At 41.9% G+C, this 72089-nt stretch overlaps 5 protein-coding genes across 6 annotated transcripts in view; 3 read left to right on the forward strand and 2 right to left on the reverse strand.

Moving 5' to 3' along the window:
* Positions 1–808: 808 nt before the first annotated feature.
* slc35f4 (solute carrier family 35 member F4) lies at positions 809–16591 on the reverse strand (the record flags this gene model as incomplete). 2 transcript variants are annotated; one of them, XM_079286425.1, is made up of 7 exons in its annotated part: positions 809–1050; positions 1595–1684; positions 2205–2397; positions 2499–2624; positions 2716–2935; positions 3439–3739; positions 16372–16591. In XM_079286425.1, 7 exons carry the CDS (start codon positions 16589–16591, stop codon positions 809–811), a joined length of 1392 nt encoding a protein of 463 aa, XP_079142551.1. The 2 variants fall into 2 exon arrangements, with proteins under 2 accessions (XP_079142551.1, XP_079142552.1); XM_079286426.1 differs by lacking the exon at positions 16372–16591 and adding an exon at positions 8831–8906.
* A 20804-nt stretch (positions 16592–37395) lies between these two features.
* On the forward strand, positions 37396–50518 carry pgfb (placental growth factor b). Its single transcript, XM_079287397.1, has 7 exons — positions 37396–37896; positions 47177–47213; positions 48398–48594; positions 48694–48773; positions 49093–49122; positions 49230–49292; positions 49388–50518. Exons 1-7 carry the CDS (start codon positions 37510–37512, stop codon positions 49407–49409), a joined length of 816 nt encoding a protein of 271 aa, XP_079143523.1. The 5' UTR covers positions 37396–37509; the 3' UTR covers positions 49410–50518.
* Positions 50519–52554: 2036 nt separating this feature from the next.
* cipca (CLOCK-interacting pacemaker a) lies at positions 52555–54193 on the forward strand (the record flags this gene model as incomplete). Its single annotated transcript, XM_079286147.1, is given in 5 exon segments — positions 52555–52622; positions 52845–52849; positions 52925–53094; positions 53428–53445; positions 53447–54193. Coding segments are annotated over 5 exon segments (1008 nt in total).
* A 2276-nt stretch (positions 54194–56469) lies between these two features.
* Positions 56470–57387, reverse strand: zdhhc22 (zDHHC palmitoyltransferase 22; the record flags this gene model as incomplete). Its single annotated transcript, XM_079287411.1, has 2 exons — positions 56470–56747; positions 56844–57387. The coding sequence occupies 2 exons, from the start codon at positions 57385–57387 to the stop codon at positions 56470–56472; spliced, it is 822 nt and encodes a 273-aa protein (XP_079143537.1).
* Positions 57388–66920: 9533 nt separating this feature from the next.
* Positions 66921–72089, forward strand: part of tmem63c (transmembrane protein 63C) — a gene marked incomplete at its 5' end in the record, with an annotated part of 13982 nt that continues 8813 nt past the window's right edge. The window contains 5 exons of the mRNA XM_079286417.1: positions 66921–67130; positions 68769–68848; positions 69987–70074; positions 71323–71360; positions 72088–72089. The exon at positions 72088–72089 is cut by the window's right edge and continues 141 nt beyond it. Coding sequence (XP_079142543.1) covers positions 66921–67130; positions 68769–68848; positions 69987–70074; positions 71323–71360; positions 72088–72089 — 418 coding nt within the window. The remainder of the gene's footprint in view (positions 67131–68768; positions 68849–69986; positions 70075–71322; positions 71361–72087) is intronic.

A 72089-nucleotide genomic window follows, 5' to 3' on the forward strand; every position in this document is an offset into this window, starting at 1 on the left:
TCAACCTACTTTAACATCAAAATATGTGTTTTGCCAACATTATGGGATGGGAGGACGAATTTACTGTCATAGGCAGGATTTAAGAAATACTTAGGCCATGAGTCCAGTTCAACCCGGACAACACAATCATCATCATCATAATGGGAATTAATTTTTGTGTGTGTGAAGCTTTGCATCCTTGTCAGTGTTGATTTAGGCAACACAGAAATTACTCAGAAATCTAAAGATGTTCCAATATATTTTTAGAAAACTCAGGAATTAGCCACATTCATGGTCATTAGGTAAACAAGTAATACACTGCTAATGTGAGTTTTAAGTCTTTTATTATAAAACCAAAAGAGCCTGTACATCACGCATAGTATAATTGCCATTCTTTTATATAATACTAATCAATACGACTTAAAATAATACTCTTATTGATACAACTCTAAATAAATATCATAAATACATAAGATTGAGCCAAATTGGCCCTGCCAATATTTATATTCACAGAATACAGTCCACAGAGCAGGTCAGGGGAGGCCTGTCAGCTCTTGCTTTGGGTACGTGCGAGGAACAGGACTGACTGTGGCAAGTATTTTAAGAAAGCAAATAACACTTTCCACCCTTTCAATTAAAATCCATGAATGTTGTCCTTTTCCCCTCCTGCAGTGAAGCTGGAGACAGAGGTGCATCTCCAGAGTCTTCCTGATAGAGAGTCCATGTGGACCGAACATCCCGCCACACCCCCTGGGTGGGCAATGGAGGAACATGAGCAGACAGGGCTTTAAGACTGGTTAACAGAGGCTACTAGCAGAGCTCAGCCATGTCATGCCAAGGGAATGGAGACAGTGCCGTTGGCTCGACTGCGGCTTCGAGTCTGGACGCTGGACTCTGTTAGCTCCTCGCCGTGTTCCTCTGACTTCTTGTCTGCGATGGTGGCCAGGAAACGCAGAGTGACCGAGTCCCACTCCTCTGGCAGCAGCAGGAGCAAGAAGCCCAGGCAGATGATGCAGGTGGCTGCCAGGCGCACCACACTGAAGATCACCTCGTGTTTCAAAACATCTACGGCTACAGCAGGTGAAAGAAAGACAGGAACAAAAGAGAGGGCCGAAGAGCAGGACAGGGAGGGAGGGTGAGATTAATTACACAAAGTAAGATAAACCACAAGACTCTGCGGCTGTAGGGGATGAGTGTAGCAAATGCGGCTTATAATCCGCACAAGCCATCCACTTTATCCTCTATGTCTCTGCGGTCTGGAGCCCTGGGACAAGGTGCCGTAACCCACTGACCTTCATACGGTCCATCGTGGTTAAAGAAAATAACTCGTCTGCAGGCATTTAGTGTCGCCTTTGCAACCTGATCCTCCCTCAGCGAGAGAATAGTTGCAGGTTCTGTTGAAGCACATTGACGATTGGGTTTCCAGGACGAGAGAGGCAGACTTGCTGTGTAATCTGTTTGCTTCAGAGGCCCAAAGTGCTGACCTCTCAACAAAGAAACCACAGTGTGTGGGGCCATTTACTCTCATGTTCACAATCAAATTCATTTCCACCATAATAAAGAAGAAATAATAATCAGTAGATTGGAGTACTTGAGCCACATTAACAAACCATACCTGCATTGCCCGGAACACTGAGCAGTGTCCCTATGGAGATGAGGATGGGGTACGTCAGCACCACACCAACATGGACCAAGATGTTGAACACTGTGAAAGACACCAAAGAGGTTGAAAACATTGGAGTACGATTTAATTAGAACGGATACAACTGGTCAATTTATCAATTAGTTGATTGACAGAAAGTTCTTTGGCAACCTTTTTGATAATTGATTATTCATTCAATTCATTTTTTTCCGCAAAAATGCCGAATAGTCACTGATTCTTTCTTCTCAAATGTGAAGATTTTCTTTTTTTCTTTTTTAGTCCTCTATGATAGCAAACTGAAAATGCTCTAGTTTTGGACTGTAGGTCAGAGAAAACAAGCCATATTTCCACCGGGGCTCGCCATATTTATAGACCAAACCACAGGGTACTTTGTGGAGTTTTTTAGTCGTAATAGGGAGCAATGTTTTTCGACGTGAGTCCCCATTTAGTTTAAATCATGCATATGCACACACAATGCGTGGCAGTGATAAAAAATAGCTATTAGCTGCAGCCCCAAAATGAATTCAAAATGCTTTCATAGAAACCCACTCTTCTCTCTACATGAATGTTTATGCACTCTCACCCAGCCACAGTCCTGCCAGTCCACACAGGTAACCCCAGGGCAGCGAGGACAGTGAGCCCCAGTGCTCTACTTTGGTAAAGTAGAGGATGAGGGGCACACAGGAGATGAAGATGAGATTGAAGAAGCCCATGGTGGAAAGGAAGTGAGCCACTTCTCCGATGTTGGCACTGCCCAAGAACATCTTGAACAGCACCTGGACGATGAGGAGACAACTGTTAATTTACACCGGCGACTTTGCTTAAAGTCAGTGCAAAGGCAATCACCCAAGCGATTCAAACTGTAACGTGGTCTCACCTTGTAGAGAGCGGATGTGGAGGCGGACCCCACAGCCAACGCTACGCCCACAAAGGAATCCCCATGGAAGCCGTCAGCATAAGCCATCATCACAATACCTGTGATGGCCATGATGGCTGCCACAATCTGCAGATAGAGATGCAGAGCCGTCAGTGGCATTGATACAGAAAAACAACTCTTTACATCTCAGTATCATCGTTGGTGTTTTCATACAGACCCGAACACCCATGAAACGGTCCTTCAGAACAATCCAGGACAGGAGAAAGACGAAAGCCTTGTGGCAGCAGTAGAGGGCAGAGACATCAGTGGCGGTCAGTTTCTTCAAGGCCATGAGGTACAGGTAGTTGGTCAGTGTCCATAGGATTGAGAAGGGTGCTGTTCTCTTTACGAAAAGCTTGAGAGTCATCCCATCCTCCCCAAAGAGCTTGCTGCACTCCCTGTTTGAGAGAACAAGAGGTGTAAAAAAAGTGAGTGTCAACTTGTTTTCCTCTCGAAACAGCGTCTTTGTTTGTCAGGCTTTTAGTGTTGCTATCATGAGGACCAAGCTTTGAGGATGGAAATGTTGGTTGCTTAGTTGCCTGGTTCCTCGTGGAGAGTCAGGTGGTTGAAATTATGTTCCAGGTGAGTGCAAAGAGCAGCAAGGGTTCTAGTAGGCCACCATTAGAGCTTTAATGGTAAACTGGTAACTGGATTACTGTTCTACAAAGTTAAAAGTGGGATTATTACTTCATTTTGCTAAATATAAACACAAGAAGACAACAATTTCTCTTTATTTTGGTGACGAACTTCATTGACACATCTGTAAATCTTCTGTCTGTCGGCTATAGCTCTTTTACAGCAGTAACAATAACTGTAGTGTATTGTAAAAGGTTCTCAGGAATCTATTCGGCCAGATTGTAAATGTTTTCTGAATTGAAGGATCATTTTGTTTGCAGTTTACCTGAATTTCTGTATGGGCGTCTGCTTCTCCCGTGTGGTAACCACAAGTCCGGAGTAGTAGATGGGGAAGAAGAAGATGTTCCAGTTGCTGCTGAACCAGGAGATGAAGAAGGGACAGGAGAACGACTGGAAGGTCAGCTTAACCACCTGAGTGGTACCCACCCAGGAGGAGGAGACACACAACACCAGCAGCAGAGCACCCAGCACCTTCAGAGCTGTGTTGGTACATGTCTGATAGGACTGGCACTCTTCGCTGGTCTCGCTGCCTGGTGTCTCTGCATTAGACTCTGAGCCATCCTCTCCTGATGGGAGACAAAAGGAGAAAAGAGAATAACAGAAAATCCATGGCACCATCTCTACTTCCTGTTCAAAGGCCAATGAGAGAAGAAAGCCTCAACTATTAATCCATTTGCCGCTTACATTCGGCCTCTATCCAGATTCTAATTACAAGATCTCAATGTTTTTTGAAGCCATTCATGATCCCCAGAAGATAAACGTGATCTCCCTGACCATGGTTGACATTTTTAACTTTCGTTAAACTTTTTGACAGCCATTTGTGGATCCATGGTGACAAGAGGATGAAGCCCACGGGGATCACCTGACCTTTCCTGTAGTGTCACCATGAGGTTCACATTTAAATGTTAACATGCTAAACATAGATGTAAACATTAAACATGCTTAACATTAGCATGTTAGCATTGCCATTGTGACCATGTTAGCATGCCTACATTTAGCATTCATGTCCAAGACCAATGCCATAGATTTGCATAAGTATACAGCCTTACAACAGTGTTCCTAAATCATTTATATGAGCCTAACGTTGCACAGTCTGTATGCTTTATATTCCTGTACATACAGGATGAAGCTTGTGTCTCCCTCGCTGAGGTCCAGCGCATAAGCATCTGTTGATCAAGTGCCTTAGTGATCACTATCACAGTTTGCATGTCTTGCTGTAAAGGCGCTGATGCATGAGGCAAGACTTTGATAAAAATGTGTTGGGTTAGCATTGTGGCCGTGCATGTCATAAATAGCTTTGACACCTCATGATGCAGCGCGTACTGTAGGCCTACGCATTGTAGTCAGGTGTGCACAGAAACCTGAGTAAACCTAACCACATGACATTCCACAGGAAAGTCATGTCAACCTTGGCAGCCCACGTTTGGACTGTTGGTACATTACTGCTATGGAAATGTTGCCTTTGTGACATACTGGAACATGGAGTAACTGGGAAAGAGGTATGGTCTCACCAGACATATAACACCAAAATACATGAATACAGATAAATGAATGGGATTTTATTCTAATCGAATTGTATGCCAGTGATGCATGGTTGATCTGGCCCAGTGCCTGAATGGACTGCGGGCTGTGTGTCTGAGCATTTCCGGGGAGAGCTCAGATCCGTTCTTTAACTTTCGACAGTGTGATCAATTTTCACTTGGGCAGGAATAAAAGATGACATGTGCTGGATGTTTGCTGCCTGTGCTCTCTCTGCTAGCTCAGCACGTGAAGCGCTGCCATTTCCACCATGGCCACAGACACGAGAGCCCTGCGAGCACTGGAACTTGTACCCGTAGTATCACCCCTCTACAGTCGCAGGGCATCTCTGGGATGCTCATTGTTGCATCTGATGGTCTTTTGTTTGTTAACTGCCTTGAGACCTCAGCAGAAAACCAAGCAATGAGAGTAAAAGTAGTGTCACTGGCAGGTTTAATGAAAGTAGATTGCACCCATGTAAATAAGTATTTGTGTAATCCAGAAGAATACTGTAACACAGCATGTAAAGCACAAACTCTTTGCTCAAGTAACCAATGATAAGAGTATTGGTATTAGATTTGTTTGTCTGTGTAAAGCATTTAGAGTGGTGAGATGCCACTTCGTTTCAAGTCTCTGTATCCACCCTTAAACTAAGTCGATAAGTGTATTTTCTAAAGCCACATCTTTCATTCACAAAAGAACTCAACAGTCTTGCCACACTTACTTTATAAGCTTAATGAATGAATGAGATCATCGCTGGCACCCAGTCAGAGTATTAAGGCTAAGTCCTGGCTGTAACTGTTGTACCCGAGAAAGAACGATGACAATAAAGTCACAGATTCGAGTCATGTCAGTGCAGTGGTGGAAGCAGTGGTCAGACCCTTTACTTAAGAAAAAAGAGAAAATAGTCCCTTATGAGTGATATACTGAATACTATTTTACATTGTTAGGCTGCTAATACTGATGTAATGTACCAGTGCATAAGTAGTATTCTCTGAAAACTAACAGACACAGTTAGGCAGTTCAGTCCAGAGGTTACCAACTGAGGCGTCAGGCCAGCAGATGATAGTGGGTGGAGAGAGGAAAAAACAAACTTCTGCTACATACATTTGTTTGTCTGGTTTTGTGAGATTTTGGAAAATTGGGTCTCAAAATGTTATTGAAATAAACCCATAAGTTTAGAAGGGAAATAATCATAAAAAATTCATCATCATTTTGAACATAATTTTGTCAAATCTTAATCTAAAAAGTAACTGTTTCGCCTTACAGCAGGCATGTCCAAAGTCCGGCCCGCGGGCCAATCACGGCCCGAGGTCAGATTTTATACAGCCCGCGCCTTCTGTCTTAAAATGCATTATTTATGGCCCGCCAGCACAGTCAAAACGGAATGAATAAATCATACAAATTCAACATGCAATTCCTATTTTTACCTCATGGTGGCAGCACCACTCTGTAACTGTCTGGCTGTTTGAAATTGGCTCTGACCCTTGAACTGTCATGGCTACGGCAAGTAAAAAAAGGAAAGTCGATAATGAGGGCCGCCGCTTCCAGGAGAGGTGGAGATCGCAATATTTTTTTCACCGAAAACCGAAACAACTGTGTCTCCCTAATTTGTCATGAGACTGTTGCCTTGTTTAAGGAATATAATGTAAAGAGACACTACGAGACCAAACGTGCTAATGCTACAACAAGCTATCAGAGAGCGTCCGTGCTAGAAAAGTGAAGCAACTCCAAGATAACTTGGCCACACAGCAGCGGTCCCTTTCACATGAAAACATCATCAAAGTAAGCTGCGGAGTGGCCGTGGTAATTGCTAAACATGACAAACCTTTTACGGAATGTGAGGTTATCAAAGACTGTGTTATGAAAATAGCAGAAAACATTTGCCCCGAGAAGAAGACAGAGTTTGCTAATGTTTGCCTGGCTCGTAACACTGAAGAGCTATCATCAGATACGAAGAGACAACTTGATTTTTTTCGTGAGCCTGTTTCATGTGTGTTGAATTTAAATGTTAGACAACTTTTCATCACCCTCACTAAGTCATATTTAAGATTGTCTTGAGGTGAGAATATTGATCGGTTCCTATGTAATTAGCTTTTAGATGGCTTGTTCTTTGTTATCTGACTTTCAAGATGTGAAAGAAAGGCAGAATAGTTGTTGAGATGTGTTCAGACATGAATGCTTACATTTGGTTACATTGCTATTTGCTGTCATTGAAAATAAAATGATAAAATAACAATGTATGTATAGGCTACTTGTATTGTTTAAAATAATGTCAGCAGGGACTGTTGGCCCTTGGGCATTTTCACATTATCAAATTTGGCCCTCTTTGAAAAAAGTTTGGACACCCCTGCCTTACAGCATATCCCAGCTGGGAGCAGATCTACAGTATTTTGTGAAAGCAAACTGTTCAACACCGATACAGTTTATGTTGTGAAGGGATCATCGAGGGATTTGGTCTAATTACATTCTGCCACAGCAAGGATTCTTAATCAACCTAATGCGTTTGGTGGTTGCTAACTGGAAAACAGATCTGATATTTCTGCAAGCGAGAAGCAGCTTTTTTAATTATTTTTTTCCTTTATGTCTGCCTCTCCTCCACCAGGCAAGATGGTTCGTGTTTCATAGCAGCGACAAAACCTAAAGCTTTTTAGTGTTGGATACGGGCTCTTCTGTCCGTAAAAGCCACTACAGGCTGATTTGGTGCCAAGATGCAGTAATATTACAACTCTATTTTTCATAAAAGCAGCTCTCGTGGCCAAAATTGTATTCTCATAACAGGCAGAGTTATTGCTGACTAATATTGCTACTAAAAAGATGCAAAGGAAACAATAATGCCTGTCAGCAGAGTGTTGCAGTGAAATATTTCAATAGAAAAAGTGCTATTTGAGGTTAATTTCAGTCAACTCAAAGAAAGTGTGTTTGGCTCAAATAGAGTAAAGTATTTAGAATTATTAAATTCCGAAATAATTTGGTGCATAATTATGAACTATGGGATGCGTCTTTCATATAAAGATGATGATTCAGAACCCAAAGGTTTTAGTTACAAAGTCATCACATCAAAGTATGAATAAATGCCTAAACATTAAAATATAGACAAATATTAGAGTCAGAACGTCTGCTTAAAGTATGTGACTACATTTGAGTTTGAAGTTATTTTCCACCTCTGTCAAACAAGCATACACAGAATTTGTTCTAGATGACACTATACTTAACTCTTGAAAATTTGAAAAAAAAGTTTCACACATGGAATAGTTGACTAGCTCATTATGGCTGGAAGAAAACAGAAAAACATCAGAAATCACAGTGCTGCATCGGCTCACTTACTACTGGTACCCATTAACAGAGCTTATCTACTCTGTGTGACGCAGCATCCTGCTCGAACCTCACATTTCACCACTGACACTGCACGCTAGTGACATTGATGGATGGACCGCTGCCGAATCCAACACGAAGCTCAAAGTCACGTCTGCAGCGTTATGCCGGCTCACGGCGGGTCAAACAGCAATATGTCTTTATAAGTTCGGTCTGAAGATGGTTATGATGATTCTGATGAAAAGGTGATTAGCGGTCTCACTCTATAATCTCCAATATCTCTAGTAAAAATGTGGATGGATTTAGGTGAAGTTCAAGGCTTTTAGGGATGCTCAGTTAGATGAAGGAAGGACAGGTGAACAGAATGAACAGATGTGAAAGCAGCTGACTTGGGCCTGTTTGGTTTTATTTAACATCAGTGCTGGGCAGCTAAAAACATACGCTGCTGCTACAACTACGCCTCCTGAAGCTTCTCAACTCTGCCAGCAGAACACTGAAATGATACAAATGTGTTTTTTACACCATCTAGAGGTCTAAAAGTCCAGATGGAAAAATAGTTCAGTCTTTAGATTTTAATTTAAATAATATCACGTGTTCAAAGCAAATGTAGCACACCACCGACTTAAGAAGAACACATTCGCATCCCACTATATATGAATACCTATACACTCGATATGACATGCGATGCCTTATGGGAAATACTATGTCATCAACTGTAAAAGGATGCAATTAACTCAGTTCATGCTAACACACCGCCTACACATGGAAATAGACATAGTTTAGTGTAAATGGTGTCCTGTGTCTCTCTGGTTCTTTTGGTTTACCTTCAGAGATGGGGCAGGTCAGGACCTGAGTGCTGTACGAGCTGAGAGGAGCCACTCGGGCTGAGTGCTTCTTCATCCTCCACTGGGGGCCCAACAAACTGTCCTTCCTTGGGAAGCGTGTGTGTGTGTATGTGTGTGTGTGTGTGTGTGTATGTGTGAGTAAGTATGCCCAGGCTGCTGCTGCTGCACGCTCAGCAGCTCCTCCTGCTAGCGCCGTGCATCCTCAGACTCCTAACTCCTCCGTTTCCTCTTCACGCTCTTGATTGGCCCCCTCCTCCCAGGTCTCTGTCAAACTCTTCTGTCTTCTTCCCAGCACTCCAGTCCTGACTCTCTGTTCCTCTCCAGGCCAGCAATCTCACTGTTACTGGTGCTCTGACTCTCTCTCTCTCTCTCTCTCTCTCTCTCTCTCTCTCTCTGTCTCTCTGGATAGTGACACAGCTCAGTGGCGATAGCTCAGTGGAGGTGCAGTCAAGTGGAAACTCTACTGTTGCACTGTCATGCCGGGATCCAGCAATGCCACTGTCTCCAACGGAGACTGAGCTTCAAGTGTGTGTGGCATGGCGCAATCACTCCCCTCATCTCTTTCTATCCTCCCCCTCCTTTTTTCTCTCTGTCTCGCTTGCTTTTCCCCTCCTCTTCTTTTGCTCCACAAATCAGCAGCTTTGTTTGGAAGGTAACCAAGCAGCCCGGGCTAATTATGCTGCGTTAGCTGCTGTCCCTTTCTTTTCTCCCTCCTCCTCCCCTCCCCTGACCAGGCTCTTCTCCCTCCTTCCCTCCCTGTCTCTCGCCATATACTCTTGTCCCCTGTCTTTCAATAACTCTCCAGCTCTTCTTTGCACATCTCCTGCTCTTCACTACTCCTTGAGGGTCAGATTATTAGAAGAGCTCTCTCCTGTTGCTTTCACCACTGCAACATTAATCAGTTGAGCCATGTAAAAGACAACCATCACATGTAAACTCTGTCATCCACTGAAGTAATCCTAGTGCTCTAATGGATAAATACTGTTCTTAAGTTCACCTTGTACATGGCTGTGCTATTTTCACTGTGGGAGACTTTACAGCGTTAGTTTAAAGAGGTAAATATTGTACTGTATTTTTGAAATGTAATGTTGCCTGTGGAGAGATGAGGCTCCAACCACCCAGCTAGAGTGACGAGGCACTGCTCTGCCTGAACAAATGCTTTATGTCCTCACTTTAACCCATCATACTTACTGTAAGCACATCTGACTGGTGCCTCTTCACTGTTCTGAGCAGGACGTTTACTGTTAACGGAGTGTTTTTACATGAAATATTTACATTGTGAGGATACTACTTCAATTAGAGTTTTCAATACTTTTTTCCATCACTGTTGCAGTCAGGGGAAACCCTCTCAGCAGCAAAAGCTGTGGACCTGAGGAGGGTCAGTCTGGGCTATGTGAGTCACCCTCGGGAGTGTGGTCCGGATTTTCCATCTCAAGGAAAGTCCTGCGGCCATCCCATCTCCAGCTGTGGTTTATCTGCCTGAAGATTTAATGGACCTAAATACTGCTTGGGCCTTTACATAAACAATATATCAGTGCCTGGCGTATGAGTTCCGACACATGAGGCCTTGCATCCTGGAACATGATCTTAATATAACCTATGCTATGATATGCTTACCCTCTCACCAGTAAAATCAATTCTAGCCAGGCCAGAAACAGTAGCGCAATGACCTGAAATAGAGAACGCACTCAAATGAACATGCAATACGGTAAATGTCTATATCGGGATGTTAAGAATACTAAATGAGTGCTATTTTACTGTCACTTGTGTGTCATTATATCAGTATCACCATGAGCCCCTCCCTTCCTGTCTCTCCGATGCTCATCAGCCAAATTTCTGTCACTTCCATAGAGAGCATAGCAGATCACAGTACTTCTCTGTGTATTCCTCCAGCTGTGAGAGACAGCACAGTTTGTGTTTGGCTGATTGCTATATCGAAAAACAATGCAGGGCCACGTTCCAGTAACACCAAGGTAATAACAGAATTCAAAACTGAAGAGACGCTTTGAGAAAAAAACAACACTCAGTTGCCAATCAGGAAAAACGCCACGGCGCAAGCCGTGTTATTTCACATGATCAGTGAGTGTGACCGAATGAGTGCAGTACTAATGCACGAAGTGATGTGGTGAGAATGAGGCTTGATTAACATTGAAACAAATGTTTGGTCAGGTGTAAGCAGGAGGATGAGCTGGGGTTATGGATCCCCTGATACAAGGAGGGTTAAACTTAAAAATAGCCCTGCAGATGAGTGGAGCCAGCAGCTACACAGGGAGGGGACAGAGAAACCGTCCCGCTATCAGATTAAGAGAAATACCTGGCGCATGTGTTCTACAGGAGACCGCAGTTCAATTTCTAATTCACTTAAAATGCTTGTTCCTTCTCTATTTATCAATTTACATTCTTAAATTATTTTTCTATTGTTTTTAGGAAAAGGTACCTTTAGCTTAACCTGTCTCAAGTGCATTGCCAGCTCACAAGTTCACTTGTATGGTTTGTTTTTATTCTTTCCCGTCAGGAGCTGACGATACCAGAAGATTATATTTCAATTTTCTGCCTCTTCATGGATTTGTGGCCCAAAAGCCTCGTATCAGACAACAAAAATTGTGCACTTCTTGGTATAACACTATAACAGCACCACAAACGACTTTAAATGATCGTTAGTTGAATTAATTCCTCTGTAAAACAGTTTCAACAAAAACCCAACATCATGACCTACTATTACCTAGCTAGGTGTAAATAATAAACAGGAAACGGCGTGTATGTAACACAATGGTACTGTTGCATCACAGATCAAAGCACGATTGGACCCAAACCTCTCTCAGTACCTCCATAGCAACAGTGCACCTTGTGTGTGTTGATGCACTTTCCGGCTCTTTTGTCATTTAGATTAAACCACTGCTCCTCAGTTTATGGCACAAGCTCTTTTGTTTTTAGCCCCTCTCTTTTACTCATCACATCTCAGTGAGGACCACGAGCAAAGCAGAAGGACGAGAGATGAGAGACAGAATGTTATCTGCAGCTGATTTTATCTGACAGTTAGCTTTCATATACCTCAACTTCATGTCATTAGAAAATGGGGACATCTAGTGATCAATATGGTGGATTGCACATTGCAACAAACACCAGATTTGGAGATGTTTTACATACTGTATGTCAACATATTCATCCTGCACTCCCACATGACGGGAAGACGCTCAGCTAAAGCTCTTGATAACCTTTTGAACCTATATGCAACACAATTCCAACACCGAAAAATAAATAGATTCCAGCAGTATTTTAGTAATCTACGATCAAAACTCACTGAACTAGAAACCGAAGAAGAGAAAAAATAAACTATATACAGCCATAACCATAAATTATTCATGGTTTCAAGGATCATTTATTGTCATTATGCAACACAGGGCTGCACAACGAAATGCAGTCGTCGCCCATTTGATACACAAGAAAAACACGGCAACCAACAAAACACAAACAGTCGTGCTTTCCTGGACATTTTTTGAACTTGCATTAAAACAATTCTCTGGGCAATATGGCCAACATTTGAACATTTAATGGTCACTTTATTGTTGTTGTTGTATTTGCTGACCACAGGAGGGCAGTGTTAGGCTGCTGATAAGACTGCTGGTGTACTCAGCATGATGGAGAAGCAATTACAAACCTTTCACATATTGTGCCCTTCTATTATATGGTATTACTTCATGGTTTCCAGAAAATAGCTTAGAAAAAAAAAGATTTAATCTCCTGATTTACAAGTACTACAACATATGACCAATATCACAGTGTCATAGTGGCCTACAGGTCAGCAGTTCTGTATCTCCCGTGGAGATATATTGCAGCCATTACTCAGGTGTTTGCTCATTCCCAGGAGCATGCGAGACTAACAGCACTCCAGGGGTCATTCAGGCAAAGCTCATATCCCATTTGACGCGAGGCTAGTTATAAATAGCACTGAAGGCATGACAATGGGACAGACCAAAATAAGTGCATGCACACACAGAATGTTTAAGGCAATGTCTGAGGAGGACAGTGAATTCACCTGCTGTTAACGCTGGATATAACTGGTTTCAAAAATACAAAGTGAATTACCAATCAGTACAAGCATGAATGGATTCAAAAGCTACGTCTATTTCTCTTCATATATCTCTCCAGACTTTCTCTGTAGATGGACATAGACATAGCAACACACCCCACTGTGATAAATGGTTGCATTACACACCCTTCCTTCAAAATGTTCCTCTGTGTGTTGTTGTTGTTGTTGTTGTCTTGGTGCGATGCTGGCGGTGAACATCACCGGCACCGTGCTGAGTGGCACTGCCACTACAAGTACCTGTCATCTCTCCTGCACCATACATATTAACACAGTGGGGATGTGTGCTTGCACTACAGACCTGCCCTTTTCTAAATTGGCTACTCAAAACGTGGTACACAGCAAATTATTGTCATACTTTCGCAGGAGATGCTGAGGAAGCATTTTCTGCACACGCCATTGTTGTTTGCTGCAGCAGAAGCCAAGTGGGTGCTGTAAGAATATGTTGTGCTTTCTTTTTCTGATTTAAAGTCAATTTCATGACATTTTTTTCTTTTAGGAAATATCGTACCTTGCTTATTAAGCATGACTTTTACCTTCTTACTTTCAGTGTTGTATCATGAATGTACTGTACGCATTACAGCCCAGAACATGTCACCAAATGTAGTCCACAATCCCCCTTAGAGGCATCTTCTAATTCAACGCAGATGGCAAGAGTCAATAATAAACTGGCACCAGAATCTTACTCAATGTATCATTACCCCATAGGCTTAGCAGGGTGAGCCCACTGTTCTATTTAAGTCCTTTTGTCTTACCCTTCGTGGAAAATTATATTTAGCAGATTGAGGGATGTGTGATTTTCAACTCGAGGTTTACAAAGGTGTAAACAAAGCAAAGTAAACAAATGGGACACTTTCGGGCAAAAAGCAGCATTGAACAAAAGTGACTTTTCACGTTCTAGTTTCTAAGAATGAATCAAACACATTTAAGAGGAATACGGCTGTGCACAAAACCAGACGCCTTCGCGGTGACAGCGCCAGCAACAGCATGTTGAATAGCTGTGCAAGCAGGAAAAATGGTGACAAGTATGCTGCCCTGAGGAATACCTTCTGTTGACTCTGGCATGCATAAAATCAGTTGATGGATAGATGGAGAAAGGATCGAGGGCTACACATGGCTTATTTCATCAGAGCAATGGGAAATGTCTCTCAGATCAAATAACCCCTCAGCTCGCAGATACACTGGCTTTTATTGGTGTGGATGCTATTACAATCCACACCTGCTCCTTATACCTGAAATTACACCACAGATGACACCCCATCTTTCATTTATGTCTGATTCAGTGTACAGTACGCCATGAGATGGGAGAGACAAAGGCCTGAGAATAAAAGCTGCAACTAACTGCCATCTATTGAGTCATGTATTACATTATTCTTATTCTTATTAATATATTCAAATGTCTTGTTTTGTCAGACCAACAGTCCAAAACACCAAAGACATTCCGTTTTCTATCATATGTATCAAAAACGAGCAGCAAATCTTCACACTTGAGAATTTTGAACCAATGGATGTTTGGAATTTGTCAAAATTGTTCATGAAAATATCTGTTAATCGACTTATTATTGCAGTGCAATTGGGAACAATAATAACTCAAGACATCACCTTTGTTGATAGTGTATGTTGACATTCACATTGTAGATCTTGCCAACCATTTAGGCCATTTAAACCTCTAAAAATAACCAATGAATAGCATGAATTCTGGCTTCTATCGTCCTCTTTTGTTACACAATATCAGACGCCATTGAACTGTTGAAGTCGTTCAATCTGTTTTCAATTTAAAGTTTCGGGTACCCCTCGTTCATCAGGTATTCTTCCAATAGATTAATCTGGACGAGGAGATATATCCTCGAATGAAAGTGTGTGATTGCATTCATGGTTAATCTACTGCAACTGACACCTCTGATAGATAGGAGGCAGTTAATGAGTGACAGGCTCATTTCTTATTCCTCAGCCTCAATCTAAAAAATAAATAAATAAAATGGAGGTGCTCTCAGCTCATCCAAAAGAGCCTCAGCTGAAATTGATTGAATGAGGCCCTATGTCCATGATCACTTTTCCTTTCACACTTGTCAGAGTAATGGGTTGTGTCACAGAGTGCCAGGGTTCGGTACTAGATCTGAGTGGGTTCGTCATAACATTACAAGTACATCTCTCTTCCAGAGGTGTATCTCCAGGTCGTGAATTTGTCGTTACACTTTTACATAACAGTCAGAGGGAAGGAGCTTATGTGAAAAGTCGAATTCATTTGGGGTGAAAGTGTACGAGCATCTGAAACACAAGAGGCTCAAAGATAGATGACCGATTTGACCTTTGGAGATGTATTCCACAAAAGCACCAGTTCAGCCCGACTTTAAATAATAACGACACAGTGCAATGAATAGGTCAATTGTTAAGGAACACAGAGGTGAGTACCTGCGACTTCTCCGATGCTGCAGATCCTGATCTGCACCCCTTGTTCCATTATCATGAAGCCATTTGTAAAACCACGGATAAACTGTGCACAGAGGATTGCCATGTTTGTTCTTTTCCTTTGTTATAATCCCACTGCCAATACTTCAACAGGCCTGGAGGGCAAGACATAAAGATCATCCCTGAACAAAGTGCACCATCAGCTCCCTTGTCCAATCAGCCATTGTCTCTGAGTCAGCAGAATTCAGAGCATCGCTCTACCAATCAAAACCACGTTGACAAAGGACAATTATAGAGAAGCGTAAAGTACTGAGGTGCTGCTATATCTCAGGCACGTCAGGAGACAGCTGGCAATATTCACATGCACCACAGGAAGAGCTGCTGTGTTTGTCATTTGGAAAATGTATCGTATTAATGAGACATTTGGAATTCAATACGAGGCTGCCATGTAAGTCATTGTTTGCAGAGTACACAAACGTGATGTGGACAACATTAGGCGACAGTTTAAACAAGTCACTCTGAAATTGTATTGGAAAATTCCGGTGTAATTAGTGCATGACACTTTGCTGTGTAATTGCTCAGCCTGATTTGTTTTCTCTCTCTCTCTCTCTCTCTCTCGCTCTCTCTCTCTCTCTCTCTCTCTCTCTCTCTCTCTCTCTCTCTCTCTCTCTCTCTCTCTCTCTCTCTCTCTCTCGTTGTCTCTCAGAGATGGATGGGCCAGCATCACCCTGCCTCCAGCTCATAGTGACATGATTGACATCATGTTGCTCAAAAACAGACATAATTAAACCCCAATTAGCTAAGTTTGAAAAGGGGGAATTTGCAAATGTCTAATTACAAATGTTTGTTTTCTGTGTAAGAATAAAATCCACTGATACACGTAGTCTATTTCTTTCTTTCATAACATTCTCATAAAAAATATGTTGTCTTTAATTTACGCCATCGCACACCTGGGAAAGACAGACGTGAAATTGTCGCATCCCCCGATGAGGCCATCAGTGCACTTTGTTTTCTTTGCACTCACTTCTATGACTGGAGTATCCCGGGTTGTAGCCGTAGAAGCCGGTGATCCTCAGAATCCGGTTTTCTATGTCGTGCAGCCCGTTGGCTGTCACTTTGGAGCTGCCGTCCGTTAAGGTGTCACCGGTCGGCGTCGCCTTTTCCGGCAAGTGCGTGTTTATCAGTGGCTCCAGCCGGATGCAAGGCTGGTCTCCACTCTCCAAAACACTCTCGGTGCTTATCATTGTAGGTCGGAGCGGACAGAGATCAGAAGGGAGCGGGGCTGAGCCCTGATCACCATGCGAGGGACCCTCGGGGCTGCATCAACAACCAGCAACAAGAGGAGGACATCCGAGTCCACATTCACATTCCTCCAGTGAGGCTCCCGGACGCAGAGCAAGGTTATCACACTTCAAGAGTCTGACAGACACCAAACACTAGGGGGCGTGTCACTATCACATGCTTTGAATTCAGAAACGTGGCTGCTGGCAGCTGTGTGGCGCAGGAGCCAACATTAATTCCAGCCTTCATGTATAAGCAAGTTTCTAAAAACAAAAATCTTCATGGCGTTATGAAAATTCTCTGTGAATTAAAGTCGCTGTGTTTTTTATAATGCATTACTTATGGTCGTTTTCATGTCTATATGATATTCTACATTGTGATACTTTGGTCGCAATTGTAGCCTACCACTATATTACTTTAATTTTGATCTACATACAGGTGACGTTAATGTGGCCTTTGGATTCACTGTGATGTTCCTGTAATATTTGGTTTGGGGATTGATTTTTGCTTCTTTTTAAAGTGAGCTTGATTGATCTAAAAACATCTTCGCTCTCTTTTTGTATCTCAAAATAAACCACCGGAAGTTGATTCGTCTAAAATAACCGCTTTTTAGAACACAAACATGACAGATATCCACACACTTAGATCTATGCAGAGAACAATTTATTTTTAGCTTTCGGTGTAAAGCACCTCAAAGATTCAATAAATCGTAGCTCTTCATTTAACCCCACACAAAAATATCCAACATGATCACCAATAATTCATTCTGAAGACACTATTTTCAGCATCCATTCACTGCTTCTTCCTGTTCTCTGATATTTGTGGAGTACTCTTTCTCGACCCCTCTGTGATGTTTCCATTTGCTGTTCACAATTTAAAAAAAATGCGCTTTTGAGAAACAAACGTGGCGCAGGTTTGTCTCGTCCTGGTTTACAGCTATTGTTCTTTTTTAGTGTTCTTTTTTATTTTCGTTTCTTTTCCTGTAAGTATAATATAAAAGTTTACAGGTATTGAAGTTTGTGCACAATATTTTATGCCATAAATAAAGTTTTTTCTTATCATTTTCAAATGCGTATTATAACATGAATTGTATTCTAAAGTTAAACCCAGAACAATCCCCTTTCCTCCTTCCTCTCTTTTCCTTGGCCACGGTTGTCTGGCTGTCTCGTGAAAGCTCCACTTGACTGGATCCCCCAGCTTGCAGATGCTGCGCAAAAAAAAAAGACACATTCAGAAAACTGGGCTCCAAATCCAATAACACAAGATGCAGTATTTCAGTGCCTCTCCGATACGCCTCTTTCCAAGTCCTCCACTCTCTGTGTGAAATCGATTCCCAGTGTGTGGAGAATTTGCGCCCCTGTTGGCATTGTTGTGCAGACACATGCTTGGGTTTATGTTGCCCTTGGACTCCAGAAGTGCTTCCTCCCCCTCTCTTACGTACTAAACCAATCTCCACCTCATGTTCTTTTGTTTCAGTTTGTTTGAGCTCCAAAGCACTTATCTCACACGTTCAGTTCAGGGACAGCTTTGTGGCTACAACAATGAAATGCCAATGCCCAGAAAGTTTTTCAACGCTTTTTGAGAATTGCTAATTTATTATTGGACACTTTCTTACAAGTTTGTGCCGCTATACAGTCCAAAAAAAGTTTTCTTCAGTCGCCTACTTTTGTTGTGGTTCTTTACAATTCTGTATAGTTCATGCAATACAAAACGTAAACAGCATGCATTACAATATTAGGTGGCTTTCTGTCATAAGTTATTATTTTCAGCTCGAAATGCTTTGAAAAAAGAGTTCAAAAAGGGACATTTGCTCTCTGACAGTGGTGGGCTCATTAAAACTCTTTGCAGCTATAACCAACATTAAGAAAACTGTTCATGCATGAGCTGTGGCAATGCAAGTCACTGTGCAACTGCAGGCAGAGCACCGTAGTGCGTCAAAGTGTCATCACTGCCAAGTGATCTCCATAGGAATCATTCAATCCTTGGAGCGATATCTTAAAAGCAATCATGAGAGGAGGTTTCTCGTATCTTCTTCAATATCATTTCTTATTATCCCCCAGTCATGAGTATGGAATGAGGTTTCAGACAGCATGATTAGCTTAGCCTCCCCGGTGAACATTGTTTCACCTTCCTCTCCTCTAACCTTCTCTGTTTCAGGAGAATTAATCTAAGAGTCTGAGCCTATTATCATGTTCATTACATCCTTAACCATTTCCTATTATATGTTGGAATTGTGGGGAGACAATCAATCTTGCTGTTGCTGCACAGCTGTGTTTATTCTGTGCCGCTTGTTCAGGTAGTGTGAGCAAAGAGTGTTGCTTCTATTTTTAGATGCTGGTTCTGATTTTGATGCTGAGATATGATGTGTTTTTGGAGATAAATCAAATGATAGTTTGACCATAACTCACTCATACCTCATTGACTCTTCTCCTCAGTGCTTGTGATAAGCATTAAACCCTATACTTTGCCGAAGTGGAATAAAAGGACACACTGAGGAGACAATATGTCCCATGTGACTTCATCCCAGGCCAACCCCATCGCACCAGCACCCCCCACAGAGACTCAGCAAGTCACCTTAGAGATCAGTGACCGACTCCCCAGCCACCTGCTGTATAAATATTCAATGTGCACTAAAGATAACCTGGCTCGTGAGAGAGCCGAGAGAGAGAAAGCGGTTCTGTTCGGCAGGAGACGGTGCTGTATTTGAATATAATGAACTCAACTGTGGCTGCATGGCTTGTTGGCCCGCCAAAGGTCAAGCGTGGTAAATATTGAACAGCTTTGATCAACGGGTCTCTGTGGTAATGTTTGGCTTTAGAGAGAAGGAAAGGAAAGTGAGCAACATTAGGAACACTTAAACCTACCGGAGCAGATTTACAGGATGAATCATCAAATCTTCAGGCTAAGAATGTTTGATCATGCCAGAAAAAATAAATATTTCTCTTCTTACAATATAGGCTATTCTCTTGCACAGCAACAGAGTAGAGTGTTGATATGACTTCTATGACTTCTTTGTTCATTGTAGCTGTGCACGAGATGAAATATCATAATGTCCTTTAAAGCCTCATATGACCTTTCTTTGTTGTCTCCATGCAAAGAAAAACAGTCACCTGCTTGTGAAGTCTCACTGAGCGCTGAGCGGCCGATAAGGTTTCCTCTTTGTCTCTCTTCAGCAACAAAAGTTAATTTGCCTCAAGAAGGCGTTTGGCAAATGAGCCTGTTGGCTCTCTTTTAAGGATGTCAATCCGAGTATAAATAAAATATAAAATAACCAGATTGCATTTTTAAAAATAGACGATCTGCTGATCTTGGCCTCTCTGTTATGCCAATTCCCTCTCTGCTATGTTCCATGCCTGTTTGAACATGCTTTTAGTGGAAGACGTTTAAATACTGTATGTGCAGTATACACTAAACTGTGCTACAAGTCACTACTGTCACATGTGCTGTACAACAGACCCAGCAGGCAATTACCCTGAATATCACATAACTAGAAGTGTTTTGCACATGAACATTTCATAAGCAACCGTCTAAGTATCCATTTTACTGAAATCTGTGGCCATGCGTTGTAAAACATGTACACATGATTGAATGTTGGCTAACGCATGGAGGCACGTCACTGAAAGACTCAGCAAAATGGATATAGCAATATGTTTTAAACATATAGCTTGAACATGAGAAGAACTTTAGACCTTATAGTATATAAAGAACAATCAATATACCAATCCAATTGACTGAACACTGCAGTGAGGCTCTCCATCCTGAGGCATTTTACAGAATACAGAATTATATTGTTTTTATTTCTCAGTCATTCTTACATATTTCTTTGCTCTGTGTGTATTGAAAATGTAAGTATATTTACACATGGAGATAATAAACATGTCTGTTAGATTGCGATAAAGAAACTTCAGTGCTGGGTGTAATCGGTACTTACCAGGTTGAAAGGTCCCCTCACACTCACCAGATACATGTGAAAGCAGCCGTCTAGTGTGGAACATTGCACATACATCCTTCTGTACTGTAACGGTTGAACACCTATGTAAAGCTCATTTTTGAGTTGTAGGATTTCCTGAGAGGTTTTCTTACCATTGGGGCACACTGCTTGTCAAGAACAAGTTAACCAGATCATTTATTTAACATGTGATGGTACCGTAAATCCTTGGGATAATTTAAGGATTGCACACGACTCTAATCCTGGTGAAAACTGTACGTCTTTGGCTCAAAGCAGAAAAAAAACAATATCACAGAAGCCTCGTACACATATCCATCACGCTGCCATCTTTACTGCCATACTTGATATCTACACATCCCTTATGTTATCCCGTGTGTTTAATCACATCATGATGCAGGGGGTTTCTGTTCTCCTTTCATAAAAGAGGACAAAAGCTGTGATCCTCTGGGTGAATTTTAACTCGATCTCACCTGCAGAATCTGGGAGGAGGCGACTGCTGGAGATTTATGGTCTCTGGAGATAACAAAATGAAATCCATCTTCTGAGCTTTTCGGCATGCTCCATCTCTCCCGACTGCAGTCAGGATGATGGATTAGGCCGCTAGCGTGAGGGGGCTGAGGAGCAAAGGCTGGACGACACCAACAGCAGGGACAGGGCATTTAGTCTGATTGACCAGGCGGGATTGTTAATGTTCACGTCGATATCAGCTCACCTGCTCTGAATTTAGATTATTTCAGGATGTTTATTGTCAACGATGCTGTCCAACAAATTGCATCTGCAGACGACATAATAGTAAACAAACACGCATTTTAGCTGTTTTGAGTTACAATAGAATATCTGGTACCACTATTTACTGTTTCTAAGGGTTGTTAAGTTTAATGCTTATTCATAAATAAATAATTCACCAATGCTTTATATTTTGTAGCCATTAATAAGACCAACTTTTAAGTTGCCAGGTTGTGAAAAATCCCTTTTGGTTTTTGGCATTGGTAATACAGCAGGTATACATGTTGGTAATCCATTAATTAAGTGTTCATGTGTTTCTCACTTTCTAATAAAACAGCCAACCTGCAGTTATAAATGTTTATGAATCATGAATGAAGACTTTTACAAAGTCAGCAGCAACACGAAGCAGTGAATAAATGGATTTCTTTGCCCCTTTGTAAAGACTGGCCTGTGAGAAAATGGGACAAAAATTCCCTTTTAGCAACTTCGAGTCTAAACTATAGCAATAGGAGCTCCGTGAGGCAACATGCTGCTAACGTCAACATGCTAACATGCTCACAATGGCAATGTTAACACGCTGATGTTTAGCAGGTATTATGTTTACCATCTTCACCATCTTAGTTTAGCGTGTGAGCATTCAGCAACACAGAGAACAGCTGAGGCGGATGGGAATGTTGCAGTTGTCAGGTATCTGCCCATAAACCAAATCATTGAACAAATTGAAATTGTGACTTCATGATGGAGCATCCACAGACCAGGATCCGAGGGACATCAGTCCCAGAAGTGGTTTTGACAGATAAGTCGACAATCAATCAGGGCGCAAACTTCAATTCAATACACAGCAGTCATGGAAAGTTAAAGCGTAGATCAGCTCTATTACAATGGAGTTGACTACAGCGATGGGTGTCCCTCTTCTGTTCAACAGGCAGACTAATAGTCCCATTGAACTTTCAGTCTGAAGCTACTCTGCCCTCTGCTCACTAAATGAATCTGATACGCTGGGGTTATCAGGCCTGAGGGTCGATTCTCAGTCAACCCCGTTGAACTCTGATGGCCTGCTAACACAGGGAAACCAAGTTTGAGATGTGTATTGACTATATATGAAGTGATTTAGACATTCTCCACAGAGCCCTCTGTACCAGCCGCTGTTGTTTATCTTCATGAAGAATGGTGTAGGGAGGACGCCATTGTTCTAGCAGATGTGTCTCCTGTGGCTGCAGTGCACAGGGCCAGGCAGTGGAGGCACATGGGTGAATTCCTCCCAGCAGCAGTAGTTACATGATTTCCACTTTGATTTATTACGCTCTGGTTCTTTATGGTTCCTCAAACACACAGAGCCACTGGCTATTGGAATAAGTGTTGTTAGAAAGTGCAAGTCAGCAAACATTGTTACAAAACAGCCTTTTGGTACCATACAAGCAGAAAACATGAGAGTGGTATCAATCTCTAACTCTTGGCAAGAAAGCAAATTAGTGTATTTCCCAAAATGTCAGACTATTTCTATAATTTTCTACCTGAGAATAATGACTAAACTCTTGATGTACAACTTGTTTTATGATCAAAGGTCTAACCAAAGGTTCACATCTCATCAGCATGGGTATTTCCAATCATTTGCTTGAGGAAATATTGATCCTCAACCCCTCTGACTCTGTGCACCCTTGAGCATCACCCACAATGCCCCTTTCCTCCCCACCTCCAGATTGATGAAACCACTTAGTTCTCTCTCTCTCTCTCTCTCTCTCTCAAACCATTATCATTTCTTCTTTCAGTTAAAACACAAACACTTCTACTGAACATTAAAAATTAAAATGAACTCAAAGTAAATGCAGCCATTTGTCATCTCATTAACTTTAATGATTAATACCATGCCAGACTTCTTTTTTTACTTCACACTACTGAATCTCAAGAGTGATGATGCAGTTTTTTTCATTCATTTCTCATGTGTCCTTTCTTCTATGTTCTGCAGATTACACTGCATGTATGTTTGTGTAACACATTGTAATACATGTCTTCCTACTTAAACACTAGTGTTATAACACATCGTTGCCATTTTCCAGGCGCTGGTGCTGAAAGTCATATTATATTTATAATGTCTTGTAAATGCAGGACTTATGTAAAGTCATTGTTTGTTTGCAGAAAAACGGCTGATACATTTTAGTGTTAATAATTCCATAATTACGTGACTGTAGCTGACTGTAGGATTCGTAATTTCTGAAACTTTGTTGTCGTAAAAGCATGATTAATTGATCCCATGTGTGCATTTTGTTCTCAGGAACACAGTTATTATACACATCCTGGTTCCATGGTGTGAGTATAATGTTAGTGCTTTATGTTGTTTTACAACTGTCACCAGACTGCCACCCAGTGGTCAACCTGCTAATTGCACTACCAGGATCATTCCCTAAATAACATTAATAACATTAATGCAATATTCACAGAAGAGTATGCTCATTAAAAAATACGTTTGAGCTTTGAGTTCATTTTTGGAGATTATTTGGAACTATTGTTTCTATGTTTTGGTTTCAGGAAATCAGATAACTGACTCTACATTGACACAAGAGTAACTTTATTTCCTGCGATTACAGTAAAACTAGCTAAAAATAACAGATCATACTGCCTTTCAGGGCTTTCAAACACCCACGTGTTGTCTTTTTTTTTTAAAGGGAGACTAAATTCTTGTCTTCATTTAATTTCTGGATTTTATATTTTCAAACGTGACGTTGATCACTTCAGGACAGCATACAATCCAATACACGCCTTACAAAGTCAAACTTTGAATCGATTGATGTAGCTCTTGTGTCACTGGGCAGATTGTAATTTATGCTGCAAGCCAGATGCCATCTGTTTCTGAGGTCCTGTGTTAATTCACACAGATTTTCACAAGACGGACACGGTGGTCTGCTGCAAAGAGGAAGATTCAGGATCCTTCTGAAAACTCACGGTGTGGATAGATGGTCGACTCTGCAGTCCACTGCCTGTGTCCTCGTGATTAGAACATTACTTTACTTTACTTTTATCATCAAATGTGCAACAACAGTACAGCAGCCAGCATTATTGAATTATATTCCACCTTTATCATGCAGCAGTAATATTCCGAACACAGAACGGCATATACGCTCTGTAAGACAGAGGCTGTCTATTTTAGGGGATTTAAAGCTCAACCTTTCATTTTGCATTTTATGATTTGGAATGAGAGCTGCTTTGGCATTAAAAGATTGAACTTAAGGTAAAATCCGGGTGCTCTGGTAGACTTTCTGTTCCTTAAATGAACATCTTCCTTGGGCAGCTTGTAACACACGTTCAGCTCTATTTCCATTTTCTGTGCAGCTTGACTACATTCACCATGAACCATACGCCCTAATATTCATGGCAGTTGAACCTGTATCTGACTTCCATATCTAGATACAGTCATCCCATGAAGAAATTCTCTCGCTCCTCAGCCTGCTGAGTCGGTGTTCACTGTGAATTGACTTCCTTGCACATGCCAAAACCTACCTCACAAAAAAGACAACATTTACTGGCTGGACTACAGTCAGGGTGCTCGTACTGCCCAGCAAAACATAATTTCCCAACCTGGGAACCAAGATTTAGAGTACTTTCAGATGTTCTAGCGATTGCCAAGTCTCCCCAGAGTCCAACAGAGTCCAAAACACAAGTGCTGCATATGCTGATCATGTCAAATTCTCAATATTACTTATGACAGGCTGTAATATATCTGTATGCTTGTGCAGGTGACCCAGATATACTGAAGTATATAAAATGGTAATTTGAGATAGACAGACAGATAGATAGATAGATAGATAGATAGATAGATAGATAGATAGATAGATAGATAGATAGATAGATAGATAGACAGACAGACAGACAGACAGACAGACAGACAGATAGACAGACAGACAGACAGACAGACAGATAGACAGATAGATAGACAGATAGACAGATAGATAGATAGATAGATAGATAGATAGATAGATAGATAGATAGATAGATAGATAGATAGATAGATAGATAGACAGATAGACAGATAGACAGATAGATAGATAGATAGATAGATAGATAGATAGATAGATAGATAGATAGATAGATAGATAGATAGATAGACAGACAGACAGACAGACAGATAGATAGATAGACAGACAGACAGACAGACAGACAGACAGATAGATAGACAGACAGACAGACAGATAGATAGATAGATAGATAGATAGATAGACAGACAGACAGACAGACAGATAGATTGGTGATTTATGTGCGACTGTAAACACATCACAAATGACATCATTCAGTTGGCTGACCTCATATTTGTCATTACTGACGATCATTCTTTCCCCTTCTGAGCGGCGAAGACAACAAAAGATTAAGTCAACGAAGATCTTTTATGTTTTCATAAAGAAAACCGTGTCTACTTTTTACTGACATATCAATTGCACAACATTTGTTCTTAATTGTATTTTACAAATGTTTCTCTTTGTTGTTGAATAGAATAACATGTGAACTGCTGAAGCTAGAAATGTCTGCTGTTCATAACCGTTTATTCCTTTTATTGAAAATATTTGAAAATGCTTCGTTGATCTGATATGGCTGACTTTATGGCTTTCAAGGGCGTTGGAGCAATTCAATTCATTGTACTATTGAGATCACATAGTTTATAAGCTTGAGACAGATGCTTCTGATATGATATAATGAATTATGAATTTCATATAACCATTTGCAGATATTTTGTTCTAAATAGGAAAAAAAGACACAAAAAAGGCAGCTGGAGAGAGAAAAACTACACATGACAGGTCTTTCACAGTATACAGTGTTTCCCATTTTCTCCCTGTCAGTAAAGGTAAATCAATTCTCAAAAGGAATTATACACATATACAAATTATGATCGCTGTTTCTTGAACAGAGAGCAGAAAACTGTACAAAATAAGCACGAAACAGCATAATATCTTAAATGGGCCAGTTCATGGGAATGACCAATTCTTGTTAATTTGAGGATTTTCACTTTATTTCCAATATCTCAAGAGAATTGCTCCTGGCTTTCATACATTACATCATTTCAGATACCATCTGCTTTTGACAAGACAATGAGTGTAGTATTTTACTTCCTATCATGCCTGCATCTTCGAAATTACAAAGTGCTCTCATCTCTTCCTCTGCTCAGCTTACATCTCGTTTCCACAGCAACGAGATAAATACGCATCAGCTGTCAATTGTGCCTTCTTCAGGTTTAGAATATGCACCTAAGAAAAAAACACAAAAGCAGGAACAGTAAAGATCAATTACACTTTGCTTCTCCTTTAAGAAATCCAATTAGTTCATTTCAGTTTGACAATTCCTACATCCACAACTCAGCAGCGTGCACTTTATTTCGCGAGTACTTATTTCCCATGCAGTAATTTCTGATGTCTCCCAGCTGTTCAACATCTGCAGATTTGTGTTTCCTGCCCAGAGTAAAAAGGTCTGTCTATTCATGAGAGCATTTCCCATGCTTGCGTGCTCAGCGTGATCCTGTTGCTTCCCTGCTCTGTGCCCCGTCTCCGAGGCCTGTAATCTGATCCAGGATCCGACGGAGTGCACAACACAGATCTTGTAGCTCACCAGCGTCCACAGTGCCACGGGGCACACTGCCTAATAGTTACAAGACATGCCGGCCCCCTCCTCGCTGCTGCAAGTCCCTTGTCACTGTAGACAGAAGATGAACAGCAGTGTGCAGGCTCTTCAAGTTAAGTTGGCATTTCCTTCAGTGACTTGTACACATTGATAAGAGTCTTCCCAGGGGACACAGGGAGCAGAGTGCCAAGAGGAGGGGAGCACCAGTTTAACTACTGATATCACGAGAGTGTGTAAAAAAAAAACACTTGGCAGAACCCATCTGTGAGAGTTTATCCGTTATGTGGAAGACTGTGGAGAGCTTGGTCCCTCGGGATGGCGAGCCCCTCACCCCCTCTAACCTCACCCTCGGCAGAGCCATAAAGCTGCTGGGTATGTCTGCGGTGAAAGTGGACAAAGTCACGACAGAGTGGACCTAGATTCACTCTGGTCACAGTGTGGGAATATGTCTTCGAAGGAAGAAGCAGGAATAATAAGAAGAGGCAGAAAACCACAGGGAAGAGGACGAGGGGGAGGGGGGAATCACTTGTAACTGCACCATCAAAGGCGGTAGATGTGGGACTGCTCCTTTCTCTCAGATCCCCTGGTTAAGAGACAGGGGAACCCCCTTTGGTTTGAGCCCCATAGCGTTGAATCATAAATAATGGCCCATTTACTCTCCTGCCATATACCATTTAGTCTCCAGGCCATCCCGCATATACATCACTGCATGTTATGACGACGCTGTCACAGTTCCCCATAAATCACCAGCTTTCATCTGCTGTGTGATTAATCTCTCCATCTGCAGCGTGCTGGCTGCGCAGGTGCCTGTGGGCTGGTGTTTCTTTACAGCCAGGTGTAGTGGAGTGCGAACGGAGACAACCCAAGAGGTTAGGCGGTGGAACATTAGAGCAGAGTGGCAATTGTTCAGTTCCAAAATATGTCAAAATGATAGATGAGTCCAGTACTCAGTGCTTGCTTTTGTGTGTTGGGAGAATACGGAATCAGGTGTGAACAAAAGACTGTGATTCTTCTCTGATCATCAGGCACAAAGACACCTGATGATTGTCAAGGTCTTGAATTCATGTCTGACAAAATATGAACTCCTCCCCGTTGTATCCAGTTAATATCTGTCAGGTGCTGGTTTTCCTCTCTATAAAGCTCCAGTGTGTCACTCACTTTCTTCTGAAGTTATACAGTAGCACCAACTTGAGAAAAAAGGGTCAAACCCACCCCGAGTTACTCTGTTTTACCCAATTGTAATAATAGCATAGAAATCACGCTGACATCCCCTACAGTCCGAAACTACTGGACTTTCTCACGCAAGCAACTGTCAGATTGTTGGTGAGGGAATGATTGTCACATAAGCAACACCACATTTGTGCATTTGGCGTTTTATTTTGAATTTAGATGTCAAAATATATTGTCTCCAAACAACTGGAATCATCTATAATCAGATTCACAATCCGAAACTGTGTGTATCACAGTTTTTGTTCTTTAGCTGCTTTAAACCAGCACCAGTGCATTTGTGCATTGTTGATAACTGTGTCAGGTATGAGAAGTGGAAATGTGTCATTTAAACTAAGTTTTACCAGTATTTCACTGTAGATGTAACCTAGTTTATCTGGCTGTACGCGTGTTTTGGGGTTTTATAAAGTATACAAATGATAAGTCTAATTAATGAGGGAGCAGTTCTGCTGATGTGAAAGTGCATACCATTCTAGCAATCAATCCTGCTGATATGAAAGCACTCAGTACTTCCTGAACACAGTCTTTAAAACCCTCATCGGCACCACTTTGTCATCTGAGTGTGTCTACCATCAAGCCAACACTAGCCTCCTTTTAATCCCAGGTCTTTCAGGTCTGCTTAAACACGGAGCCACAGAATGTAAACACAGCCTTATTAACACTGCCAGTCTCGGTAATCTTCCTCGGTCACCTTCAACCATGACTCGCTTTTCAGCCTCAGATGTGCATTGTGCTTTGATCATTACAGCACGACAGAGCAGTGTGGAGTTTATGGTCAACATTTCTCTCAATTAGATTTGTTCGATTTTTAATTGACGTCAATATTTTGTGACTTTATACGCCATTAAGAAAAATAATCAGGTTCATGTCATGGTCTGTTAATAAGACACACAAGTTGTCGCACAGTATGAACAAGAACACTGTACCGCTCCTTTAAGTTATAAGAGAACTGCACCGATTTAGCATTGCACTCACTATTACATTGGAATTTTACTTTTTTAGTTTTAAAACCGATGCAGCAGAACCAACAATATTGTCTTTTTTATTGCACTTGCGTTACCCACAAAGCAACACGACCGCCAACAGAGATTTGGGTGTGTTGTGCTCGTACTCGCTAGCCTTGGGCGGGCTACAAACATCTGATAAATCCACTGCTTTTTAATCCACTCCCCCAGATGTTTTACATTTTGAATCTTGTAGTCTTTAGCTGACGCAGACCCGAGTGACATCACTTGAGGCAATTAATGACGCACATGTTGTGGCTCCCTGTAGAGTACAACATTTTTCACATATGCAGTCGTACTCCCCAAAGCCTTTAACAGACAAATCAGTGCAGTTCCCCTTAATTAAATCACATTAAACCGTTTTTGTTTATTGTTAGGGATTGTTTTTGTTTGCTTGCTCTCCTCAGCTTCAGAGCAACATCGCAGAGGCCTGCAGGGAATCAGAGTCTTGCTCAAGACACTTCAGGAGGTGAAATTCATGTTGAATTGGGGGCTTTAACCTTAGTGTTGTGGTTTAGGGATGATCTTTCTAACCACCCAGGAATCCTAGTTGCCTAAACAATCTCATACCAAAAACGTTATCTTGGATGATGGCACGGCAACTTGGACATTTAACAGGCATCCATATAAGCCTTATATCTCATTCCTCTGCTCTCCCGCCTCGGGATAGTCAGTTAGTCTCATCTCCAGTGGGAGCTCCTGTTCCTCCTCTTGCTGATCTGTTTACAGACCACGAACAAACACCCGGTGACTGGCCCACAGTTCGTCTCTGTCTGTTTACGCTGTAAGTCAGAGTATGCACGTCAGAACTGGAGCCACAGGAGCCAAGGGATTGGACTCGAGGGAAGCTAAAGCCAGGGCCCAGAGGAGCCGCAGGTGCATAAAAGTCAGAGTATTTATGGTGAAAGGACCAACTCCAGAGGCATGATGAGAAGAGGAGGCGTGGATCCGTCTCTCCAGTCTGATCTCCATGATTCCTCTTCCTGCCAGAAGTCAGGGGTCACACCCTACATCAACACTGGGAACAAAATAGTAAAGTCAAAGTATCTCCAGTCTACCTAGAAAAGCATGCTAGCCAGCACTTGTCCTAAGTGGAAATTGCCAGAACATGACGTTTGTATCAAATCGCCTTGTTTGTGTTTTTCCATGAGAAAGTTGGGAGCTGTTGGACCGGCTCCATGTGCTCACAGCTCTGTACCTAAAGCAGTGCCTCCCACAGCAAGGGCTCCTTTGTGATGTGATCGGGCTTGGGGACAGCCACCCTTCCCATGGTGCTCATGTTCCTCCCCATGTCCCTCTGGGGACGAAGGGCTAGGTTTGACTGAAAGAGGGAGGGAGACAGAAACAGAGTCGGTCCGACAGCACGAGAGAGCGAGCGAGAGAAAGAGACATCTGCTTCTCATCTCGATGGGAAAGTTCCCCTGATCCTGCCGATTAGGATGGAGTCCCCCAGACAGAGCGCGCTGGCTCCTCCGAGGCTCACCATTTGTAAGCAGGCTCCCTCAGGCCTCGTTGGCTTCAATCCAGAGTAACCCATGTGAGTGGGTGAACCAATTTATAGTTGTAAAAACTAAATCACAGGCGATGATTCATTGGTGTATTGGTGTTTCTGCATACAACCACAAGACTGACATGAATATGTATTGAATGTCTCACGACGTCTAGGCCTCTCCATGCTGCAGTCATTCCTCTTGTTACCACGATGCCCGGAGGGTGCTGCTCTGTTTATTTTCTCCTGATTAGCGCTGCACATTTTCACTCGTTCACGGTTCGGGGTGTCAGGAGTCAGTCAGTGGTCTGTGTTCATTCAACACCAGCTCTTTCCACTGTGGTTCAAAGCTTATCATGACACCTTCTGAAAACCCCCCCAAACCCAGATCTGCTCCCGAACACCCACACAAGAACAGCATTTAGGTTTTGTTGATCTTACTTCTGGAATTGTCAAACACCAGCTTTCAATCATTTCCCGAGTCGATCATTCAGGAGATAAAAAGCATTTGCCATCGGTAACAGATTTGTGTAGTCTGAAAGCAATCATGCCTGTAATCAGGCTTGATATGTATTGGATGTCAGTCTTACAGACAGGATGGATGTCCTGTTCTTCATCACATATGCATATTGGAAGGACCTCACAGTTGGTTTCTAAAGAAAGGAGTCTTGGCTCTGCAACATAATTGTTCTTCTGCTAAGCACACTGCATTACTGAAATCTCTGCTAATGTATAAGGGAATTGAAATGTCTTATGTTGTAATGTAACAACTGTGAAGGACTCAACAACATATCAGTGATCAGTTTTGATTTCTGGAATACAGCTTAAAAAAATCACAGAAAGCAACATTTTATGTCCGCAATTATTTCCAAATATTTGAGGGATATGTCTGGATTAGTTGAGGGTTTGTTTCTGTGCGGCGTAGCTGACATCAGCAAGGAAAGAATAACGTCGAACTGCTCCTCCTTTCTCACAACCCCAGCCTCACCATCCTGGAACTTGTGTATTTATTTGCTTATTTTCTTTATGAGGGTGGTGGAAAATTCAACGTCACCCAATGTCACTGAAAATGTTTCCTTCGCAAATGGAAAGTCATGCAGATTTTGTCACATAGAAACTGAGGCTCATTTAATTGAGCAAAGTGAGAATATAATCTGAGATGCACCGGTCAAAGCTCTCTATCCGTTGCTTTGCTTTAAGTTAATATCTTGCGTGCAGAGCCGGTGTCACCGTCACGCTCTTTTATCTACCCTGGTGGTCCTCGTTTATCCTTCCCCTCCGGGCACAGCGTCATCTGGGATTAGTTGTGTCCACCATCTCCATGGCAGCAACACTTCAAGACCAGACACTTAATCACAGGAGTAAAACAACAAACATACACATTGTCTTGGGTAATGAAATCTCCTTGTCCCAGCAAGTGCACAGTAGCCACAAAGCAGTAAGGAGCTCAGACATTTTTGTCAAGCGAACTGAATTAACTGATGATAATAAATGGCCCTGTTGCCAAATTCCCATCAGTGGGTTGTATTATTTATTATTCCAAGTTATTAACTTTCCCTTGCTCTTTGACCTCCACCCACCCGCTCCTTGCTCTGCTCCCATTTTCCTGCTCCTTGTTCTACAAGCTATAGCTATTTGAGTGAATATATTTCTCGACACATAAATAAATCTCAGTGCACAACTTTGCTTGGCTGCAGTTTGCGTAAACATTTGCACACAGATGAACTTCACCTCACACTTGCTCAGGCCACGGCCTACTACTGTGCTTTTTCTCTGAGGGCTCCTCTTCTGGCAGTCAATCGATCATTTTATCACCATACTTCGAAGTCACTGCCTTTACAAATCAGTCTCCGTGGGTTAGAATTAGTGTGAGTCATTCCAGCTTTCTGCCTTTGTTTTGACTCCTAAACAATAAGACCGTGTAAATGAATGATTAGCTATCCCGCTGTTCTGGATCCAAGCGTATTCAGTTATTGGATATTTGCTTTTGCTTTTGAACGGATTACACTAACTTGATATAACACGTTATTTATTGAGCTTTAGAGGCATTGATAATGTGGGTGGATTTCTATATGGACAGAACCAGGCTAGCTGTTTCCCCCTGTTTGCAGTCTTTATGCTAAGCTAGGCTTAAGGCTGCTGATATACCTTACAGAACCGAGAGTGGTATTGATCTTCTCATCTAACTCTCAGCAAAAGAAAACAAAAAGAGTATTTGTACAAATCCCTTTTAATAAGACAGCAATAAAGGTGCAATGTTTGTATATGATTATGTTGTAATTGTGTGCAGCAGCACGACATAGTCAAGCATTACAACATGTTTTTCATTTGAGTTCATGTGCAGCTGAAAGGTTGATTTGAGCCACAAAAACTTTAATGGCATCTTTAAGGTAATTGCACAAGTGTTACACAGCTATTGTCACTGCATGTTTATTTTATGAATTTGGCTGATGTGTTTGTGTGTGTTTTCTGCAGTAAACCTTTTAAAACTCTTACACATAGCCCCAAAGGGAGGATAAACTAATTTGAGGTTTAAAAAAACACTCTGTAACTAGAAAAAATAAACAGCAGCACTCAAGTGCGATTGCGGTCCTGTAAATCTTGCAGCACAATTGTGTTCATGTTTACTCAAGTGCCCCCCACTTCTAGGAATAAATCTAGTCTCACTGCCAATCGATCACAGTGCAACACAAAGGGTATATTCCATTAGCCTCTGCCTCCTTTATCTCTTTTGATAACATGTCAGGGGCCTGAATAAATCCTAACAGTTTACAAGCAAGCGTGTTTACAGAGGGATCTGAGACTTGCTGCAGAACTCGCTAAATTGAATCAATTTACATTAAACATCATTTTGGGGTTTTAATGTGAAGATAATGTTTTAACATGAAGGATTTGTAAAAAAAAAAATCTAATTTATCTGTTTAATGGCCCAGGCTGAACCACCCCCAACAGAATCAACCCATGAACTTGTGAATGTGCTCCACATGTGGGACCTCTTAATGGACTTTAGAGTATCACCACAGGCCTGAGTTATAACCTGCTCTCTGACTGCGGGACCACTTCCGAGCAGTTTGCACCGCTCGCTCTCCATTTATAAAGCTAACGGCTTTTACAACTGCCAATGACACAAGCCGTGATAACTCACTCTCAGTGCTGTTTTTCCTCTTCTATATTACCAACCGCAGGCCCTTGTCCCCGCAGCTTGTAGAGGTGATGAAATTTTATCTTGGACAAACACTCAGTTTCCTTTCCGAGCGCTGCTGCTGTCGCTGTGCTCCAGGTCCTCTGCACAGTTAGTCGGGGGGGGGTGCACTGCCTCGTGGAAAGACATAGACCTCGTTACGTTGTGTCTGCCATGTATGTTACATATCGATGTTACCAAACCTGAGCCGGTCTATCTGTTAGTTAAAAGACAAAATGCATATTCCTGACTCAATGTGATTTGAAGTAAACATGTGAGTGAGTGAGTGTCTTTGGGAACGTTTTTAAACTGAATTTGCATCTGTCTGCTAAAGGAATAGTTTGACATTTTGGAAAACACACATGTTCACTTTCTTGCTGAGAGTGAGACGAGAGATACCACTGCCCAGCGCACAGATATTAAGTGTGGTATGAATCTTTTCATCTAAATCTTGGGGAAAGAAAGCCAACAAGTGTATTTCCCAAAATGTCAAAGTTGTGCCAGAGCACAGAAGTGTGTCAACTCTTTTCCGCTAGCATTTCTCCCTTTGGTCATATGGTTTAGTGTAATTGCTCCTCATATCAAACAGAATAAACTGAGCCACGTTTACTTGTGACATCAAGACATTGTGATGTCCAAGACACAGGTGCATGAAGTTAAAAGTAGCATAGATTCGATTCGATTTTTCTGCAATGACTGATTGCTGGTCAGTCTGGTTTCTCCAGACTAAAATAACTTCCAATTGTCTGTTTACATGTTGACTGACTTCCTATGAAACAATGCTCACACATGCACAGACATGGGCATGAAAACAGGATGACACCTGACAACCTTGGAACAAAAATGTGTTTGCGCCAGAAATATGTCAATGTAGCTTGGAAGCGTAAACAGGATTTGACACGTTTTAAATGAAAGAATGTGTTGTGGAATAATGCTAATCACCTTCGGTAACAGTAAGCAGCTGTTTACTCATGGCTGGGGCACTTCCTATTTACCAGTTCTTCAAAATATAGTTTTCGTCACAATGATGCAGTTGACGCAGAAGGAAAAGATTCACGGTTTGTCACATCTAATTAATGACAGGAAGAAAGGGTCTGGCTACATATTGTCGTATCCTGTTTGGCTCTGCAGTCCAGGTGGTGCAAAAAGAGTAAAATCAGATGACATCATCTCCCAGAAGCCTGTTGTGCAGGTTGTCCTCTGCCTTCTTATCCATTTGCTTTTGGATTTGTGTTTTAAATATGTATTCAGCAACATTCACGGTTTCAAGGCACGTTATTTAAATCAAAGATGATGATCAGAAACTTTGGTCTCCCTCTAGGGCTCTAACTGTTGTTAATGAGATCCTTCAAAGTAAGGGGCTCCCTGGCTTCCCACCTTCCCCTTGAAGGCCCCACTGTGGAGGAAAGCAAAGCTGCCCCAGCAATGATGAATGGACATCATTAATGTTGTTCATCTGTTTACCTTTTACTCTGCAATCTTGGAAAATGAGGGGTCAGCAGCAAAAGGGAAACGCGCTTACTTTGGCACTCTAGTTTCTGAGAGCCACCCGTTCGGTCTTCACAACATCAAGAGACATCGCAGACAGCGAGGGACGTATTAATTCGACCAGCTGACCTTCCTTCAAAAACAAATTAGCGAAGATGTTAAGTTGACATTTTGATCTTTATATTGGATTTCTGGATCAGTGAAAAGCCTTCAAACATTCTTCATATTCAGGAAGAAAGTCTTTTCTTTTTATCCCTGATCATAACAAGCCCATCTATCTGCAGTAACGGAAACAGACGCCTATTTCTCCTTTGGAACTTGATTTTGTTAAAGAGGCATCCTTCAAATGGATAACATCTTGATTGAATCAATCTTTGGAAAGAATATTGAATCACAGCAGTCTTTTTTTCTCCAAACACAACAACATGAAGACTCATCTTGTGTTTGTTTTTTTGCAAAAGCAATGAGGGGCCTCAATGTTGTTTCACCATCTGACAGGACCAGAGATCCGTCTCCTCCTGGAACACGCTATCGCTCAAGCCCGGTTTGCTTGTCTTGTCAGCGTGTATTTACAGTGCAAACAATTTCAGTGATCTTGTTTGGCCACATCAGCTTGTGACGCCTTTAAAAGCACAGATAGATCACTGGACAGATGGCAGCACTGCAGTAAGAGTCTGGCTATGTCCTCTGAGCAAATAGTCAGTACTGCTGCTGCTGCTGCTGCAGGCAGAGAGGAGACGTAATGGTCTCAAGCTCTTCTATTCAAAATATTTAAAACAAAATCATGTGCATTAAATCAGCATAGACTTTCTTTTGCTTGGAGTTGATGTATTCATTTAATTTCTTAGATGACAGAAAACAACCTCTGGGCAATATTTCGTCCATCTGCAATGAGGTGGATAGTAAGAGGACATGTAAGGCCTGGCTCTGGACAACAGGGGGCCCTTAGCAAGATTTTCTTTGGGGGTCCTCCTTACTTTTTGTGTGTGTGTTTGTGAGACAAGACAAATGTTTGGACCACACTGCTAGACCTGACAAATGTTACCCTTAGTGTGACATATGTAAGCGCAAACGTGCATATGGTCAATTACTGTGAGTCAGTAGTACGGGTTAGTCCGGTATGTCATGAAAAAATCACACAAGACAAACTGACAACCATAACAATTTAATTTAATAACAAACTCAGAAGTCAGAAGGGCTAGAAAAGAATAATGGTAGACCAATTCCCTGGATAGTCAATGTTTTCTTCCAAAAACATGTTTTCTTGAAAACATGTATTCAAGAAAACATGTTTTCAAGAAAACATGTTTTCTTTCAAAAAGGAGGAAATGTCTTTCACAATCCCTGCTTGTTTGCACTTACTGATGCTCGGTCCGGGATGATGGTAATGAGGGGATGGTTTACTCTCACCAAAGTGTCTGAGATGTTTAGAAACACCACACTCCTGAGTGTGGTCTGTACAATAGCAGGAGGCAGTGGAGCTATTCAGCACTGTTGAAGGAATGTGTGGAAGCCCACAAGGAATCCTTTCGTTCCAGGGTTTCTCCAAACACAGAAGTCTCACACTGAAGATTAACTCTGTGTGTCAACAGTAATGGAATCTCCCTTTCTGTCTCTGCAAATACTAAAGCCTCAGAGGAAAATCTCCATGCGTCCTGGAGCACGAGACAGCAATGAGTATGCAATCCATGTTCACCACTGCAAAGGATCTCTTCATGTTTACCCTGCAAAGGATCTCTTCATGTTTACCCTGCAAAGGATCTCTTCATGTTTACCCTGCCTTAATAGTGCTCACAAAAAGGTCCCCAGGAGAAGCTTCTTAGCAAGTCTGCTTATACTCTGTAAATCACCTGTGGTGTATCGTCTACCATTCAGAAATAAAGCACCAGCAGCAGTGCCACAGTCTCTGCATAACCATTTACATCATCACATAAATTCTATTACACATTGCAGCTGAAAGGGGCAGGGAGCTGTGCGAGGACAGATGAGGCAGAGCAGAGAGGAGGACAGAGAAGGGGAGGAGATTGTGGTCAGCTTGTGAAAAGGTGGCGGGGTGGCACTTAGAAGCAAAGCTCAGCTCAGAGCAGGACTGAAAACTGAAACTGTCGGTGCAACTTCACACATGGAGCAGATCGTCACGTTTTTGGACTGAATAGACTACTTTCTTTCTTTTTTTGCACTGAATATGATTTGTCAAAACTGGTTGCCACTATTTCATGCTGCAGAGACGTTGTAGGATTTGCTCTTTGATTCAGTTTATTCGAAAACTTTTGTTTTATTATCTTATTGCCCCAGCACCTTTCAGTTCGCCTCTGGGGCCTGAGTCAGCACAATCCACTTCATCAGGTTACACGCGGCAAGCGGAGCTACGTGACTGCACTCATTCCCAGTATAACCCTGCTGAACCGGGAGGGCGGATGAGTTGGAAATTCCCGGTCAGCATCTCTTTTTCTTTTCTGAGTAGTTTGGCACTTTGTTTGGATTGTTTTATTGTGTACACCGGGAGCCATCACCTCCTCTCCACTCGCAGACATCGCGAAATGAAACTCGGTCTTGTCATCCAGGCTGCGGTGGCGCTGTATCTGCTGCTCTCACCTGCACAGGTAAGCTACATTCAGTGAGACGTTCATGCGCAGCAAGAAATTGGATTTTCTATCATTTTAACTCACACTAAGATGTGTCACGTTAGGATTTCCACACTAGTTCGATTATTTGGATCTGCTACGTGTTACCATTACAATTAGAAAGTCCTCATTCTGATAGAATGTTGAAAAAACGTGCCTATTGTTAGATTCTTATATGTTAATAGCTATCAGTCTCAAAATGTGAGCTGAATGGTCGAGTCAGCAGAAGCCACGTAGATGAAGTGATACTTGTGCGTTGACACCTTTTGAATGAGCGCCATTCTGCTCAGTTCATTCATGAAATGGAACGTGACAAACTGCATCTCTCTGCCTGTGGAACACGTGATGCAAAGTGACTCACTGTTGGATGTGGCAGATCCTCTAAGCTTACTTAGACTATAATTACAGATGCATGACACATTCCCACTTCTGTAGGCCTATAAGGTCTTTTTTCTTTTCTTCTTTTTTTTTGCAGTGTAGATTTCCATCAGAAAACACTCTGATTCCCATGCTGGTGAGAATTCCCTTAAATAAGCAATCCTCAATAAATATTTGAAAGGTAATACCGATAGCTTCACCAGATCCTGGTGAGTTGACAAGCTGCTAAGCTCGTCTCAAAGTGTTTGCAGTGTATCGGGTAAAACTGGAAAGCAAGTTTGCAGTCTTTAGTTTATCTTATTTTCATCTGCAAATGCAGCTTTTCCTCCCTGCCTTGTTTCATCTCAGCATGTTAAATATGTACGTGCAGTGTGAATAGTCAAGCTGATAAAAATTAACCAGTGTGTGTGTGTGTGAAAACAAATCTATTGAAACTTAATTTCAGGCCAGTCATATCACTGTCAGGCTGGCAGGGGGTTACTGTGGTACAAAGATGTTCTGTTCTCTGTTGCCTGGCATTGCCTTTTAGTCTTAAAATGAAAATGTGCCAGAACAGGACAGAGCTGAAACTGGAGTGAATCTCATTCAAAGGAAACACTTGTAAGAGGATGTGCCATTGGACAGCGGGACTTGTGCCAACTTGCGCTGAGGCTCTTGGACCCATTCAGTTTCTGATTTCGTCCCAAGGAGGCTGATGGCTGGCAGCTATCTCTGATGCCTCTCATGTTCAATGCAACACCAGGTCATTGTTGTGTCCATTCAGCGCTTCAGTCACACTCCATACACTGCTGGACCTGTTGAACTAAGTCGCACTGTTTGACTTTCCCTTTCGCCAGGCTGCTGTTCACATTTAGACATGTTACAGTCACAAAGTCAGGGTCTCAAGGTTGGAAAAAGATCCATGTCCCACCAGATTCTCTCGCCGGAGACTTTGCAGCTGTTGCTGAATTGAGCGTGAGTGGGAGAGGGATGGGATCACCACATCTCCACTAATCCTCATAATCAGCTCATGGCCTGCTCAGTCAAAATAGGAGTGACAAAATCCAGGGCCCGTAAAGTGAAGCAGGTTAAATGCCCCTCCGCTGCCCAAGAGACTGACAGCAAATGTAAGCCATTCCATTCTAAGATTCAACAACCTGTCCGCTGATACAGACTGACTGTGAGGATCTGAGCTTGTTATATTTGAGGTCTTTCTCTAACCCTTCGTTTGCCATTCACTATTTGCTGAGAACGATTAGCTTTAAAAGGAATGGTTGCTTTGCAAAGATGCACCTAAAGACCCAAATATTCCACATTTTTAGCAGACAAGCGACACTCATTCTAGCAGCTCTTTTAAAGTCATAGTGGCAAAGTTAGACTCTTCTGGTAGATGTCCGTCCTGTCAGCAGCCCCCCCCCCCCCCAAAATAAACAGTTGGGGCTACCAAAGTGGAAAAAGCATACATCAGCCATATGCTTGGGAGTGTGATTCATAAATGTCTCTCTTTAGGATTCTTTACCCATAAATATGTGTCACTTATTGATAATGAGTATTTCTCACTATAGTCGCAGCTGGAGCTGCCGTCAGCAGCCTTGTGATTCATGCAGTCATTCATGTCTGCTAAGAGCAGCCAAGAGAGAGGGTGGGGTTAACTTCATGTGCTTAATATCTCTACTTTACGACCAGGGATTTACAGCATTGCTCCGTGTGTGTGTGGTAGACACATTTCATCACTTTTAAACAAAAGTCTGTCATTTGAATATGTTTGATGTTTCATTGTGGCCCCTGCATGTTGTTTTCTTCCTCATGTCTTCATATTGACTTGAGGTTGTATGATTGGTATCACAGTGCACTGCAGTAGTAGCCAACCTTTTTTTGGCTTGTGACCTCTTTGATAAAACAGTGTCTGCTTATTTGACATAAACATTGTCTGCATATGTCAGTGGATTGTAAAGACCAGAAGAGGTCAAATGTTCAAATGATTGTACTCCCACGAAGGGTGGGAACCATGAGAAAACAAAGTGTATGTTTATGTTAGCAGTAGCAGTAGTTGTTCCACTGTAGAAATGAACCCTGACTACTGTTCTGAATAGATTTTCTCCTTTTTAGCTTTAATTTATCATCATGTTCAAAATGACAGCTACACACATCTAAGCAAGCTGTCACTGGTGTTGTAGATTGGTAAAAAAATGTGTAACGGTCAAGTACAGGCACGATGAGATTTGAGGAAATGATTACAGCTGAGTAAACAAATTCAGTATCTAAACCAGTGCTGATGAAAGCATAAACAGTCACTGACTGTTAGTTAGTCAGTTAGTTAGTTACCTTTTAGCACACGAAACATCATTGCTACTGTATGTTGGGATTTAACAGCACGCAGAATCAACATTGCTGATACAAGAGATAGAACTCATGTTGTTCCAATTCCTGTGATTTCAAGTCAGGCGTGTACTCGGTCAGATGTGATTCATTCTCTTAAAAAAGAGCTGGTCCCGTTCATATATGGCCCCTGATAGAGAGTGGAAGCACCTGGGTTTCCCTCTGAACAATGATGGCCTCTTGGTCACTCACTTACCAATGCTGTCCACCGGTTATTTTGTTCCAAGATACCGGTACTCTCTGTTCTCCTGTGCAGTATATTATTGGTACTTCCTGTGCATATAAACCACATACTGTATATGCACAGTGTGTGTGTGTGTGTGTGTGTCTACAACACTGTGGCTATGCTTTGTTTTTGCTTGTACTTCACTCAATAGAGCTTTGCCTCTTGTTTCCCCCCCACCTTATAAAAATGCTATAGAGCCGTTTGTGTACAATATCTTCTTTTTATTGTCAAAGTGATAAAAGCAGGTAAAATATTGCATCAAAACAACTTGACTGACAACAGTAAGCATTTTCTAGGCAAAGCAGTCGAGTGGTGCAGACGTCGACATATTTCCATGAAGAAAAATCAGTGTCGGATGAAAATAAGATGATTAAAGTATGAGATTATGGAATTATTTGTTTGTGTCAATTTGAAAATACAGCATTTTCCTTGGATAAAACCATGGAAATCTGATAAAGGAATCACTTCTTGCCGAACTCATTTGGTGTTGCTAGACTGTTAGACTCCAGTGAAGCATGTTCCTCTGCTCTCTATGTGCGAGGACGTGACGTTACACAGGTGTTTCCTTTACGTCATCACCGGCAGCAAAACAATACTTGAGTCTGACCATCTGCGTCGCACACGTGTGCCGTGTTTGTGTGCATGGTGTGTTCTTCTCATTCTTGTTCATAACTAGCCAAGTGCAGACGGCATGACGTCACATTTCCAGTTGTTACAATAGAGTTTCATCAGCAGAAGCTTTCCTAAAACATCAAGTGTAGGTTTCAGTTTCTCAGAATCAAAGAGCAACAGCTTTTGTCAAGATGCACGCTTGTGCACCGTTGTAGTCCAGATGTCTGCATGCTGGGCTACGCAGTGGCAGGGACCTGCAGACTGATAGGGCTCTTATTTGCGCTGTTGTGGTATTTCTCTCTAGTTGTAATGTCCCGGCCCAAGGGAGGGCCGCAATCGCAATCAGGAAATATGGATTTCTCCTTCCTCCTGCAGAGGAGGAGGAGCGGTGGCGCTCGGGGCAGCCGTCTACTCAGCTTTAATCTCCCATCTGGATGTAATTTACTGTGGTTTACACAGGGAGAGCAGCGTTTACTGTAATAGAGACCACAATTACCACCGGTCAGTCTTATCTCAAGACCTGTGTCGTGTGTGTGTGTGTGAATGTATGTTTGTGGATGGGGTCCATGGTTTATACAGTGGTTGTGTGTTTCTGTGTCTTCAGGGGAACATTAGTGCATGAATTAATGGACTTATACTGAGGAAATGGTGTTTATCTAAATCAACATTTATAAGGACCTTTACCTCTCCCCTGTCACTTGACCCTATTTTACTGTTCTTGTTTTTTTTCAAAAATTAGACAACTATTCCAAGAAAACATGATTGCTTCTAATGTTTGCAATCTTGAAGAAGGTCTCAACATCATTTTATTAAACATTATAATTATATTTCTTTAAGGAGTCTGAGATAAATTGTTTGACATTTTGGGGAATATGCGTATTAACCTTCTTGCTGCGAGGTAGAGGTAGATAATATTGATACCGCTCTCAGATTTGTGCATTAAATAAAGTTTTTCAGTTTCTTCCTGGATACCAGGAAACCAGCTGAGACTTAAAGAAGTAACTGCTCCCAGCCAAGAAATGGTACAGTAAAACCAAACCTCGACTTATTTCAGAATCAAACTGCAACAGATCTCTTTATTCATGCTACTGTGTGGCTTTGAATCTGTGTGACACCCCAACTAAAAGTGTGTCTATCTGTGGAATAATGTAAAGGCTCCATTCACCCAGAAGAGCTTAGTGTTGTGGCACGTTTACCACATGCTCCGCTGAAGCTTCTTGGTGTTTTGGCAGTGCTCTGTGATCACAAGCCCGGACCTGACCACCAAAGTGACCCTGCTGAAGTCTCTCAGATCTGTAATGGCACCACTGTCATTGTAGGTTCACCCACCTTATGTATACAAAACGTAACCTGCTTATTTTGTAGTGGCTGAGAATAGATACAGTGATCTGCAGGCCACGTAAGAGGCCTGAGAACAAATGCCACGGTCATGGTGTTGATGATGTGGAATCTGGGTCTCGATAAAGGATGGATGAGGACGCTCAGTGAGGCAGGGAGGTAGCTCTATTTCTCTGTGTTTGTATTCACTGGTTCTGCTTTAGCGCTCTCTGCCCTGTGTGGTCTCAAGTTCAGAGTCAAGCTTCACTCAGGCCAAAACCAGGACACGGTTCCTCCTGACCTATATGTTTTCACTGAGCTGGAGATGCAGGTGCTTTACTGGTCTGGAGTATGTTTGCCAGCTTTACATATTTTGCTAAACTTCGTCTCTGCATGCACCCCTCCCCCCCCCCCGAAATTCCCAAACTCTGCTGTCAGATGTAGTTGACAGAAGCCTGCATCTCATCTGCGGTCTGTTTATCCACACTGTCACCCTTCAGTTTGAAAGTAGACCCTTTTGGAAAGCAATGTAAATAGTGGCATGATGCTCAATCTAGCTGGGATCATTGTTTGCTAGAGAAGGATTAAAGAGGGGTTTTCCAAAAACCCAATCAAGCCAAGTACATAGCACTCCGGATTATCTTATATCGTAATCTTAAACCAGAAAATGTCTCCAAATCACATGTAGTTTCACTCCTCAGGCAGTTGACTCAGCCTGGGAGTGATCAGTGTGCAAGATGTTTGTCGAAGGAGATTTGTTAGAGGACTACAAATACATCACTGCTCACTGATACTACAGCTATCAGTTTACACCTTTTATTACTCAAGATAGAATTTGTGTGCTAACAGGTGACGATCACATGTCAATGGTTTGATTTGTTGGATTTAATACTGAAATCCCTCTACTCTTCAAACTACACCAAATATGGATACATTTTTGTGAAAGCTGCTTCTCAGCCAAAATGTGGCAACTTTCTGAAAGACTCATTTTCACTCAGTTATAAAAAGACAACTCCAAACATTTTGGCATTGTGTCAAAAGAGCTTTGACCCTCAAACCTAAATTAGCATATTTTATGACAACTCTGACTATGGATATACTATATATTAATGAAAAATACTTCATACTAGTACGTGTATTACTACGCACTATTTTGCATTTCTCATTCAAAGTGAATAAAAGAGTGTCATCAGTATTACTTGGCTTGTTAGAATACCTTCCCTTTGAAACTACTTTGAAACAAACCATGGTTCATCCTTTCTGTCAATGATTTGCAATCCAATGGACAACAGAAACTTAAATGACTTAACACAGTTTTGCGTAATTTTCCAGTCCAGTCACCCAGGAGAAGTTGTCCAATCTATATAGGCTAAACTGACATAGAAACCTATCGGCATTCATCTGGAAGTCGTCTCCGTTTACACACTGTACAATATGCTGGCTGGTATCCAGATCTTTCTGGCTAGTGGCCATAGTACCTGCTGTGGAATAGCCCATCACTCCCCCTCCCCAGCCTGATCCTCAAAGTTGAAAAATCTTTTATGACCATTACGCTGGGTCCCCATCATGTTTTGTTTTTGCTCCCTACGCATGCTGCCCTTCCTCTGACAGATGGAGTTAAGCAAAGAGGTTCAAGATGACATAGTTCAGCTGTGTGGGAGTGGAGCGTAATGAGGCCCGGAGCCTCTGTGGCCTGACAGCAGGAGCCCAGGGACACAACAGGTCCTCTGATCTGACCCAGAGGATGGAGAAAACTCTCAGCCAGCAGCTTACAAACTTTCACTAGAGACTTCAGAAACATATGAGACCCCCTCAGTGCCACATATTCATTATTAAGTGCTGTAGATGTTTCAATCTTTTGATCAAACTCACTGCTACTCTGCAACACAATCTGCTCAGAGGCTCCAGATAAACTATGCTGCTAAGCAAAAGTTCTATGAGAAGCAGATGTCAAGAGCTGAAAACTTGTGCATCTAGAGTGGGAACCATGTTAATTGTCCAGTGAGAAAGTAGACTAATTGTTTGCACACTTTTTAACCCCAGCACGATATCACTCACCCCTCTCTACCTCTCTCTCCTCTCTTTTTCACTGTAAATGCTACATAGATAATTTTATGTCAACATTTTATATCGCTCAATAATTTGTAATAAAATCAACCTCTAACTACAATTCATCAACAGTTGCTTTTGGGGCAGTTTATTTTTTGCACCATGCACTTGTCTCGATCTTTAATCTACCATCAACAGTAATTAGCATTCGATTGTGCAGGAAATCAAGCTTGCTCATATATTTCTTCCTTCGGCATATGGTAAAAATCTGTTCCTTTTGTTGTTGTTGTTGGAGTGTAGATTTTAAATTGATTTCACAGCAGTTTACGTGTTTCCCAAAACCCAGATGTTGTCCATGGATTGCACAGGACACAAAGTAGAGGTATTCCATCATTACAATAATCTATAGTCAAGTCAATTAGCCTTCACAGTTAAGCCTCAAAGCTCTTAACACTCAATTTATGAAAACAATAAATCAAAATGACATGCAGCAATGCTAGAGTCAAATTCCCTGAACAAGGTCTTCAGGGAATGAAATGACAGAAACCTTAAGACAAGTTTATACACATGTATTAAGTGGTTCTCCCTTCCCACCAGAGCTGAATTACCTCCCAGTTACCATTAATCACACAGTATTACCACAAGTGCACAAGGAGGAAGGAATGTCTACGTGAGGATCTTCATGCAGCCTTTCATAATCTGGCAGCTTCTTGTGGGCATGCTCACTCCTCTGTTCTCAACCACAGGAGGTGCCAAAGATGATTGCTCGCCATGTCAAGGCTTAACCCATGACCAAGGTCAGAAAACTCTCCATACCTCTCCACATTCTGAACGGCAACTGAGGAGCCAGAGCCAAAACGCCCTTGTGATGTGGAGCAGCAGCAGAAAAGAAGCACAGATCATACGCCAATTAATACTGGGAAAGGATTTATTTTACAAGCAGGGCGTTGCTAGACATGCTGAAAAAAAAGCAATATACCCCAGAGAGTGGAAGTTTTTAAAACAACAAAAACTTAAACTGCACTGTGATGTCCCCGTGCTGTGAATGACGCTGCTAGCGGAGCTTGTATCCTGTGGTGCTGTTGTATAGCCGACACAGTTCGATGAACACCACTCAATAGAACAGCTGTTCTGACAGAGGAACAGCTGTACACTTTGGCCAGATCACCAGTCACTTTTTAAAAAAGGGGAGATGCCTGAACAGATCCCCTAACTCGTGGAGAACCGAACCTTCTAAGTGGTTTACTGGAAGCTCTTGTCCTTCTATTGATATGAAGTCTGTCGTACAGTACATTCTGTTAAATACATAGCCTTCCCTGCCACTTATCTCAGTGACAGTTTTACAGGAACCTCGGAAATGTTTCTGTAAGTGTGAATGCATCATCATCAAAGCAGGACATACCTCGTTAACCACAATACTTAGAGGAAAGAAATTGTGTCGCACTGTGCTGCTGACAGATGCTATCTTCACCCTCAAACTAATTTTGGTCTTTAACGGGAAATAGATGCATTTTAGCAACGGACAGATGGTGTAAGACGCAACATTCCCTACTGGCATCATTTGGGAATGTCCTTGTCTGTCTGTGCACTATTATATAACACGTTTTGGTCCAACACCTTCAATCTCACCATCTGTCTTACTTTCACAGACAGTGTTACAGTATAAATATTATCAGGTGTGTGTGTGTGCGCGTGTGTGTGTGTGTTACACAAAAACTGAAAGGTAACACCGGTGATGAGGAGGGATTGCAGAGGCAGGTTGTCTGTCGCCGGTTCAGCTCTTCTGCTGGAGGGCATTTTAGCAAACGTAGATTTCCCTTCCTGAGATGGAGTCAACTCGAGGTTTTGTGTTTTCCCAGGCGAATGGGAAATGCACTCTGTTTATCATGGGATGATGGGAAAAAATCAAGACGGAGGGGGAAAATAAATAAAGAACTGAATCTTACACCACAGGAAACAGGTTTTGAACCTAAACAGTTGGGCACACAGAGGGACGTGATAGACTGTATAAGAGAGACTGGATCCACTGCTTATCAGGAAGACTTTTGCACTGCAGGGTGGAAAAAAAGGTGTGTGATCGTCGGCTTAATTCCACTGCAGTTCCAGCTGTCACCACCGGAGTACAGATATACTTGATATTGGTGACACTGCAGACTGGCGCTGTCTTTATATCCAGGATATTTTGTATATATTGCATTTTCAAGTTTGAAAGGTGTGTATTTAGATAATACTCAACTAAAAAGATTCAGGGTGTTTACACTATAACATGTGCTCACAGGAAACCTGAATAAATAACCAACATTTATTTCTGTTTCACAGAGTCTTCCCTTGTCACGCATAAGCAATACAACTGAAGGTAAGCATTCTAACTATTTTTTCAAACCATATTATTACAGTGTTTGTAATAAAACTATGAGTATCGCAATATCCCGGTAATAACAACCGTGATATTAAAAAAATGAATGTCTCACAACACTTGAATTTTGACCAAAAAACAGACCCACAATAGACAGCTACAAAAGTAGTCTGATGCAAACCAAATAAATCAATGCCAGCACTGACAAAATACAGTTGAGAACTATGAATGACCAAGCTCTTGAGTCTTGCATATAAGTTAGTCAATGAATTTTATCTGAATTTTGCGAGTTGCAGGACATGTCAACTTTAGACGAGCAGAGATTACTCAACTGCTTAACTTCTCCCTTTATATCCTCTTGCTCCCTATAAATGAATGCTACTTAACGAGAAATGGATTCGAGGATTAGAAAAGGCCAAACAAGCAGCAGATATACAGTAAGGAGCTGTAACTGGCCAGTGAACTGGCCCTTTGCGCTGTATAACAATAACGTTTCTGGCCTCATCTCTCTACCGTAGACGCTTCCCCACCGTTCTCCTTCCAGCCTGTCTGCTCTTATAAACAGCTGTTGTGGTGTGTGGCTCCATTCGGTGACCCCGGGGGTCACCGTAGTCCCAGAGGTGCCCGCTGGGCGGCTCAGCTCCAGCTCCAGCAGGGTTCTGTTCATGGCCATGTTTCCAATGTTTGTTTTCTCTTCCTTCTCTGTTTGCTCGGACGTAGTCTTCCCTGTTCCTCCCCCACAGACTGTGCAACTGGGACACTTTCACACATATGCTCTCACAGGAAAGCGTACTGTACATTACACAAACATTTTTACTTCACAATTAAAACAGGATACACACTGGCGTATTGCAACTGGTTTTATGTTTCTGTGTACATGGTATAAGGTTGCCATTGTTGGATTATTGAAGTAATTACTGAGACTGTTTGTGTATGATCATGAACAGTGCAGTTCAATTCAAATTCAAATCGTGTTTTTTGTCTGGCAGTACTAAGTCAGATACACAAGCTCAAATAAGTTGGATGTCGATTGCACTTTAAACGTAAGCGAGAGAGACAGAAAATGAAGCAGCTCTTAAACCAAAATACATTTATCTGACCTGCATGCAAGTATTCCCATAAGAAACAAGCAGACTCGTTTGTAACTGCAAAGTATAGCCCATAGCCTCCTCCTCTCATCCTAGTGTTGATGTTCCAAGAAGTGTGGGGTCGCAGCTTCTGCCGGACCATTGAGAAGCTGGTGGAGGTGGTGCAGGAGTACCCGTCAGAGGTGGAGCACATCTACAGCCCCGCCTGTGTGCCGCTGGTGAGGTGTGCAGGTTGCTGCGGGGACGAAAACCTGGAGTGCCATCCCACTCGCACCACAAACGTCACCATGCAGGTAAGACAAGGGCTCTGTGAAATATAATTGTTCTTGTTAAATTTACTGTATGTACCTAATTTGCTTCTAACGGTAACGTTAACCGGTTTCATCCCTCAGCTGTTGAAAATCAGGCCATCAGAGCCGGGTCAAGAATATGTTGAGATGACATTTGTGGAGCATCAGACATGTGAATGTAGGTAAGAAAACAAGTCATAATTTGTATTCAAATATCAACCGTGTCTACTTAGAAATTACATTTATAGCCTTCAAATGTACGTCAGCAAAGTAATAACATCTGAATTACATTTTTTTAATAAAACATAATGAGGAAACATTTCTAATAAACGTAACGACTGGAGCCATAGACTGTATGATTGGAACACAATCCAGCAATTACGTTTACCACAAAACATATTTGGTATAACAAATGAATGCATAAATGTAATTTCTCTGAGACAGGGTTGACAAATACTTACAATGACTATTTATTACCTAATTTATTACTTTGTTCCTCAGAGTCAGGAAACCTATTGTGACTGTTGAAAGGTGAGTACATGAATATATTGCAATAACGTCCGTTTTTAGATTGTTAAAAAGAATATTCGTGTTCCATCTGAGAGAATGGAGGCATATTCATTTTGTTCCCCTTCTAGGAAAAGGCAAAGAGGAAGAGGAAGGAAGAGAAAGGAGAGACAGAAAGCGAAAGATTGTGACAGGTGATGGCGCAATCTCAAGTGTAAGATATTCATGTCCCCTCCAACTAGCAGTTAAAAGCATTGTAAAAAACATACTTCTTTCTCGTCTTTTCCAGCTGCCAGAACCCTCGCAGGTAACTGCAGTGGCGGTCCAACCCTCAGTTGCAGTGTGGCTCACTATTTATTTCCCACCCAGTGACAGCATCCAGAGTCTCCTCCGTGTCTGCAGCCAGAGACTCAAACAGCTGGGTTGTTTTGCTGACATGCCCTCCTGCTGATGGGCAGAGCGTTTATCATGACACGCTTCAACCGGAAGCGTGTTTTGATTGGTGGAAACACTGCTGTTACACCTGACACAATGGACATCCCTGGGAGCCAGTGCAATGTCGAACCCAACAGACCGACGCCTTCTCTTTTATACTAGTTTTGACTGTATCATTTATTGTAATTTGGTCATTTCTTTGGTATTTAAAGATGGTTACACTTTTTTTTTTAAATCTATATTTATTGATACAGCTGAATATATTTGGACTAGCAATCTTTAAAAAGTTTGTCATTTATTTTGTTCAAACATTATCTAAGACACCTTGACTTGTCATAGCAACACATGTTGGACTGAGTGTGCAGCTGCTTTGCACATGCAACAATGAAATGTCTCCCTCTAGTGTTTAAAACTGCTCTATGATCAAATGTTTGTATAGATGGGTTAAGATTAGATTTAGGACAGTATTGTCAGTCACAATCCATCAGCTTATTGGAGTCTTCTGCTATCATTATTATGGAGGTAACTCAGTCTGAATGAATTCCTCTCCCTCTGTAGCGCCATGTGACCAGGCATTACTATAAAGTGTTTACTGTCAATTCATTACGTGAGAGCAATATTGATCAAAAACATCTATCGACTGAAGACTGCGTATGAAAAAATCTTTCTCTATTGTTTTGGAGAGTTGGATCAAATCAGATTTCATCAGTTTATTTCAAATCACACCAGGAAATGTGTTGTAGACTGCAGAATGGACGTGGCAAGCCCAGGAGGAATGGGCAGATCAATACTACAGTAACCAAAACTATAAGCAGTACTAATTTGGTGATGAAATGTTGATGTCTTGTTTTACTGTGATTGCAAGTATTCACAGATAAAAAAGCATTTACAGCAGACTTTCTTAGTCTGCTATTGGAAGGGATCAGTTGAAGTAATTATGTAAAATTCTGTCCTTTTGTATTTTTTTTCATGTACTACACAAAGAAAATCTCTATCAAAATGTACAAAGTAACATTTCTACTGTGTTAGTATTTTTATTTCATTTAGATATTTATTTTGTAATTAAATTGTTATGGTTGTCAGTTTGTCTTGTGTGATTTTTTCATTATATACCGGACTAACCCGTACTACTGACGAACAGTAATTGACCATATGCACGTTTGCTCTCACATATGTCACACTAAGGGTGACATTTGTCAGGTCTAGCAGTGTGGTCCAAACATTTGTCTTGTCTCACACACACACACAAAAAGTAAGGAGGACCCCCAAAGAAAATCTTGCTAAGGGCCCCCTGTTGTCCAGAGCCAGGCCTTACATGTCCTCTCTTTTGACAGAGATGTTGTGGTTATAGAGTCTCATCTCCATGTTTGGTGTCTGCCACAAAGCTTACAGCTTGAGGGGGTTTAGGATCTGTGCCTTTGAGGCTGCAGGCCACCAAGGCCATCCTAACACCCTCCATCAGGCCCTCTCCAGTCAGCCTGGTGTTAACAGAGCCTAACACTGCAAGACTTTGAGTGGCTGGCACAGTTCGCAGCTTAGCGTCATTTCCTGCTTCGGGTCCTCAAGGTGTTTGAGGTTTTTGAGCAAGACTTGCTTTTTCCTGTATTTTTCCATTTCCTTTTGTAAGTTGATATGCTCCAACTTCTCCCTTTATCATAATTAAGTGTGTTTGTGTGTCCAATCACGTGTTTGACCTCTTATCGTATTCCTCATGTCAGTATAACATCACTGTTTACCCACTCTTTCTTCAAGCTGCGCTTGTCAGTGAAATCATGTTGAGATATTATGGCCTCCAAATGGTGTATAATGATGATACATATCGACCTTAAGACAGTTTATATCATCACTGTTATGTCACACTGTGAAAAGCACCATATGTTATTAATTTAAGTAGAAATAAAAAACTGCACACACCAAGAGCACTAATGTTTTTATTGTGGATCACATGGTTTATATTCACAAGCAAAAAGCATTCAAAGCCATCCCTTCTGCTCTGGTAACATTTTCTGTGAGCACTGCCGTCAGATATGCAACTCCCATGTGTCAGTGTTATTTATTAGTTATTATGTTAATGTATAATGTAATGTATTGATAAGGTGTGTAAGTTCAGACTTTTAGCCAAGTATCCCATCAACGGTCTCGTGATGGGCTGGTTGCCAAGCTGCAGCTGTGGTGGCTAGCGTTACCTAGCAGCTAACTGAGCTAACTGAGCTAGCAGCCCAGGGGCATGACAGTAAACAGTGAACACAGATAACTGATACTATTGCATTTCACATACCACCATTTCTTTTTTTTTGCAGAAGCAGGGTATTTATCTAAATTAGTTAAAGTTAAATGGTGTATGGTATTTTAAAAAAAGAATAAAAAGCAAGTGTGAGCTGCATTATTAAGACGTTGTAAATAGACAGGACTCCCAGGTTATCATATTTATTGTTGGCATTGGCATCTTTTATTCGCTAACATACTTTGAGCAACGTCGGTAAATGTTGAAAAGCACGTCTTACAGTAGCTGTGTAATTAAACTGGCTATGTGGGGGGTACAGGCCTCTTAAACGTCAAGCTCCATTCAATAAATGGACACCACGTTGATAAGAATGTAATCTAATATTACGATGTTGAATATTTTAATGTTTAATGTCAAAAACACAACATCCTATTTGTAGGCGTGTGCATGTTTTTCTCTTGTATTGTCTAATTCAGTCTGGGAAATTTCCTCCACAACAAACTGAAGTGAACAATCATCGCCATCAAGACATTAAAATATATCAATAAAAAATAATGGAGTGTAAAAACAAATGCACAAACTATATGTAAACTGTGTGTTTACAAGTTGACTGTGTCTCTTCGCTTTTTTAAGTCTCAATTGGAGTCCATACTGAGTGTTAACCAACCTAATGTTTTTTTTACTTTGCCATTGCATAATCATAACTCAAGGCAAAAGCACATTGAACTCTGTCAAAGCCATGTGTTGAGCGTGCCAGTTACGTTCCAACTCTTAACTCTCCATTTTTCCAGGCAAACATGAGAAGTTTTAGTCGCCCCGACAGACACAGGACACCGTCATTCACCAGGGCAACACACTTTGGAGCGTACCCGTATATAATTAGCATTTCCATAATTAGAAATAAATGACTATCAACAGGGTCAGCCATAATCAAATGTAGGGATCTAGGTCACATTTTCTATGGAGGGTATCCTGTATTGGATTCATTTTTCATATGACTTTTATTTTATTCACTATTAAGACTCCAGACACTCTGGAGATGCTTATCTACATCTGCCACTGTTTTTATACGAATGTTCTGCCCCAGGGACTGTACACAATAGAGAGGTAAATACCTTGCTTTTAAACCTGACATGACCCATATGCTTGTCTCCCCCTTTTTCTCAGATGCCAGCTCTGAGCACCTTAGTACAGTCGATCTGACTGACTCTGACGATGCAAGAAGGAATGGGTCCATAGTCGGCCGGGACCCGATTGGTCCGCAGATGGCTGTGATGGGAGGCTCATATGCTGGACTCTCTCCAATGATTATCATGAATAACTTTGTGTTAAAGCAGGTAAAACACAGCCGGGCGCCTGTCATTGGCAGCCCACTGCTCCCTATATACAGGGTTGGGTCAAATGCAGAGAAAAATTTCACCCTTAAAGGGATAAAGATAGTATAAATTCTATTCTATTCTATTCTACCTCTGCATAGCACTAATCCAGGGCTTTATTGTCAATTCAGGGTGAAATCACCTTTGGCTAAGAGTGCAAATGTAAAGTCTTTTTTGTGATGTCACCATTATATGTTTGTTCATTTTATATGCTCCTTGTATTTAAGTACTGTAGTATATGTTTTGCACTATAGGTTGAAACATGATATTTAAAGTTGTTTTTTTTACCTCTAGCCATCCGCGGTGGCTCCAGCAGCAAAAACAGTGGGGCTTTCCTCCACCCTTGGAAGTGATGCCTCAGTCACAGATGGTTCTCCTTCAAACCATGGTATCAAATGGTAGCAGCAGCTCCTTAAACACGGCTTCTGAAAGTATCCGACAATCAAAAAGCTACATGCCCATCCTCAAGTCATATCCCAAAATCGCCCCACACCCATCAGACAAGCCCACTAAGAGGGCGGGATCCTCCAAGGTGAGGGTGAGTTCAACATCAGGCCACCACGGCCACAGGCTCTACAGCCCCCCCAGCCTGCAGCCAGCACTGCAGACTACAATCAAATCCATCTCAAGCTTTGAAGCAGCAAACAACCAGTCACAGGCAGCTGAGAGTCAGGACAGTGACGAGTCTCTCTCCGAGCTGGCAGGGAGCAACTCTCCGCTCCCCTACACGGGTGAATTCATGACAGACATCGACAGCAACAGGACGGATGCTGACCAGGACGACGCACTCTCAATGGACGTTGACAAACTGAAACGTTTCAGTAATACCTACAACATTCTCAACAAATCTGGCTTGCTGGGGATCACCATGCGCACACAGCAGCTGATCAAGGAGAATAAGCGCACACAAGGCCAGCTGCAGCAGCTCCAGGAGCAAACGGTTCTGCTGCTGGAGGCTCAGAGCAGCGGAGACCCGCATCTCTGGACTAAACTGCACCTCTCTCTGCAGCACACAGACAAGGAGCAATGTGGAGCCAAAGCTCGGAGAGTCCTGGTGTAATGTGGTGATGGACATGACCAGCGGTTCTCAATCAGAGGGTCACAAGATGATTCATTGAATGTGAAAATATACATCTCAAATCTAGTCTAACTAAAGCTGTCTTTGTGTAAAATAGTCTAGTTACAATATCTAGCATTATCCATAAAAAAGCAATAACTCATAACTGAACTATACTTTCAGGCAGGACAGTACCAGTCATCTAAACATTCAGAACTGCTGATCTAATATGAAGCAGAAGCACATCTGAAAACTATGGGAGTTAAGCAGCATGCTTACATTTCAAACCCTGGCCTATAATTAATTGTCTTGCCTCTGCTTTTTCAAAATAGAAAGTATAGTAAGTAAACATTGCATATGAAGGCACATGGGGTTACTTCTTTATGCATGCCCTGAATGGGATGGCTGGAGGGAAAATATAACAATCATTTTTAAACCCGGTGTGGATACATTTGGCCTGTGTTTCAATTTCCTCTTCACTGAGATCTTTAATCAACAGGACAATATCGTGTCCATTTGCCTTGTTTTTAAATTGGATGTTAAATGAAAGTGAATCAGCAGATTACTCCTTTGTGAGGAAGTACATACACCAATTCTCAAACATCAGCTTGGTAGCTCAGTGAGCGTTCTGATGGCTGGCAAAACCATCACGTTGTTTCCTTTTTTTATATAATTTTGTTACTTCGAGTCACTATTATTTATTTATTTGTAAACCAATGTGAATATACATGTTTATTTAGATGCCTGTGCCTTTTTAAATATGTTCATGTTTGCACTTCACTGCTCAAGCAGCTCAAATTGTGAGCTTCATGTGGAAGAAAGTTGAATGTACTTAAAGGTTTCCAAAGATCTGATATTCATATCTGAAACAAAACAAACCATGTCCTGGCGAGATGATAAGTCCAGAGTTAATGTAGAAAGAACAACATGAAGACAAGTTAAGTCATTCATGTTTCAGTTTTAAATGTTAAGTTGAGTTAACTGTTGTATTATTTATTTTAGCAAAAATATGCTGCTGTTGCAATATCTTCTAATCACGAGTAATTATAAAACTAAGAAATAATCAAACTAGCCTTAGTTGTAAAATTGGCAAAAGGAGGATTACAAACAACATTTTACTATTCAGAGATTGCTTTTTTTCCTATTATTGTGAAAATGGCTTTCTGTGTTATTCATTTAGCAAAACTTTGACTGATAATGGACTGTCATAAAACTCTGTTTGAAGACCATTTCCTCTCAGTCGTTGATTTCACTTTCCTATCTCAGAATGTGTAGTTTTTAAAAACACAGAACGTCTGTTTGTTGAGATTTAAATACTTTTATTGGTATAACAGGAATAGACAAAATAGCTCTAAAAAGTACATTTGTTGAAATCCAAACCAGCTTTGACATGATGTTGAATACGTCAGTAGCAGCAGCCTTACAGTGAAAAGTCCTTATTGTTAACGTTATTATTATCTTTATTAAACAGAGGACCCTATCATGAGCAGTGTAGTGAATACATCATCTTTGGGGTCATCTGTAAGCATATAAGACATGTTTATGGCACATTGTGAATAATACCCTGGATATAATACGATGGTAATCTTTACATTTCCCCCACCCATTCTTATAAAGGAGCAGACCACTGCACTGTCTGAGTCACATTCACTTTAGTAAAAATCTGTCTCAACATGTGACAGTTCCTTGTCAAAACAATGGCGTCAAGCCCGGCAGTTTATGCTGTAGACACATACCGGTACTGTAGTTTCCTTGTCTCCTAGCCCTTAATGTCAAAGTAAATTATTGTTGTGAAAACTACCCCAAGTTTCCTGAATGTCACATTCTACAAAGAACAACACACTTGATTGGTAATCTCAAAGCACCGCGTGGTGCAGGCCTTCAAATCGATAGCGTGATAGAAAAATGTAAAGCGGGGAATGCATGCACTTATGCAAAGCCAGCTTTATAGGATGATGCAAGTGTGTAGCGGTGCATGTAAAACTGATGAATGTCCCAAAACGACCAACTTATTTGTCTTAATATTGCCTTGTCAAAAGCTACTTAAAGGATATACTTACACTATGCACCTATTCAAAAGTTTCACATTGATATATGGCTCCTGTCCTTAAAGGAATGTGTGCTAACAGCCAACAAATTCATAAACTACTGCGAAGGTCATAAAGCATCCATTTAGTATTTCAAATCAATCACCACATGGATCCCAAGAAAGCCTTTCCTACAACGTGTGCCACTTGTGTGACCTATTGGGAGCTTTTTTTATGACATGTGGTTATCACTCAGTCTTGCTTATGTGCGTCTGTGTCTCCAGAGCCTGTCTCCGCAGTCTGCACAGGCAGGATAAGGCCAAGGATCCAGCGGGTACCGAACACATCCTTAAGGTTGTTTCTCCAAGGGCTGCGGTTCTCCACCAGCTGCCCCCTCTGCATCTGACACCAGGTCTGTCCCCGGGCCACCAGCAGCACCTGCTGGCAACAGAAGCCTGCACAGACCAGGCCGATGCCCAGCCACACGTAGAGCATCAGCACCAGGAACAACTGCAAGCCTGAGATTGTTCCTGTGGGAAAGAATTAATAAAGGAAAATCGTAATGCTCAGTAAGTCAACATGTATCTTGGATTGTTAGCTTTAGTTGAAATAATTGATCAAGTCACCTGTGAAGAAGTAACTAGTGGAGAGGGGGAGAAGAGTCAGGAAGGTCAGCGGGTTCTCAAAGGAGATGGAGAACTCCACTGTTAGAAAGGCCACACCAAGAACCAACGAGTACAAACAAGTGCACGATGTGTAGATGCAGAACATGATGAAGTAGCGCATGTTTTTGTTGCCAATGCAGTTTCCAGTAAAAAAGCAGTGGTGATCCCTCTTAAGGATGACTTTCTTACACAGTTTGCAGAAGTGGCGACCGTTCAGGAGGTAGTGTGCGTCCACTTTGTCCGAGCAGTGCGCCGAACACACCGGGACCACGTTCTCGTTGGCGCTTTCAGCGGGATATTTAATAGTCATTATGTAGTTTCCTAGTGCGTTGAACATCAAGAAGAGGAAAACAACTGTGTGAAGAGCCATAGACGCCCTCAGGTTTGGGAAGATTGTTGGGATGAAGAAGCAGAAGTGTAAAATGAAGGTGACCGCTGTAGCTATGAAGAAGTAGGCAGGTGCTACAGCATTGAGAAGCCTCAGTTTTAACATCCTGGTGAACATATCTGTGTGAGAGTGAAGACACAGTAAGCAGAATGTTATCAGAGCCTCAGAGGAGCGATTGTGTCACAGCAATTTGACACTAAATAAATCTCCATTTCAAAAGTTTACTTTGAGAAATGAAAGGTTGCCTTGTCTACGTTATTATTTAATACATACCATTTCATAGAACATATAATAACATTCCCAAGAGCAAATAAGTATACTTGTTATGTACATTATAATATACTTTATTACAACATGTCTTATTTTCTTGTTATGGCTCTTACAAATTTCTTTAACAGTTCTGATGGAAATAAGCACATTACAGAGGACTATTTGCATGAAGCGTGAAAGTAGCACACACCCTATAAGGTCACATAGCTCATACAAATGTGTTCTCTGGCTGCTCATTTGATAAAGAGAATGTAAGTCTGCTGCTGAGGAAAAACGAATTTCTCTGAAAAGTAGGGTCTGGGGCCTCTAAGGGGCCACTGAGAATACTAAAAATATCTCGCCTTTTTTTCTCTGTGATCTTCTAACGTACAGCACTAACAGATGAGCAAATCACAGAGAATCAAAGCACATACAGAAGGAAGGAAGGGGCCCCCACAGACCAAACCTAAAAATGAATGTTGATGTTAGTTTATGAAAATGGTGGGAAGCTTTACTGTAGGTCGACCAATGCCCTAGATAACGGAGAGCATACACAGCACTCTATCGCGGTTTCCTCTCCTTCGTGTTTTCTCGGACGGTGCCACTGATGGCGTCAATCATTTAATTCCCATGACGACACAATTAAAAGAGTCACCCTCGTGGTGTCCAGGCTGCCTACCTGCAGATGTCAGAGAGCGGAGGAGCTGTCCTTTCAGCACCGCGGAGCCTCGGCTCAGAGCACGTTCATTCAAACGCAGAGAAGGTCATGTTGATCCACATCGACGTCCTTTTTTTATTATTATTGGAGTGTCAGCTCCTTTCTCTACCGCCGCCTGCTGGTCTGGATGCGTCTGTTCCTTCATTTTAATTGGCTGGGTAGCTTACTGGTTATAGTAACAGCCCAAATCTGACGTAGGAGAAGTTGTGTGAAAATATGGCATTGATATGGCATTGATCTTTTTTTGTTGTACATTATTGAAATGTGATTGTTGGCAGTGGAGGAGAAGGTCTTCCAACCATTTACCCCAGTTAAAATAGCAATACAAAAATAAAAATACAATAAATCTGCCACTTCAGTAAGTATTATCAGTGTTATTAGCTAAATATTCTTAAAATAATTTTAATAAATGTAGCTTACATTTGATAATACCTAGGTCTCTATGAGTGCTATACTTTTAGTTCTTATGTTGATATTATTATCCATGCATTTGCTGTTGCTTTTAGTTGGCTCATGAACTCTAAAGTTAGGCAAGGTTGGTAAAAAAATAGATTTGTTTGGTCTGTCTGGGCTAATAGGGCTAACAGGTTGACACAATGCATGAAAAAATGTTTTCGAGTAGATGGCAATGCATCCTCAATTATATTACCTTTTAGTCTGAGTGCTCATTCGGGATATAGATTTATTATATTTTACTTACCTTGTGTTGTCTCAGTTATTCTGCTGGTATCGTTTAGCTTTAGAGATATAACAATAATTACATCAGCAAAATGGTTGTACAATGATAACTAATAATTATATAGTAATCAATTGTATATCCTAAAAATAGAGGCGACAACAAGCTATATATTGACGCTCCCTTAGCAGCCTTCAAGGCAGGTGTTTAATTGTCAGACGGCCCCTGAGTAGGTGGGAGTTTCTCTTGTTTCTTGGTGTTGGAGGAAAAAAAACAAAGCAGCACCCATCAACACCAGACACCAGCGATCCGGAAGCTTTCTGAGGTGAGCGATGTGATTTAGAAGGAAAACAAAGTAATGTGTCCGTGTGGTGATCTAAACGCGGACTGGAAGGGTTTAATGCGCGATTTATGGCGCACTCGTTTCCATCATGTTACAGAGCTGGAGGAGGAGGAAGGTGAGTGTGCAGACTGTTGTGAGTGCTGCAGCAAGCGGGCCAACACAGTCGTCGAAATTGATCTGAGAGAGAGAGAGCGAGAGAGAGAGAGAGAGCGGCACATTTTCTTTCAGTTATGACATTACGATTTTAGAATTGAGTCTAAACGTCTAAAGGCTGCCTGCACTATAGCACCGTGTTATTGGTTAGTCGGGATGAAGATGTTTCTGCCAACGTGTCAGGCTATTACACCCAAAACAGATCTTCGCTCGACAACATCTATTGTTCCTAATTGAGTAAAATGGGTGGGATACCGTTAATGAGCAACCTTAACTCCCAACTGTAATAACAGTAATAATAGTGCTCGTGCATAAGAAATATTTAGGGTTACAGCCATGTAGACCATGCTTTATTCTCTCTCTGTTTATTCTCTCTCTCTCTCGCTGCTGTAGCCTGTTGTTGTTGTTGGTGTTGTTGTTGCTGCTGTTTTTCTGTTGGATTTACACTGACACAAAGATGTCAGTTGTTTATTAATCAGAGAGATCTGTCATGTTCCCAGGCTTATGAATTGTCTTGAATAGAGATGTTGTGCTTTTAAGGACAAGACATTTCAAGAAGGATTTCAGGGAAAGTCATTCATGAAAATGGTAGTTTTTGAAAATTGGTCACCTTTGGAATCTATTGGAACTGTCCCTACAACTTTTCTTTACCGCACCCTTTTAATCAAACAAGTGGTGAATCTTTGATAACCCTCCCTAAACCCCTGCATAATATTAAATGTTAGTATTTTATTGAAAGTGCAATTGACTCAGGTGTTTGTGTCTTGACTCCTTAATGCGGCTTAAATATACTATTTTTTCAAATTGTAATGCCTTAAAGTCTTCTACCAGAATGAAGTGCTGATAGTGTGCAGGAGTTCACTGATATTGAGTGTTTAATAATGAAAAGATTTTCAGTGCGCTATCACTTTAAAATGAGATCCACAGAGAATGAGAGTCCATACATTTTCCAAGATTAGAGAGCAAATGAATGCTGATCATCTTCGATTATCAAACAGATATTAATATTTCAGGAGAAACTAAACTGAGATTACAATAGAGATGGATTACCTGTACAACTGCTGAACAGGCTGACGATAGACAGCGGCACCGTATGAGAGAATCATGTGTAAGCCTCTCGCCATGGATTTTCTTTATTTTGGTTGGTTTGTTTCTGTCTGTGTTTATTTAGCACCTTGAGCAGGTAGACAGCTCCAGTTGCACTCAATAAACAAACAATAAAAACATTGGAGAGGGTCTGCAAAGATCTGGGGGTACTTTCCTCCCCTGCCCTCTCTGTTAGTGCTAATGCTAATGCTAATGGTGGTGGTGTGTATGAATACAAATATCTGGAAACTCTTTGGTGAAAGCCTCTTGATGGGAAGTCAAACACAGAATATTAGAACAAAACAGCAGATGGTTTTGTGAGACCTCCATTTGTATTCCACCTGCCATCTAAATGTACCGCAGACATGGCTTTGTTCTGTTTATGTCGTCAGTGGAAAGGAGGCTCCCTGTTATTTGAGTTGCCTGCTGTGAACTTCCCTGCTGTTCCACAGGGGTCCATCACAGTGATACTGACACATGCAGCATTGTAACTTTTGTATCATACACAGATAGTCACCAGGAAAATGCACACTGCCAGACGCTTATTAAAACACCAATAAGCATGGAACATAAGATATTCACAGATGTCACACTATCTTGTCCTCTCACTTGTCACACATGTTATGCTGACTATGAAGACAAGTTGTCCCATCTGATATACCTGCAGCACCTCTTTTTGTAGCAATAGATATCCTGTATGTATTAGATGTTGTGATATGAGCACTCTTCTGGTTGGCTGTGATCCAGATCCAGATGTTATTTGTACATGATGACACTGGTGGTTTTGCTTATTTTGATTTGTAGTGTATTCCTTTTAGATATGTTTGAGATGCCCACCAAAATTAGACCGCTATCTGAAGGCATCTGTTAAAATGAGCAGTTTTTGTAGATGTGGGAGTGAAGGTAATTTAGACTCTCAGGTCTCTCAGGCCCTTTGATCAGCTTCAGCAGTATAAGAGGCGGTGGGTGGAATCCTTCAAGAAGCTCTGAGTTGCAGAGAAAACACAGATTGTTCTGTGGTTATTTGTTCTGAGTCAGGTTCATCCAGGACATGTTGTACTGAAGTGCAGACAGACAGCGCTCCCCTGGGGGCCTACTGAGCATGTGCAGCCAGACAGGAAGCAGGTGTTTGGTTTGTTGATCGCGGCCCGTGTGCAGTCATCACACCAGTCACGCTATGGCTCATTCAGCCTTCAGACAGAGGCTGGTTGGGGGATGCTGCAAAACCTGTGAGCCCTGTGCAGACACACCTCGGTGATCTGTGTTTGTGTGTTGTGTGATAGAGAGAGTGAGGTATGAAAAGAGTAAAGCCTCCCTCTTCCACTGAGCAGGTGGTGAGCAGATTGTGATTACCTCCGCCCCCTCTCCCCCCGCAGGCTAAGTCTGATGAGGGTTGCCCATCCACACCCCCCAACACCACCCTCCAACTAAAACCATCACAGCAGGGGCCTGTAGCTCCTGTAGAGTTGAAAATAAGATGCACACACACACACACATGGCATTCCCATTAAAATGTCCCAACAAACTACAGAGAAGACACAGTTTTCATCTGTCCACAAACTGGGGCTCATATTCATGGTTTGGGCTCCTCAGTGTCAATTCAGGGAAAATAAGTCTTGATGCTACAGCATACAATTATATTTCAAGCAAAATTTTTACTCACTGGTGGGTTTGTGGCAAGGAGCAAATACCTGTATCAGGTTCCAAAATCTTGTAGAAAGCCTTCCCAGAAGAGTGGAGGCAACGTATTCGTGCTCAGAGCGATATAATGAGATGTAATGTTCAGGTGTCCCTGCTTGCCGTGTAGTTCATGTACAGCGAATGGGAGCATTGATAAGCTGGAGTGGTCTCATCACAGCAAATACGCCGTCAACTCTGGTGTGACGAGACATCTTTAAAGCCGACATTCTTCAAGTCAAGATGCGTTTACATTATTTTGTCTACCCACTGTTGCCTTCTTAGTATGCTCCCATGCCTCTCAGCATACTCTAACAGATCTGCTTCCACAATGTGTCATCTCATGTCATGACTCGTGTTTTATTGGCTTGTTCACAGTTCATTAGAGAAGGATTGTTTCTACAGAATACCTTTTTAAACACCATGATTTCCATAATCAGCCGCTCAGTTTTAGATTAACATGCAGAGCACAGCTAACGATCGCTCATGAATATTTCGCCGGCTCTGAGCCTTTGAGATGAAGCTGTTGACAGGAGAAACGGCAAACCTCTCACTGCCATGCAGGTATCGTGGCATGGGAAAACTGCATGTTCAACAAGGCTGCAGTCAAGGAGAGAACAACAGCTCTGAAGCCGTTACTCTGTTATTTATGGTGATTGCAAGTTCTCCTTGGAGGTCGTCTTATCTCACAGTAGCTGACAGTTGATACGGTGCAGAAGTCAAGACAAGTTCACATTTTATTTATGGTTCATCTCTCTGGCAAAACGGGGTCATTTCTCTCATCCCCTCTGGCAGGCAATGAATCTTGGTGCAACTGAATGTTTGATGATGAGAGAGAAAGCTCTTCCGGGGGGCTGCTTTGTGGTGATCATTAGGTTCTGGTGCAGCTGGCAACAGCACCCAACCCCTGTAAGACATGTTCGGATGTTTCATTTGTTTATGGAAACATCGATTCAGCTTCTGATTTCAGCATGACGGAGCACTTGAGGGGTCTGGTATAGTGATTTAAAGGATAATAAATGTGAGTAGTGGATGTCAACACACACCATACCATCCTCCTCTGTTTCCTCCTGTGTTTTAAGCCATGAAGGGCAATGTCGGTCAGTCCAGCACTTTGGTCTGTAGACTGAAATATCTCAATAACTATTGAATGCAATGTCATGATTTCTTTGTACAGGAATACACCAGAGGATACTGACTTTTTCTTGAGCACCAGCTGCTATTATTTAATGACTCGGTAACAAACGTCCATGGTGCCAAGATGATGAATCCTGTAGCACCGCCATGAGGTTCACTTTTTGTGGTTTTTAGTTAAATGTCTCAAAAAAACGACTGGATGGATGGTCAGGATATGGTACGGACATTTATATCCACATTTTAATAACTTTGGTGATCCTCAGGTTTTTAATTTAGCACCATTATCAGTTCAAAATTAAATAGGACTGAATACCTCCAAAACGAATGACATTCCCATCGTCCCCAGCCGTATTTTGTATTCACAGTACTAATTTGCTTTTGTTGGAATGCTAAATTGAGATGGTGACCATCTTACATATTACACCTGCTGGAGATCAGCAACTTTTGTGTTGTCATTGTAAGCATACAACCTTCTGACTTACAGTTTAATTGTTTTGTCTGTATCACGTCAAGGATGGCATCCTCTCTCTCTCTCACACACTCACACACACACACACACACACACACACACACACACACACACACACACACACACACACACATGACATACACAGATACCTCAGCTGTTTTTTTCTGGCGCAATGAGCTGATTAGCTGACCTGAGCTAGCTTTTTGCTCTCTTTTTCTGCTTCCCTGACTCAAACTCAGTGATTTCATCACCAGCTCGCGGCTCCTGTACTGACTTCAGCATCTGTGATGGTGATAGTTTAACTGAGCACAGAGGAGAGATTTCACTCGTGCTGCCAGCGGGAGGCACAACGCTGCTGGCAACCAAGCCAAACATCATTTTGTAATCTGCTGCGTTGGCTTGGAAGCTTGAGTCAGGGATGAGGAGGAGAGAAATGAGCAGAGGGGAAGGATTAGAAAGACTTCAGATTAGCAGAGTTCAATAAGCTGGAGACGAAGTGGATACCATGGGATAACTGTGAGCATGTTTATATACGACTGGTGAGACAGAAATAATACCCACGGAGTCTTGTTGTTAAACTGCCGAGTCATGCTGTGACGTTTGTCCAAATGTTGTGTGAAACCACGCCACAGCCAGCCTGTATCCTTCAGCATCCTGCTCTGTTCTGGAGGTGGAGAGGAAGAGTTTAACTGTTAGCGTCAGCGGCGAGCAGCGCTCAAAGTGAATGACTCGTCTGATGCAGGAGGAAGAACAGCAATGAGACGATGAAGGTCTGTTTCCGCTTCTGCATGCCAAATTTTGTTCGAGCTCCAGTTTACAGCGAGTTGTGTTTTCTTATCGGGCATCAATTCTGTTTGATTCAGCTCCTGTTGCTGTCACAGTTCACACAATTCCTCTTTGATTTGTTTGCTGCCATTAGCTCATCACAGGAGTATAAAGATAGGCACAGAACAGTTTACTTTTTTCCTGCAGGTTTCCATTTTGGGCTTTTCAACATGACGATTGAATTAATCACAGAACAGGCAAATGCTGCAAACAGTATCACCATAGTGTCATCACAAGCAACGCCTTTTATCGAAATACAATTTATTGTTGATTTATTGTTATATTGATCTCACGACTTCAACATCTCCTGTAAAGCACTCAATCAATTTATTTGACACAACATAATTGAATTACTGTAAGATAGAAACGATCCAGTGAATTAAATGTTCAAACTGTTTTATTTTTTTGTCAGAGAACCGCTTGCTCTCTCCTTGTACTGTAAGACTATGCGGTTATTAATCCACATTTAGCTGTAAAATAATCTTTTTGTGCATGGCTTATTTATTGGCAGAGAGAGAAAGCGTGAAACCTCAGCTTCTGTGGAAACACAGCACTGCAGACTGCATGTGTGTGTGTACATTATGGATTTGCTTTGTGGTCCATCCTCAGGAGATCTCCCCAGTTGTCTCCACAGGGAGGCTTAGATGCTGACAGCATCTGAATATTGACTGCAAGCTATACAGTTTCACAAAAGAAAGTATAAGAGACTCCAAACGGTGCAGAAAGAGCTGCAAAAAGATGACTGGGTTTTATTTTTAAACTAAATCTCCAGACCTCTCTGACAGTGTGATGTGCAGAAGTCCTGCAGCACTGCCATTGATCAGCTCGCCCTCCTACACCAGACATCCTGCTGTGGCTTCAATAAGTGCCGTTTGGTAAATGCCTCACAAGACTTCTCAGGAAGTGACATCATTGGCGCGGTGATAAATCACACATTGGGATCAGTAATGTGTGCCAGTTTGGAGGCCTTTAGCTTCCTCGAGCTCTTTTCACTTCAATCTCGTACTACCTCACATCTCTTGTGAAAGTTGGACGGCGGAGGGTTGTGATGCAGCTTTGGCTGCCATTTACTGCTGCGTAGCACACGGTTTGTTTACTACCGTGTTTCCTGTCACAGCAGTCTCTCAAAATATCACGGATTCCTACTTCTTTCCCCATGAAATCCGATGATTGATGTCTTTCACTCGCTGTATTGCTGCAGAGCTTTGTCAGCACTCTGTTGCTGCTCCATTTCCTCCGACTGTTTATTCGGTGAGGAGTGTACACAAGCCGAGCAGCTGGGATTCTGGAGTGTATCGATCGAACGTGTGAAGAGTGTGTGCTGCTGGAGGACAGATGGTTCAGGCCTCCATTCTGTGGCCATGGCAGTGAATGATCATATCCTGCACATGCCTCTGTAGACAAGGGGATACACATAAACTGCCAATCCTCAACAAGCTGGTTAAAATTGCAGTGGAGTAAACAGTTTAAGCTTTTACTCTTGTACTGTTAAACTGAGTTCTCACAACAGAAATATGCTTTTGTCTACGTGGTTAAATGGTTAAATGGGCATCTTCCTGACACATATTGTGGTTTTTCACAGATCCTGCAGTGTCATCCAATCAGCATGTCGCTTTAATGTGAGGTCTCCACTTCCATTTGTCAGACAAAGAAACGGACACGGTGGTCAATAGCTGCTAATGGCCTGTGATGGTCATTAGACTGATCCTTGCAAATGCTTTCAATACTTATCAATACTGCACTTAGAGTGAGTGGCAGGTGCTTGTCTGAGAAAAATGAGTCACAACAATTGTATGTTAAAGGTGCAATATTCTGAAATCAGGCCATTAATACAGCATTAACCAGCTTTTATATTTGCAAAGATATAGTGGATATAATGTCTCAGCAGAGAATTAAGTCCCTCTCCCTCTGTGTGATGTAAGCAGAGCTTCTCCTTGCTTTGTATTGTTAATATTAACAATATTGTTATTTGTTGCTGACTTTACTCCTCTTATGCTAGGTAGAAATAGCTTCGTGTTTTAGCTAAATGCTAAACAGTAGGTTAGATAAACTAGCCGCAGCGGCTCAGCAAAAGTTAAAGCAAAAGTGTCGCATCTCAACAAACAATCATTGCATTATTACAGACTGTTGTAAGAGATTGTTGTAATTATCAGTTAACCCAATGTGATTACATTATGAATCACAGTGTGTAAAGCCCAATCATCTGGGAGCTTCAACAGGTGTGTATCAAGGCTTAAAGAGCGAGAGAACAGTAAGTCTAACAGCTTGGCTAATGATCACTTTCTTTCATCTTTTCTTCAGGTATGGTCCAGTGCTGATGGCGCACTCTGAGCTGTTAGTGACAAAAGCTTCCCCTGCGGAGGGGACAGCTGTGGCGCTGGATGTTCTCAGCTTCCTGGATTCTTTTGGGGAAGAAAACAGCACCGCGGACAGATGCTACCGCTCGCACTCCCGCAGCAGCGTCCTCCAGGGGCTGCCGTTTGGAGGAGTGCCCACGGTCCTCGCCATCAATGTCGTGCTATGGATGGTACTGACTCACACCCACCCATCCATTATATTTAACCACTTATCCCAGCTGATATTGGGCAATGGCAAGGTACACCCTGGACAGGTCGCCAGACTATCACAGGACACATAAAGACAGACAACCATTCATGCTCACATTCACTCCTACGGCCAATTTACTCCACACAGACAGGCCGGCTAGCCCGGGATCGAACCCAGGCCCCTCTCGCTTTCCACTATCACTTTAGAACCCCTTCACTAGTCTATCTTCAATCAGGATACGCAAACAAACTAAAAATGTAAACTGGGACTTTAGTATTGCAAGTGTCATATAGAGTCAGGTGGTGAAGTGATTCGCACTGTCACCACACGAAAACAAGCCCTTGGGGTCACACAGCTGGGGCCTTTCTGTCTGGAGGTTTCACGCAGTTCATCCCCTGCATGGGTTTCCTTGAAATTGGATATGACATTAATAAATGTGTTGTATCCCCTCGACAGTATAAAGAGATGTGGTTGGGTAAACGTTGAGACTTCATGCTGCTCCTATAGGTGTGAGTGTTGCCATTGCCTTGCAAAATGGATTGGATCACTGTTTTTACGTCAAGGCTTTTGGATCTCGTTGTGATGCACAAGTGCAAATGCACACATTATGTGCATGTCATAGATATCAAACTGCATTACATCTGCAATTTTGAATTTTCCCCTCACATAGCATAATACAGTGTGTACACTGTTTACAAAGATAATTGCATATTTTCCTCCTATAAAAATAGGCTGTCAGGCCTTGTCAAGCTTCATCTCTGCACTGATGTCACTCTTAATCTGCCACCTCCGTGTTTTAATTGGCTCATTTTATCGCTACCTAGTTGTCAAGACAACACAGAGGGTCGACTGCTGTCTCGTAATGAATAATGAATCATCTGTGGGACTGAAGGAGAGCATGCCCACGCATCAAGACCAAACAAACCAAAACAACAGGGAGGAGACAGAAAAGAGGGAAAAGAGCGAGATAATGGAGGGATTCTTATTCAAAGAAGGAGTTTGGACCCTGACTGTTAATGTGAACATGCACTCATTATTCAGCTACAAGCCTCAGTCAAGGCTGCCTTCATAGTCTCTGCGTGGCTAGATCACTGAAGAATGAATCCTTAATGGGGGCTTTTTTCTTATTAACATTGCTGTCGTCCTTGTCCACGAAACCAAATGTCTTTTAAACTCAAATGAATTAATGGTTTAATGGTGTGTTTTGTATTTTTCAATAGCCCAGTTATGCTCTTTATGTTCAACCAGAGCTGTTAAGCATGGATTCACTATTGGGTACTATAATATATCATTGAACAGGCTTCTTTTTTTTTTTACACTTTAGCTCTCCATTTATGGCTGACTAGAGGCTATTAATATTCATTCTTGCTATTGACCACACTCATTTGGCCGTAGTGCACAGCATGTGTTCGTGTGTGCATGCTCACCTGTCTCTGGTAGTTTCCAAGACAACCACGTACCACTCTAAAGAAAGACGACGGCTCATTATTGCTGCTGCATTGTGAACCTGTCCATTACGTGTAGGCTCCTTGTGAACGGGCAGTATGGAAAGGTTTTGGATAAGAGCAGATGAGTGTGTGTGTGTAAATCAGACTCATGTTCTGGTTCTGTGTTCTAGTTCCTGTTGCTCATCTTCTCCTGTCTGAGGAAGGCTGCATGGGACTATGGCCGCCTGGCTCTGCTGATGGAGAATGACAGGTGAATCCATCACACGTAACAGCTGACACACTTCTGGTTTGTGAGCCAGTGCAACATTTTAAGATTTTCAGTGGAACCTCTCCTGAGTCCTGACCATGAGGCCTCCAGCTCCCTCTGCTGAGTAGTAATGGTACTGCGTAGGAGGCAAAGTACTGCAAAGAGCTACACTGCCTTTGCTTCTAATAATCACTTGTTATTTTAGTGATGAATGCAAATGTGGCGATGTGTTCATGTATTTTGTATTAACAGTGAAAATAAAATGTTAACACAGATCAGACACAGATTTTTCTCATTCATTAAAACCCATGAAAAGATCACTACAAACAATGTATCTGTAATCTGTCTCTCAATACTTTTTTTTGTCTGTGGCACTCAAAGTCCACTAGTTAAAGGTAAATCTGTAAACAGGTTTTCTATTAAAGGCATTGTAGTTTTTTAGCAAATGTTACTCAAACACAAGAAAATGATGCTTGTGTATGGAACTATTTTCAACTGTGAATTAACATGCATAAGACTAACCATTGGCTACCCAGACAATGCCTGTTAGGCTAGGATATGGTTCACTGTTGTTTTGGGAGTTTTCATTAGATTTGCTGATGGTAAGAAAACAAAAGAATATCAGCACCTTTAAACAAGTCATCAATTATCATATTCCTTTTAGGGATACAAAATGAGTCAATGACCATCCAGCCGTCTGTGCGAGTCTGCAGCAGTTTTCTTCTGCTTGACCCGAGTCGCCTCTTTAGTGAAGTACGGGCTCGCTTACTTCTGCATGACCGGCAGCGGCTTCATAACACCCAAGAGCGAGCAGCATCTGTGTGTTTTGCCAAGCGGCCCTCTCTCGCACTGATTCAATTACGCTGCTTAATTTGACACAATGTTGAACTGTCAGTGGTACGGCCCAGAGAGCAATATCCACAAATTCAATCATCACACTGGCTTTATTCGATTCGACCATTCTGAATGTGTTCCATGTCTTCTTCATGTATTCAGTTTGAGACTGTGGGACCGTCTAGAGCAGTTACATTATGTCTTTACTGTTACAGCACTGACATGTTACATATCGGATGCATTGATAATGTCGTGTCAGCCCACCATCAAAATGATCATCTTGTTATTTCTTTGCTGGTCTTTTCAGTCTCACATCCCTGTTTTATGGAGAACCAAGTGAGAAAGAGAAGTCTCCGTCAGAGTCCAGCCCCTCCGACTCTGAGACCAAGGACATGGTGAGGTTTTGTTTTGTTTTGTTTGGCTTCGAGTTTTTCATCAACTCCTAAAAGCAACCAGGAAAACCCCTGAACAGCATTCTCAGATCATTTAAAGGTATCCTTCGTCCTAAGCAAACACCCCGACGCCGCCTCTCTCAACAAAACACATTTCATGAGTCCGACAGGTTGAACAAAATATCGATTGCATTTCTTACCTCATAAAATATTCGTCTGTTCCGTGTGATGAAACCTGCATTGGTCCCATGCGGTTCTGCTGCCTTACTTGCAGCTGCACGTAGTCATATGTTTTCATTGACAATGTATTAAAGAACTAAATGTAATGGGACAGAGGTTACAGATAGAGATGAGGCAACAGAGAATTATTATCCAACTCTATAGTTTCTTTTAGGTCTATGGAGCGTTCGTACTATCTTGTAGCTTATTGTTGTGGTTTCACGTCGCTCAAGCTCCACTCTCAAATTTAGCAACCTGCAGTGGAGCATCTAAGCAGGAGTACATATTTGATTGGTTGAGACTAGAGCTAAAAGGAGAGTGAATATTGGACTTTGAGTACCGGTAGTCGGATGGACACAAACACAATGCTGAATGAATGCAGATGTTGCTCCTTGTCAGCCGGATGTGTGAATAGGCGTACGTAGCGTTTGAGGAGACTGACAGACTCTAGTTCTCTGTGCACAAAATATAAAACAGCAGGCATTATGGGAAATGCAGAAACATCACGATCATCAACAATACCACTGATGATAGACTGTCTGCCAGTCTTCCTGATCATGTTCTCATTTAATTACAGTAATTATAACACGGTGTCACAGTTAACTTAGCAATGATATCTTGATGTCTCAAAATGCAGCCTACTGCACTTTTACAAATAAGTCCACTTGTCTAAGATGGCATTGCGTCAACTGTTGTAAGAGGAAAGTTTGACTCATTACTCATCTGGACTGTGTGACTCCATGACACCTGTGTGAAAGACTGAGGTCACTCCCTGCATGTTTAAGACAAAGAGTCAGACTGGAGTCATCGCCCTTTTCCTCCTCAAAGCTGAGGCTGCAGTAAAGTGGTTACTGCTCCAGGCTAGACCTATTAAATCTCCCCCTCTGTGTCACTCTGCAGACCTTATTACTATGCAAATAGTGGATGCTTGCAAGCAGCCAGATGTGGTGTGCACAGAATTGTATACATATGCCATCTATTATCTTTAATATCTAATCCATGGGATGTTTTGCGATACTCTTCTCTTTCCAGGGCTTCTGCTCGTGGCTGTCATCACTTTGCCATATGAAGTAAGTACACAAAGCAGTTGCCCTTGTAATTATTTTTTACCCTTCTCTCATCTTAGCTTCCATCCTTTTATTGGCCCTCTGGCTTCAAAGCTGATGTCACCGGCAAATGCAAAGTCTCTTGTTATATGTCATTTAGCAGCAAAAACAAACGAGTCTGGGCTCATGCGACCGCTGGTGCCGTGGCTTCCCGTTGAATATTTGCTCTCGCTGCAGTCTGACTACACACAACTAGAGAAGATGATTTCCACAGTGCCCATAGTTTCCATAGTATTATGGTGGAGTTTGGGTGCTTCTGTTTTTACCTCCCGTGCCAGTGGCTCACCGTAGGAAAGTGCAAACCCACCCTGAGAGTTCGCAATGTGTGGGCCGCCATGTGACCAGCATGTCCCTCTTTTCGGCATTTCATTTTTTTTCATGCTTTTCTTTTTGTTCTATTTTGTGACACTGGGTTTCCTGAACCTCCCGCCTGGCAACCACAGCTTCTGGCACCAAGGTAGTGGTGCCACAGTTTTACTCATGATGGGCCCTGGCAATGGACGGAGCTGCAGACATATATTCCGATTGAGATTGCACAGCTCTGTGTCCCATCACATGTGCGTGTGTGGAAGTTCCATTATTGACGCCTCAAGAACAATCTCTCTTTTTGCCATGTGGCGTAGAGCGCTTGGGATCTATTGGATATGTGATTCAGGGATTCTGAAAGTTTCCCATCTCTCTGTTTCTGCAGGG

The sequence above is a fragment of the Melanostigma gelatinosum genome, assembly GCF_949748355.1.
Source record: "Melanostigma gelatinosum genome assembly, chromosome: 16".
Taxonomy (NCBI): Eukaryota; Metazoa; Chordata; class Actinopteri; order Perciformes; family Zoarcidae; genus Melanostigma; species Melanostigma gelatinosum.

What these genes read in the sequence shown, in the direction of transcription:
- pgfb (XM_079287397.1), top strand. Translation starts at nt 37,510, where the DNA reads ATGCTGCAGAGACGTTGTAGGATTTGCTCTTTGATTCAGTTTATTCGA. An exon ending in CCACAAACGTCACCATGCAG is followed by an intron (nt 48,595 to 48,693) that starts GTAAGACAAGGG and finishes TTCATCCCTCAG; the next exon opens with CTGTTGAAAATCAGGCCATC. An exon ending in AAAGCGAAAGATTGTGACAG is followed by an intron (nt 49,293 to 49,387) that starts GTGATGGCGCAA and finishes CGTCTTTTCCAG; the next exon opens with CTGCCAGAACCCTCGCAGGT.